This window comes from Pseudorasbora parva, chromosome 19, assembly GCF_024679245.1.
Source record: "Pseudorasbora parva isolate DD20220531a chromosome 19, ASM2467924v1, whole genome shotgun sequence".
NCBI classification, from domain to species: Eukaryota; Metazoa; Chordata; class Actinopteri; order Cypriniformes; family Gobionidae; genus Pseudorasbora; species Pseudorasbora parva.
In genome coordinates this window covers 33,480,261-33,538,887 of record NC_090190.1, presented here as the reverse complement: position 1 = coordinate 33,538,887, position 58,627 = coordinate 33,480,261, and the positions used below count along the sequence as shown (strand labels likewise).

At 38.3% G+C, this 58,627-nt stretch overlaps 3 protein-coding genes and 1 long non-coding RNA gene across 9 annotated transcripts; 2 read left to right on the top strand and 2 right to left on the bottom strand.

Annotated features, from left to right (window-relative positions):
• Positions 1–8,144: 8,144 nt before the first annotated feature.
• On the top strand, positions 8,145–26,560 carry efna1a (ephrin-A1a). The gene is made up of 5 exons (XM_067425903.1): positions 8,145–8,420; positions 22,508–22,803; positions 23,583–23,648; positions 23,884–23,967; positions 24,932–26,560. The coding sequence occupies exons 1-5, from the start codon at positions 8,326–8,328 to the stop codon at positions 25,054–25,056; spliced, it is 666 nt and encodes a 221-aa protein (XP_067282004.1). The 5' UTR covers positions 8,145–8,325; the 3' UTR covers positions 25,057–26,560.
• A 20,319-nt stretch (positions 26,561–46,879) lies between these two features.
• Positions 46,880–48,597, bottom strand: dpm3 (dolichyl-phosphate mannosyltransferase subunit 3, regulatory). Of its 2 annotated transcripts, none has more exons than XM_067425398.1 (2): positions 48,500–48,597; positions 46,880–48,007 (listed from the first exon to the last, which is right to left on the bottom strand). In XM_067425398.1, exon 2 carries the CDS (start codon positions 47,965–47,967, stop codon positions 47,689–47,691), a length of 279 nt encoding a protein of 92 aa, XP_067281499.1. In that variant the 5' UTR covers positions 47,968–48,007; positions 48,500–48,597; the 3' UTR covers positions 46,880–47,688. The 2 variants fall into 2 exon arrangements, with proteins under 2 accessions (XP_067281499.1, XP_067281501.1); XM_067425400.1 differs by having other exon boundaries at positions 46,880–47,978; positions 48,500–48,594.
• A 1,930-nt stretch (positions 48,598–50,527) lies between these two features.
• Positions 50,528–58,192, top strand: LOC137048295 (uncharacterized). Of its 4 annotated transcripts, XR_010899366.1 has the most exons (6): positions 50,584–50,639; positions 51,820–51,922; positions 52,214–52,360; positions 52,433–52,552; positions 56,760–56,836; positions 57,058–58,192. It is a non-coding gene; the product is annotated as an uncharacterized lncRNA (long non-coding RNA). The 4 variants fall into 4 exon arrangements; XR_010899364.1 differs by having other exon boundaries at positions 50,528–51,922; positions 57,058–58,190; XR_010899365.1 differs by lacking the exon at positions 51,820–51,922 and having other exon boundaries at positions 50,550–50,639; positions 57,058–58,189.
• LOC137048294 (PE-PGRS family protein PE_PGRS18-like) lies at positions 52,567–56,753 on the bottom strand. Of its 2 annotated transcripts, none has more exons than XM_067426402.1 (2): positions 56,079–56,753; positions 52,567–55,978 (listed from the first exon to the last, which is right to left on the bottom strand). In XM_067426402.1, the coding sequence occupies exons 1-2, from the start codon at positions 56,229–56,231 to the stop codon at positions 55,241–55,243; spliced, it is 891 nt and encodes a 296-aa protein (XP_067282503.1). In that variant the 5' UTR covers positions 56,232–56,753; the 3' UTR covers positions 52,567–55,240. The 2 variants fall into 2 exon arrangements, with proteins under 2 accessions (XP_067282503.1, XP_067282504.1); XM_067426403.1 differs by having other exon boundaries at positions 55,262–55,391; positions 55,582–56,753.
• Positions 58,193–58,627: the final 435 nt, after the last annotated feature.

Here is a 58,627-nt window from a genome sequence, read left to right as displayed (position 1 = left end):
ATTCCGGGACGTGGTTGCTTTTACACAGAAGGCGACCTAGCAATGTTCCGGGAACATTGCGGGTCCGACCTGCAGTGTGAAAGGGGCTAAAGTAACATCCACATGGATGGCAGGATCCAAGGTTTCCCATCATTGCCTAAAGCATCACACACTTCTTCATAGTGCATCCTGGTGACATGTGTTCCTCAGGTAAGTGACGCACAGGCACCTGGCCATCCATGTGATGAAAAAGATAACGTGATTCATCCGACCAGGCCATTTTGTTCAATTGCTCTGTGGTTAACTTCTTGAGCAGTTTGAGCTAGAGTAGCTCTTCTGTTTGAGCGGACCACACAGGCCAGCCTTAACTCTCCACGTGCATCAATGAGCCTTGGCCGCCCATGACCCTGTCGCTGGTTCACCCCTGTTCCTTCATTGGAGCACTTTTGATAGATACTGACCACTGCAGACCGGGAACACTCCACAAGAGCAGCAGTTTTGGAGATGCTCTGACCCTGTCGTCTAGCATCACAATTTGGCCCAAACTCGCTCAAATCCTTACGCTTGCCCATTTTTCCTGCTTCTAACACATCAGCTTTGAGGACAAAATGTTTGCATGCTGCTAAATATATCCCACCCACTAACAGGAGCCATGATGAAGAGATCATCAGTGCTATTCACTTCACATCATAATGCCTGATCGGTATATCAGTCAAAATATTTAAAGTTACATTAATGCAACTATCTATCTATCTATCTATCTATCTATCTATCTATCTATCTATCTATCTATCTATCTATCTATCTATCTATCTATCTATCTATCTATCTATCTATCTATCTATCTATCTATCTGTCTGTCTGTCTGTCTGTCTGTCTGTCTGTCTGTCTGTCTGTCTGTCTGTCTGTCTGTCTGTCTGTCTGTCTGTCAATTGTCTTTGAAAATAACCTAAAGAAATAAGTTGAAATTAAAATTACTAAAATTACAAAACCTTTAAATTAAATTTAAATCTATAAGGAAATAATAATACAAAAACTAATAAAGATGAAAAAAATGACCAAAACAAACTAAAATGAAAATATTAAAATAAAAGCTGATTCAATATTAATAAATACTATACAAATAATACTAAAATTACAATTACACATCTCTTTTTACATTTAAAATATGAATGCATTTAGATTACATTTTAAAGGAATTATATTTGGTTGGGTTGATATGTATTGCCCATATATTTGAGCATATTTGAAATATTATTATATATTAGAGCACAAATATTACTACAATGAAAGCAATAATGGTAAAAGAGCACAAGTCATTTGTTTAGAGGGAGAAGTGGATGTGAACATTTTAGCTTGTGAATAAGAGAGATGCAACCTGGGTGAAATAAATGCATTTCAAATCAAAATGAAGAAACAGTCTTTTGAGAAATAATAAAACTGGTCCGACAAACAACAACTCTCCTGGCCAGAGCTAAACATGCGTAAGATATCTAAAAGTACCTGGCATGGATTATCAGTGTTGCAAGAAAATGAGAGAATAGCCAAAAGAAAAGATTGTGCAATGTTGTGCACTGGCACATATCAGGCCTACTTCTTTCTTTAAAGGGGTCATATTATGGCATTTTTGTACAAGTTAATATGATTCTTTAGTGCCTATTTGAAAAGTTTGTAATTTACTTTAATTAAGCATTCTCATTAGTATTGTAAGAGAATACTCATTTTACCTGGTCAAAAACAGTTGTTTTCAGTGGGCCATATCAGTGCATGTGACTTTAAATGCTAATGAGCGTTGTGCACCTTGCCCCTCTGTTCTGTGGCGGTTTGACACACACATGTGGAGTGTTGCTTTGACAACATTTGAGGGTATATTGGAGAATGAATGTCAACGGGAGTCTCTCTCTGTCTCATCTGTGCAACCATATCATTTTGAACCCGGAGTCGGACCCAGAACAAGATGGCGACCCCAACGAAGTTCGACAATTAAGGCTCGAACAGGATGTTTCTGAATGGTTGGTAAACATAATTTCACTTTGATCTATTTTGTATGTACTGGCATGGATGGATACATTACAATTAAAATGTAGTTAGATTTTTTTACTCATTCTCATGTCGTTTCAAACCTGTATGGCAAAAACATTCTTCAAAATATATTTTTGTGTGTGTTCAACATAAGAAAGAATGTCATTCGACAAGTAAAAGACAGAATTTTCATTTTTACATGGGTGAACTGTCCCTTTAAGGGGTGTGAAGAGTCTGTATTGGTAGAGGATTAAGGCCACAGATCATCTACAGAAGTTCGTCTGTGGTCAAGGTTTAAATGACCATCTACACCTGACCACCTTAAGACTCTTATATCACATACATCAGAAGAAAAACAATGTCAGGAGAAGCACGGTGTTCAGCTTAATGTGGGCGAAGCTTGTCTCTTTGTATTTATTTGTGTTCTTTGCAAAGCTGTTCTAAAAAAGGTCAAGCTTCACTGGTCTCTTCCGCTTTTTGTGGGGGAGACAAAAAGTGCTTACTATTTGCCAGGAGAAAAAAAAGTAGATTTTGTGTCAGATTTTTTAAAGGAACTTTTATACAAGTATTTCTAAACAAGTAACTTTGTCAGCTTGGGAAAAGATACAGTACATTGTGACAAAGTATAAAACTTTGCCCAGGGCTAAAGGTCACAGTTGACATTGATTCTCCTCTGAATACATTTTATAGTCCAGGAATCTGTTTCTAGGAAACAAAACCTTGGTATCAAGAATAAGGTTTTATAACTTTAAAAGTTTTCCCTGGTAGTGTATATTTCCTTCCTATCTCAGAATATGTCTTTTCTTTTAAAGAGTGCATTTGTATTCAGTATGTGTGTATACATCCTCTTTATGTAACAATATAAATATGCAATATATACAGTCACTGTGATGTGATCCGTGCCAAAAGGTGTGTGCCAACCTCCAATGATGTGCATTTACAAGAATGTTTATTAATGTGCAATGACCCTGTTAACTAAATTAATAAAATAAAGTAAAAATAAAACAAGAAACAATGTCATTCATGGTACGGCTGCCACTGCAGTGTTTCAGTGCACTTTTCTCTCTATCTGTCTGTGAGAAATGTGACCAATGTGCAAAAAAAAAAAAAAAAAAAAAAAAAAAAAACAAGAAGAGGAAAGGAAAAGGAAAATCAGTTCCCTGTAACATTTTCAGAAAAAGACCAGGACAAGACCCAAGAAATAAACACGTTACTGCAAGCTTACTGTGGCTCCACTTTAAAATCTAGTGAACTGCCTATATAGCCAGCATCCTAACCTCATAAATGACTGATCTGCTTAACGAGACAAATAGCAGGGCAAACGTCTCACAAAAAAGCACTCTGGCAAAGTTACCCGTAGGTTTCTGAAGAACACTTGTGAAGTGGACGGACCCGGCCCTTGCCATCTTGGCAGTGCGTCGATCCCGGATGAACCGAAAACTGGCAAAGAGGCGGGACGTGGGCGGAGCCGAGGTCATTGCAAACGGCAATCAATCCACCTGTCACTCAAATTGCCACGCCCTTAATTATGCAGAATTTTAAGGTTTAATTTCATTTAAACAGATACAATTTTAAAGTAATGAGCTAATTTAGTTACTTGCAAAAAGTAATCTGATTAAGTATTATTAAATGTTGCGGCCCCACTTTATATTAGGTGGCCTTAAGTAGTATTTACATCAAAAAATAAGTACAATGTACTTACTGTGTTCAAATTGTATTGCCAAACACCTTTGCTGATTTTGAGATATGGGTAGAGTTAGGTAAGGGAAGTGCCAACTGTGTAATTATAAATGTAACTACAGAAATTAATTACAGACGTAATTACATGCAGGTATTTTTTAAAATGTAAGTACAATGTAAAAACATGTATGTACACAATAAGTGCATTGTATCAAATGATTAATATGTTAATACATAGTAGTTAAGATCACCTTATATAAAGTGGGTCCAATGTTGCCCATTTATAAATAATCCATTATACTTTGTTTTTATTAATACTTTTTAGTATTGAATGAATTACTTATTTTGGGATTTCTCTCGAGCTCAGTGTGCATTCTGGGATTAAAATGTAGACAAAAGTAAATATTTTAAAAGGCAGCTTAATGTACATTCTTGTCAGGAGAGCACCTGCAGCCTAAGAAGTTAGCTGTGCATCATATAGGAAAGCACAGGCCATGATAATTTCCAATAAGCAATCCTTGACTAATTTTGAGGTTAACATCAGGGACCTGATTCATTTGCTTGTTGTTGAGTAATGGCAAACAGTCATGAGGAAGTTGTCTGTTCTAATGAAGATACGCACATTGTTACCTGTGCTGTCTGGCTTTCCTGTTAGGGCATAGGGCCTACGTAGGGCCTAAAGCTGTTGCAGACGTCACATACCTCATTTTCAGGACCAAACTGGATTGAACTAGAAGGCTGAAGGTGGTATAATCCAACAACATCCTGGTGGATAAGAGTCATACAACTGTTTCAGTAAAGCTAGAGTGTGTTTGCGCAATAGACATTAGAAAGTGGGCATTTTTCATTATATCCTGCCAGTTTGATGGTAAAGTAAAACATGAAATTTTTAAATGTTATATTTCAAAAGCAACACGACTAGCTGTTTCTAGGTTTTGTGTGTGTATGTGTGTTTGTTGTAGAAAATTTGTTCTTACAATAAAGTGATAGTTCACACACACAAAAAAAATTTTTTTAAGTTTATCTTACCCCCAGGGCATCCAAGATGTAGGTGTTTGTTTCTTTAGTAGAACACAAATTAAGATTTTTAACTCCAACTATGAGAGTAAAAAACACATAGACATACAAATCCGTATTAAACACTGCGGCTCGTGGCGACAGATTGATGTCTTAAGACGAAATGATCGCTTTGTGTGAAACTAAAAAGCATTCATATAATTTTTTACCTCAAATGCAACACTATGTACATCAGCTGTCTCCGCGCCATCACTGCCTGTAAGTGAGGTCGCTAGAGCCGCAGGGTTTAATATGGATTCGTATGTCTATGTGTTTTTTACTCTCATAGAAAAACACCCCATTGACATTCATTATACGAGCAACGGTTGGAGTTAAAAATCTTCATTTGTTTTCTACTGAAGAAACAAAGCCACCTACATACATATTGGATGCCGTGGGGGTAAGAAGATAAACATCACATTTTTATTTTTGGGTGAACTATACATTAACCACTATCAAATTAAGTCCAATTAGAGGTAAAGTTCTAATAGTAGCGCCCAGCAAACCCACAGAGTAGCATTATAACATAACTATCAACACGCTCAAATGTATCTAATATAATAAAATAGCGCTGCGTTACCTCACATACGCATGAGCCAACCTGTCCTCCAAAAAAAATACGACTCTATAGGTAATTTTTCAAGCACCTTATTACGACCTATATTTACGTTTTAACGTCATGCGCCCTCTAGCTGGCGTGAAAATAATGACAGTGTCTGTTACGTCTGACATCAGGAAATGACGTATGACTGTTGGTACTCTAGCGGCGAAATATTACATATTGTGGCTTTAATAGTGCACACAAATAGCCTGACAAGCCAGACCCACATCAAGATGTTTGGTCTGGAAACTCACCATAGACAGGGCTCAATCTGAGGGGCGGGATAAACGATTGTCTTTCAAACTCCTTCTGCACGGCGTGCACGCAATTCATACAACCAACCAGAGCAACGAAGGTGAAGCGAAGCTAGTTGACAGATTAAACTTTCGCTGTATCCAGTCGGCAAAACTCCGAACACATCTCCCCTTTCCCCCTTCTTTTCTCAGAGAAAAGCTTAACTCCAAGTCTTCCAAAGTCACGGTCAAAGCTGATTCGAAAGACCGCCGTTTGCCAGTTTCTGTGTTTACTAGAAGCACGCAAGCGCAACACGGCGGTCATTATGTTAAGCCCCGCCCACCGACTCTATACACGATGTGATTGGCCTGCAGATTAAATTTGCTGCCGCTAGTGTGCGTCTAGATTTCTAGGCTAGCACACAAGTATATTGGTTAGGTTTTGCAAGATTAAGATGTAAATATTGTACATTTATACCATCTACATAATACACATAACAAACAAAACTTAAACCAATCTGGATTTGACTGTAAAAAGCTTAACAGTATCCAAATGAAAAGAGCACAGATCTTTCTTAAGTTACTAACAAGGATTTTATGTCTTTTGATATATTTCTATTTGTTGGTGGGTTGAGATGTTCGGGCTCATTATTAAAAGGAGCGATAGAGCAGACTCGAGCCCCATGATTTGTACCATGAGAGGTACTTGAATTATGTATTAGCATTCAGCAGAAGTAACTGCTGTTTTGACAAGAGTGCTAAAACGCCTGCCGGCTCTTCTTGAATCTGTCAACAGACAGTGTGTATTGTGCAATACACAGTCACACGTGTGTATATGTGATAGTGAGCGAGTGAGGCTATACTGAAGATGTGAGGTGCACACTATAGATATTTACAAGAATGAAAAATTATTTCCTAAATATGCAGGGACAGCAAACTAAATATTTTAACATTACATTATGCCTGCATTTAAATATGCACTTCCCTGCTATATAGTGTAGCCTACAACAAGCAGTGTGTCAAATGAGAAGGCTATTCAAATACACAGTGAGCAACACCAAGATGACCTGAATGTAGGGGAGAACCGGGGCGAAAGTAACGCGGGACGAAAGTAACGAAGCGATTTTCTCAGAGCCCTGACTACATTTGCATTCCAAGTTATGACAGCACGTTCAGCACGCAAACCTTTGATGGATCTGTCAAAAATCATGTGATTTCGTCATCATTTGGGTCCGAAAAGTAGTTTTCGAGTACGGAAAGTAAATTACTGAAGCAGTACTTTTTTTTCTAATTGCAAGTTGTGTTTCTCGTTTCATGTGTCACAGTAATGATCACTCTACAGATTATTTATTGCTGTTACACATCCTGAAGGTTTGTCTTTTCAGAGTTTTTCAGTATGAAACTAAATCGTGTTTAAATGTCAGGACTTCCTGACGGGTCGAAAGTAACACTTGTTCATATTGTTGAGGGAAAAAAATATAAAATATATTGACATTGCACAAAAAAAAAAAAAAAAAAATCTAAAACTACAAGTTTGTATTGTCAGGTTATATTTGAAACATTTGATTAAACTTAAAATTTAAAATGAAAATGTAATTTAATATTTTCTTTGCAAAGATAAAGTAGCTACAAAATGTTTGCAGTTACATATTACCAAGGTCATAGTCAGGTATGTTTTTAATAAAAACAAGAGTAACACAACAGAATTTTGCTTATATTGTTGTGTTACTTTTGACCCATGCACCTGTGTTACTTTCGTCCCAACTGTTCAAAGTGAAATTATACTGTAGTCGTTCTGCATTTGTACAAATACCACCTGCTATTGATAGACCACACTTGTGAGTTATTGACCATAGCAAATATATATATCTGTCTAAAACATCTTTTAAAATTAAGTTTTTCTGAAAAATTGTACTTTCACCCCTGTTCTCCCCTAGCCTATAGCTAATCAAATTAGGTGTGTTGAAAGTCATTCAGACACAGCATATAATTTTATATTAGAAGCATTTGATTTGGTTGACCCTCCTCTGTTTGGGATTAATCAACTTCAGCTAAATTAATATCAATTATAAGAAAACAAATGAAGACAGACCAAATTGGATTGACCAAAGACTAGTCAAACTTATATTTCGAGCCTGTATGAAAAGTGTCAATGGATTGTCCTTTATACAAACTTCTGTTGATTGAGGAAGATGAACGCATTTAGCCTATGTGTTAAAAGGCGACATTTCGAAGATTGCACTTAAACTCGTTTGCATAATGCAATCAGAACGCGATGGCCGAGAGGGAAACGATACAAATATTTTATTTTGATTCATATGGTGTTTCATAATAGGTTTCCAAGAATAGTCAATCCCAGTATATTCTGGAGAATATGCCAATCGATTTCCCCAACCTCGGTCTGACTCTGAGCTAAAAGCAACAATCATCTGTAGAGGGCGATCGACTGCTACTCCGTTTAGAGAGAGTAGCCTGTGTCTTGATTGGCTGTTGGAACTGTGGGCGTGGCTTGAGCAGAGGTCTTTCTACAAAACCAAAACGCGGCGCAAGAAAGTTTCATTCAGCACTGACTAGATAGATAACAGAGATCTCTTGATTTATGGTCAATCTTCGTAGCGCTGAGTGCAAACAACATATTAACTAGCTTAGGAGCAGTTTATAGCAACACGGTTCTACGGAAAAAGGGCTTTAGAAGAAACATTACCTATTGCTGGTTATTTTTATTAATTTGGATTGAATCACAGAGGGTCTATAATGGATCTGGTGTGGCTATACATCGCAGCGAGTATCTGCGCTTTGCTCGCTTCTGCTGAGAGGCACACTGTTTTCTGGAATAGTACCAACACTAAGTAAGTAAATTGACCCACTATTGCCATTTTTACCACGCTTAATTTTCCACCTGAATTGTATTATGTGATAATGCATAGCCTAATGTGATTTACTAATGTAAGGCTACTGTAGCCTACGCTGCTTAAGATAGTAACTTTTTGCGAAAAGCATCATTTGGCTTTTTTTAGGGTTTAAATAATTGTCAGAACTTTTTTTCTCTCCCTGTGTGTGATTTGTTTCTTTGCAGCTTAATACGGGTTTTTATGGTCAGTGCCTGTGGTAGGTCTGCAGAGTTTGTTTACATTGTGAATGCGTTATGACGTTGTGGTGTTACATCTTTACCTGTAACAGATTGCACAATCCAGGCATTCTTATTGAGTCATAATCTAGCCTATATAGGCTACCCATCACCGAATGTTTGTTTACCTGTAACATGTGTCTGTATGATTTAAATCTACCTCTTTCTAATAAGAATTAATGCTGGGTGTGTGCTGACTGTTCTCGTTCTCGTAAAAGAGTAATAGTAGCCTAAATTATGGTTATGTCTATATTCATTTAATGTAAACTCAAAAATAAGATACATTCATGGTCTTGCCACATAGGCACATTTCCTCCGTTGTTAATGAGTTGAACAAAAAAATTAAGAATCGAACACACAAAAAAACTCCCCTTTTTGACGTGTAGCTATGAGTCAATGAGGTGTTGAAATCGGTGTTGAATACTGAGTGACTTTTCAGATGACTGATATGCGCATAGCGGGTGACTGGAGCTGTGATTGCAAAACTCCAATTGCCGATACGAGGCAGACGCAAGCGAATCACTTTTGGATCTTTGTAAAGATTCGATTGAACCGACTCTCCGAGCGTTTGCTGTGGACTGAAAGGAGAACTCTGTTTCAGAGTAGGCTAGAGTATACAATGTAAGGTGGTACAATGTATTCTCCTGCCGGTATGAAATGTCATCTGTCTAAACAAACTCTAACTAAACAGTGCATGTAACTAAATACAGCAATATTTAACCAACTATTAAACCACAGAAGCATATTCATTTTCTGACTTCTGAGAATTTTTTGTTCACTGAAACTAACCGATTCGTTTAAATGAATCAGATTTCTTTTGAGTTCATTGAGTTGCAGTAATGATTTTGTCATTTTTAAACAATTGGCGTTAATGTTCCAAGAGCCCAAAGGTAGTAAAACTGCATTAGTGTGATAACAGATAACAGACAGAAAACTGAAGAATACAGTAGGCCCATCTGCTCCTCGAACACACACAGACTTCAGTAGATTGGATTGTAATGATTACGTCAATGTCCAAACAAAAGTGATAATTTTAGCGCCTGTGTAATCCACACACTTACTATTTTTATTTCATATCTCACCCCCCTTCTCTCTCTCTCTCTCTCTCTCTCTCTCTCTCTCTCTCTCTCTCTCTCTCTCTCTCTCTCTCTGTGATCTAATCCTGTTTTGACAGAAACACTAGAGGGGCTGGGGGGAGACGCTTTCTTTTTTCTGCCTTTCTGCACTTTTTTCTTTCTGCATTTCTTTCTTTCAAAGGAAATATAGTCAGGTAAATATCATCATTTGATTGCATTTGTATGCATCATTGTCTCTGCACATGTTTGACAGTGTGTATAAATATTGGGGAAGGTTGACTCTAGGGTCGACAGACCATTGCAGCTGAGTGCAGTTTTTTTTTCTTTCAAGCGAAAGGTGATTCTGAGTAAGGTCGTGTCAAACGCGTTTGAATTTGTTGGTGCTTGTTCTTGATGTGCTTGCAGCTGCTTGCTGAAACACATGTGTTGTAGTGTTGCTCACAGTCCATAGTTGATCAACTGGAAGGTGTGTTTCAGTGGGAGCTTAAGGAGTGTCCTGGTGAGCACTTGTTGTTTATGATTCACTGACTCACTCATATGTGTATTAACCAAACTTCCTCTATTAAATTCTAAGTGCACTCCTGCAGAGTGTTTTTCTCTTTGACCATTTGGTAGTACAACTATATAACTTCAGTGATCATTTTAAAGTAATTCATTAACGGAATAGTTCAGCCAAAATTAAAAATCCTATTATTTTTTCATATTGTTGCAACAGAAAGCATTGCACCATCTTCAGATATCATAAAAGAGCTCCAAATGACTATAGTCCAAGTTTTTTAAAGTTACATTATAGCTTTGTTTGAGGAAAGAATGAGTCATTACTCACTGAAAATGTGCTGAAAATTCATGAGATGAAGACAGTCCAATTCATTCTTTTAAGGGAAATATTTTTAGTGTTCAGTCATTTTATCCAGTTAATAAAACTAGTCTGAATTGTTTGTTCACGAATCACATGCTTACCAACTCAATGATCTGACCCCATTTCATTTTTTTAGTGATTAAAATTTCATTTTGTATTCACTTAAGCTATTGTATGACTTCAGAAGATTTGGAATATTGTTGTAGTATTGCAAAGAGCGACTAGTACACTAGTTAACTTGTTCCTTTTATGTTCCATCTAAGGATAAGAGAAGTAAAAAAAATGACGGAAATGTCTTGTTGTTGTGAGAACTAATCTTTAAATATTACTCATGAATGCTAAAACCTTTCTTTAATTGTTGCTCTTGTTATTTTATCACCACTCATAGGCTTATAGAGATTTCTACTCTTTTTGTATCTTTCTTCAGTCTCTTTTTTCTCTTTCTTTGGCTTCTCTTTCTCTCTACCTGTCCTTCCCAAACCTCCTCCCTTTCCTCTGGCTGCGTGCCCCGTACCGCATGGTTAACTGGCACAAAGTTCAACCTCTTCTCTGCTCCTTTTCTTTAACTCTTTCCATCTATCGTTTCTCTCTTCCCATCGGTACCCCAAAACTCTTCGACCTCCTCACATTTTTGTTTCTTCTCCGCTTGTCTGCGATCAAGCTATTGTGTTACTGTTTCACCCTGTAAAAAGGCCCTTTACATGGTTTAATTCAGCCAGAAACGGGGCTTTCTTGGTTATCTACCCAAAATGTCCCATTCACTGGCGTTTTTTCCAGGGAAAAGGGGCTTTTTGCTTGTGGGGTTTTGCCAGCTAAGTGCTTTTTTGTTATACGTTCCAGCCAAATTAGCACGCTCCCACCGCAGATCTGAAGCAGGACAAAACCAGGGGCTAGTGTGACCAATCGTGGGGCAGGGTTCGCAGCCGAAATGAAGTGCCATTCATGCGGCGTGTCTGTCACTGTGCGCGTCTGTAGATGTGTGTGGAGAGGAGAAGTGGAGATGGAAACCGGTGATAAAGTGCCATTTTGCTTTTGTCTGCATGTCACTTAGCATTAAACTCATCAGATCTGTGTGTGTGCGTGTTACACTGACAGTGAGCGAGTGAGTGATGAAGTGCCATTCGCTCTCTGTAGTCTGTCACTCTCTCTGGTGGCCTTCAAATAGGGAGGCCGCCACTCGAGCCCACCTCTCTCCCGATCTCCTGTCCGGCTTCGACCTCGTTCCCTACACCTTTTATCTCAGCCATACACGCCAGCGCTTTTCATCCTTTTATTCAGTTCCTGTCCTTATTTCCTTTCCCTCTGTGAAAGAAGGAAGAAAAAGAGGTGTTGAATTTTTTCCTTTATCGGGTTTGGCAGCCATAAACACCAGAGCCTGTCTCACTCCCCTTTTCTCCTCCCTTTCACCTTCTTCATGCCTATTCGTCCATTCTCTGACTCTGAATTCTGGCGATATCCACAGAATTCAAATGGCCGCCATTCACAAAGCACTACAGATTCCCGCCCATTGAGAGTTCGTTTTTTTGCTAGTTCACATACTGTGCACTTTCCATTTAAAGGGTTAGTTCACCAAAAAATGAAATGGTCATTGGTTAGTCAGCCGTAGGCGCCGATCCCATGAGAGCATCCACGGAAATGGTCAACCACCCACAGAAAAACGTGAGATATGTTAATTTTAACATTCCATAAATAAAATAAAAATCCATTGATATTGAAGAACCTCTCTGATTGGACTCCCATCAGGTCCCGGAGGGTCGTAATACACACAATTCTACTATTATATTTAGCATTACAACATAACAACCTGACACAAAAACTTGTTCTTTATTGGGGTTTTTTGCAAAATGATTCATTACATTTTAATTAACTAACTCCATAATTATCAGTAGTGCAATATAGCCAGCCGTCTATGGTGGCAAGGGGGACGACATAAATTGGTGCTTGTGTCATTCTAAACACATAAGACTTGCATTCCTCTTTGAAAAACTCATGAACAGAAAGTACTATATTTGATGAGCTCTATGTATTAGGGGTTAAACGACTTAAAGTTGAGTCTACTAGTCGCTGAAGACATCATTCGATTAACAAAAAAGCCTGAACCTTAAGTTTAGACTCGAACGTGTGTTGCCTTGTGCACAGCTATTGTATATAAAACCAGGCTGCCCACAAAGCTATTGTGCTCTTGCATAACATCTTATTTGTATCATTCTTACGCCATTGGGTCGTTATCTTTCTTTATCAGATACTGATAAAGTAGTACAATAAAGATTGCATGTATATGAATGCTTTAGTGAGAGAGCGATTGCGTGAGAGAAGCACGCATTAGTTTAGAACGGCGAGTAACTTATGTGTGCAATAAGCTGTTTAAAATGTGAATTCCCTGATAAGTTTTGAGCATCTAGATGGTATAATCAAACATATCTTGTGGAGAGCTCTCTGAGTATGCATTTATTTGTCATTTTAACTGTTGGAAATAGTGTTAAAGTGGGCTTCAAATATTTTTTTATCATGTTGCGCCTACTATTTACCATGATCAGCAAGTAGTCAGGCCATCCTTAAAAATATTTTGGTTTGCAGTAACAGTAAAAATTTAAAAAAAAAGGGTCGGTAGGTAGGTCTATATTTTTTTTTTCAAATTTTAATATTAAAAAAAAAGTACATTTTTGGTGATGGTGATTACGTAGGTATGAATTTAAACAAATTGGCATATCGTGACATCACTGACTGGGTCTTCAAGCCGTGCCTTCGGGCGTGTAGGCTAACTGCAGGCTATATAGACCACAAACAAATTGAAATATTTGTCAAAAACATGTTTATTGCATAAATTTCAGGTGCATTCTTTAAGAAAAGGGTCCAACCACCAGCTAGCTGTCATTGACTCAAAGCTGTCAACCCTCCCTTTTTTTCTGGGTTTCTCACGTATTTTAGCTCTTTTCCCGCTGTCTTCCCGTTTTAGTATTTTCCCCGTAATATGTTTCTTATTTTTACGCTCGATTGTGTTAACTCAGAACACGCAACTATCTGTGTCTCTGAAGTGGCTTGCACTTCTTGCCAGACCAACGCATCTGGTGATATAGACTAGTGCATTTGAATATTAAAAAGTAAAAAGTTGTTTTTATGAATTCAATCAATTAAGTTGCTATAACCAGCTATTCAATCAAGAGCAGTGAGTGAGTCCTTATCTTTTGTTTGACAGACAGCAGTAAAGGCTACTGCCCCTTTAAGACCTAATACAGAGATATGCTCGTCTTTCTCAACTGTATAAAGTTCTCTTAAGCCATATAACTTACAGACTGTCTGATGGATACTCATCAAGATCGACATGTTGACATACTTTTTGTGTGAGTTTATCTGTTCAAACGCAAGACTTGAAAGAACTCAATATTTGCGCGCTGTGAGACGTGCGCGCGCTGCGCACAGAGACAGATCTTCTCTCACTGCAGAGGGTTCTCATTCGCGTCTTCTGGCGAATATACTGAGTGATGATGGCGAAAATGACTGGTCATACCGCAGCACTCGCATGCATTGAACACAGTTTACAAAGATAGACCGTTTTGCCCACGTTTTCTTTTATTATCGCTGTTGTAGTGCACGTGTATCCATCGACAGAACCATGCATAAAGCATTATTTTTCGAGTTACAACCAGTGCCGCCGCTCCCACCACGCGCAGTTGAGCAGAACACACGCTACCCATAGCAACGCGTTATGACAACGACATTTCAGACTGACAGAGACAAGATAATCGACTTTTCCGCCATTTGTTACTGTTTTGTACACGTTGTTATATTAATTATAATTCAAAATCTGTTTTATTCGCCACAATATAGTAATGATAAATGTTGAGAGGGGCACTTTTGATTCATTTTCAAAAAGGGAAGGGGCTCAAAGCCCTCCCCTCTGCAGTGCACTTGCCTGGTGTGTGTAGCGTGTCCATGGTCTTGACTCCTGTCACACAATGCGGCGAAATCTCCGACAGGGCTTTAACAGTCTAACGTTTCAGTGAATGAGAGTATGAGCCGAGCCGAAACGAACGCACGTGCAGGCCATAGTGTGACATCCGTTAACCATAGTGTAAACATAGATGACGTCACGGGTTTTTCTATAAACGAAAGAACGTAGCCTTCGTTTGTATGGCCCAGGCAATTTATACATTTATAATAACGTTACTTACTAAAATATAATTCATATTATTTTATTACTGTTGTATTAGTTGTTTGAAAAGTAAAAAAAAGAAATTGGTCGGTCTTAAAGCCAATTTACAACCGGCAAGTCGGTCAGACTAAAAGGGAAAAAAAATAAAAAATTGAGTCGGCCCTAAATTGACAGGGTCGGTCGGGTTACGGCAAACAAGAATATTTTTAAGGATGGCCTCAACATCAAGGAACACTCTACTTTTTTTGAAAATAGGCTCATTTTCCAACTCCCCTAGAGATAAACAGTTGAGTTTTACCATTTTCTAATCCATTCAGCTGATCTCCGGATCTGGCGGTAGAACTTTTAGCATAGCTTAGCATAGATCATTGAATCTTATTAGACCGTTAGCATCTTTTTTTTTTTTTTTTTAAATGACCAAAGACTTATGATATTTTTTCTATTTAAAACTTGACTCTTCTGTAGTTACATTGTGTATTAAGATGAAAATGGCTGAACCGTACTCTCATTCCTGCGTTATAATCAAGGAACTTTGCTGCCATACCATGGGTGCAGCGGCGCGATATTACGCAGCGCCTGAAAATAGTCCCCAGCATGCAACTTGTGCAAGCAGGTTGTCAAGTTGGTTATGTTGATGGAAGTTATTATAGTTCCTAGTCATATCGGTCTAGAAAATCGCAACTTTTAATTTTCTGTCAGTCTTAGTACACACTGACTATAGTCAAGTTTTAAATAGGAAAATATTGAAAGTCTTTGGTCATTTTTGAGTGGCATGTTAACGGTCTAATCAGATTCAATGATCTATGGTCATTTAAGCTATGCTAAAATTTCTACCACCAGATCCGGAGAGCAGCTAAATGGATTCGAGGACGAATTTTAAATCTAGGGGAGTTGGAAAATGAGCCTATTTTCAAAAAAAAAGCGGCGTGTTCTTTTAAAGCGCCATGGCAGAGCATTAAAGTCGAAGTCTGTACAACCCCTACTATGTACTATGTTTATATATGACACTCAATATTAGGGCTATGGAATATAACGAAAATTATCGAAATATCGCAAATGTACATATCGCAATATGCATATCGCAATGTCTCGCAATATCTGAATGATTTTAATAGGCTACTTCAACATTGTGAAAAGTTTTAGGTCACATATTGGGCAGAGAATAGACTGGGCACATTACTGTTACTTATGTGACTTGCTTGACGTTAAAAAGAGTTATTAAACGCAATAATTTGCGAAAAACAATCATTTGCAGTCTCGCGCGGTTTGACACACACACCGAAACGTGAACAATTTGTGACACTTTTTTTCTGCAACACTGCTGGTCACTTTCAGAAGTTGTAGCGATGTTTTCTTTTCCCAGAAAGAATGTGAAACACAAATGGTTTCATTCTCAGTTTTTAAATAATTGTTTTAAATATAATTTAAATAGATTTTACACACTAATTGCAATATCATATTGCATATCGAATATCGCATTATTTAACAAGATATCGCATATCGCATTTTTCTTCAATATCGCACAGCCCTACTCAATATATATAAAGCACTCAAAATAGACCTCTCAGTTTACATGGAATATACATTAAAACATTAAAGTTTTGGGTGAACTGACTTTCCATGGAGGGATGAAAATCTCTCAGATTTCATAAAAAATGTCATAATTCTTTTGAAGAGGAGAAACAAACATTTTACACTTTTACCAATTTTTAAGATATATAAACTCATTCCGCAGAATTGACGTCTTCATTCCCTAATCCCCTCTCCAGACTGTAATCAGCTTTTAATCTTTTGTGTTGTGTATTGAATGGCTGATTTTTTCGCTGATTGTTGACCCATAATAATCTTTACCAGGTTCCTTCTGGCTCCTACATACAGTCCCTACCAGGCAGAAGTGTTTTCTTTATAATATAATGTATAACGAATTGTGTGATTTGTCAAATGGTGAGGGATTTACTATATTGTAATTTACAAACCTGAGTGAGTACGTGAACTCTGGCCAAAGGTTGAGGAGACGGCCTTTTCCCTCGTTAGACTTGAGTTTCCTGGCCGAGTGTTTTCCCGGGAAAATGGCACATCCTGCACGTACAATAAACAATACCTTTCTCACACGCTCACTCACGCAAGCAACCGGCTTCTTACACAAGTCTCAGATACACACTTCCTCGTACGCACGCACGCTCTTTGAATTATTATTCACACGAGTTAAAGGGCTTGAGAAAGTGATAGTTTTGTCTACAGCTCAGTATCAAGAAAACACGTGCCTTTACGCCCATTTCTCTCATCTGCCCCTCATTACTTTCCCACGCTCTTCATTTTAAGTATTCGTTCATTACACCTGCAGTAATAACACTGTTATCTTTCTGTTTTATCATACAGGGCTGTCACGGTATTTCACTCTCAAGGGATTCCCAGAATTGTTTTTCTCAGTCATTACTTTTCCTTCCTGTCAGCGTATTCTTGAGCATCTTTGATTTACTTGAAATGTTTCATCACTTTCATATTTAAGACACCTGTCCAGCCGAATGTGTTTTCTAAGGTGTATTTAACTGCTTATTACAATCACACGCTAAGCATTTGTCATGGATGTGTTATGTTTGCGTGCGTGTGTTTGTTGTGTTAGGATCTTTTCAACCTCAGCGCCTTGAGTTTTTGTTTCCGCACTCTTGCTGTTTGTGCTGTTTAATGAATGGACTGGTTTTAAGGGTAAGGTCCATTCCCACGACACGTTGCACGCATTTTATTACAACGCTGTGCGAGAGGCCACGCCCCCTGCGGGATGGCTAATGCTTAAACAATGCAAGGAACTACTGAAGCCATTTTCATAGCGATATGAGTCGCCTTGTGTGCTTCTCATTTCCCTTCACACTGAGCGCTCCAGTGTTTCTAATTATTTCAGTCATTTATATCTATGAGAGGATATCGGAGCCGGCCAGAGCCAGTCGGTTGAGCTGACCAGTCAGGACTGTAATTAATTAACAGATCAGAAATATAAGGAATTAGACGACTTATTCCTAGGACAGCTTTTAAGACACCATACCAACTGAGAGTTTAGGAATGTAGCTTATGTTCTTATACACACACCTTAGAGTCTCAGCTATATTTGGTTGTTTAAAAATGGCAAAACATTGCATTTTCGAGTAGATCTTTATCACATGCCATTTCTTCACAATAGAGGAAAGAGTTTTATTTTAGCTCATTTTAGAGAGCAAATCTGACAACTTGATCAGTGGTGCTGAGAGACGAAAGATTGAGCGATTCGAAGGGAAAGAAAATGATTGATGTGGATAAGATGAATGTAAACAAGATGGATTGCAAAACCCTGGTGTGGAATATTGTCTCGAATGGGGGAACTGGTCGATTTTGGTCGCCATGGCAATCACAAAGGGCCAGAGTTAGTGTCCACAAACGTAGGTCACTAACCAACATACCGCAGATTCCAGCGAGTCGGCCTGTGATTGGTCGAGAGCGCATTGGGGGCGGGGTCGCAGGGAGAATGAATGGGTGATCAAACAGGCTTATTGAGTGCTGAGAGACGAACCGAGAGAGTGGACAGAGATGGATGGATTGAAGAAAAGATGAAAGAATGGGACTGGTCTGAGTCGGGGAGAGGACAAGCACAAGTGCCGGCTCCATTTTGGTGTATCAAAGGATTCTTTTCTTTCTTCGCATTCTTTATCTCTCTTACACCTGCACAGTACAAAGCTTCTGTTTTGGGAGGCAAAAATAAGACAGTTTTCCTTTCCAAACCGAACTGCCACACCAATTCCTTTCCTTTTTTCCTTCTATCGCTCTTTTTCTACCTCCCACCAGCCTTTGTTGCATTTCCAACCAAACCGGTCCACTGTAACGCTCCAACTGTGCTTCAGAACAATAAAGAGCTTGCTATGGGCCCCTCATCTCTCTCTCTCTCTCTCTCTCTCTCTCTCTCTCTCTCTCTCTCTCTCTCTCTCTCTCTCTCTCTCTCTCTCTCTCTCTCTCTCTCTCTCTCTCTCTCTGCTTGCATTAAACTGAATGAGGCCCCTGGCCCCTCAGCAACCTAGGCCGGGTAATCCCGGAGCACAGAGCACCCGATGATCCTGCCGCACTGCATTCTGAACCAGTCACCCAGAACAACAGTGCTTGCATTAGCACTGAATTAAAACGGCAGAGGTTTCAGGGGCTAACAACAGTCATTTTAGCCAGCGAACGCAGGTGTGAGGGCTAGAGCGAGGGATGGATGTTTGAACAGATCCGGGGTCAGAATTTCGTTAATTACCATTTAGACTGTAGTATCAGGTGGTGAAAGCCACAAAAGATCACAGATCGAATGACGGGGATGTTGGCGGGCCTATTGTTGGAGTGTGTGTGTGTGTGTGTGTGTGTGTGTGTGTGTGTGTGTGTGTGTGTGTGGCAAAATGTGTGTTTAAATACCCCAGACCTTCCATTTTAAACAGGTGAATGTGGAAAGAATGTTAACTTGAGTATTAACCAACATCCGTGCTTCTGTGTGTGTGTTATAAGTGTGTGTTAAGGTCTGCGCTGCTGACTTCGAGCATTTCCTCAACCCCTCACCCCCCACTGATCATCCCCCCTTTCTCTAAGCTCCAGCATTCCAGCGAGTGATAGAGTGTTGAAATGAGAGAGGGAGAGGGAGGAGAGACCAATTGATAGACAGACTTAGAGGGGGTAAAAAAGAACAACAACGACAAAACTTTGAACTAAAGATTAAGAGACCCGAGATTAACCCTACAGTTGCCCATTTGTCATCAGTTCAGTTCAGTTGGCTGATCATTCCACTGATGTTTACAGGAAGATGAGTTCAGAATAGAAGAACTTCAGCTATTCACGCTTTACGGTAAGCACGGACGTGACTCACAAGCGACTGCATTCGTCTGCCAAGTTTTAGTCTTCATAAATTAATTAATTAATTCTTCATTCATCTATCTGCCAGTAGATTTTTTTTATCCGTTTGTCTCTGCTTTGGCAATATAGATAATACTAATAAAGCATAGTCATTTACACGGTTGAGACAAAGAGAACATGTTTAATATCATAGCTGTCTGACCATTAGCATGCCTCTTTTGAAGCCTGTGACCAAAAAGAGGACAGCACAAATGATTTAAGTTCATCTATGGATGCTCAAAATGAAGTTGGGTCCAGTATGTGTGATGAATGATGCTAGAATGAGCAAATGGCATTACTGTATGAATAAAGGCATTGATAAAGTAACTGTAGCGGTTGAAAGGACATTGGCGCAGTGAGCACCCGCTGACCCCTGTATTGAGACAGTCCATCCCCCACTGCTTTCTCCCACCCTCCCCACTGACTGCCAGCCCCCAGGGGCCGAGGGGGGAGCAGCATAATTGCCCCCCTCTGGGACCACTTTAATTCCAGTCTTTGTGTCTTAATTGCCCCCCCTCCAGACCCCTTTTTGATGAACACATTGAGGCCATACCACAAACAGATTATAATCAGAGCTTTAACGGGGTGTGTGTGTGTATGCTGGTGCACCAGATGACTGCTCCCAAGCATCTGGTGACAGCAGTTAAAGAATGTGAGACATGTAAATTATTATTGGCGGTGAGGTATATTTGCTTCATTCATCACACAAAGATGCCTCAGTATGTGACTGCCGTACACGGCCACCAGAGAATTGAAGTGTGTGGCCGGGAGTGCTAAGTTTGGCTGTGTGTGTGTGTGTGTGTGTGTGTGTGTGTGTGTGTGTGTGTGTGTGTGTGTGTGTGGATGTGTGTGTGGATGTGTGTGTGTGTGGTTGTGTGTGTGTGTGTGTGTGTGTGTGTGTGTGGATCTGCAGTGAGTGAAAGCAGCAGGCCAATTAAAAGGGCTGTATGTGTGTGTAAGACTAGAAGGGGTCTGGAGCCAGATCGTCTGTCCTAAGACCAAGGGTTCCCCCCCATCAACAAACAAGAAAAAGAGAGAGCCAGAGAGAGACTCTGCGGACTTTGATCATCAAGCAGACGTGTGGATGTTGTCACACACCGACAGAAACACCCACTCTGGGAAATAACGCGACTGCCATTTACACCAGACAGGGAGGAATTCTCCAGAAATTAGGAGGATCGCAGTTAGCATCTATGACGCACATTTAGGCCCTTGAGAGGTCTGTGATCGAGTATTTCAATATTTCAACTGATTCTCTTCAATGCTACTTCAAACATGCAAAGTTTCCGGATGGAAACTGTAAGTCTACATGTTTTAAATTTAGAAACCAAACAATTTGAAGTATCAATCACATCCTTAGCATAAACAGTGAAAGTTGCTAATATGTGTGGTACTTAGTTATTATGTTCTAAATGATTGTTATTGATTTTGTGAATAATTCATCCATGCAGGTTTCATTTAAAAAAATAGTGATAACTTGATCTTCCAGACGTTTCTTTGGTGATGTATGCTGGAATTATCTATTAATTTAGTACATGTAAACCCTGCCCCTTTGTTACTATCAACTGCCTCCATCCATTGTATGTCACAATACGGAAGAAAAGATATGTTAAAACTAGGGGCTAGCAAGCATTAGCAAGCATCATTCACAAAGCTTGACCTTTAATAGCAAATCTCAGACTGCCAAAAATTGGACTCTACAAGAGAAAGATATGTTTGAGAGTATGAGAAGTGAACCTGATCACCATTCAAAAAGTTGCCCCCGGGGAGCCCAAAAAGTTTTTATAGCTGATTTTAGACCTGGCTGATGTTGAGCACATAATGAAAATGTCTGAACCTGAGCTGAGCACAGAAACAAACATATGGAAGCCAAAGTGGCATCCGATGATGGATGGATGAATAAATAAACGAGGGCATTCTTTCTACCTCTGGCATTCTTCAGTGGGCTTCACATAAACAGAGATAGCACGCTGCCAGAAGAGCTACAGGAGCAGAACTAAGAATGAAGCAAATGCTGGAGAGAGGGAGGGCGTGGAGAAGAGCAGACAGGCAGACTGTCTCTGTCGCCTCTCTCCGTGTGTCAAATGAAAGGGAGAAGTGTGGCGTAGACAGGGTGTGTATAACTCCGTCAGCCGGAGTGCGTGTGTTTATCTGTAATGAGTAAGGGAGTGTTGACGAAAAGCAGATTTATTTCTCTATTTGTGTTTGTGAGTGAGTTTCTGCAGATAGTCAATAGTCATCACCTGATGATCCGACCTGACAGATTGCAAATCTCTTTTTTACATAAATAAGACTCTGCTCTCATGAGGCGAGCGAGATCAATACATTGCACACATTCACGCAAGCATGTCCATGTTCCTGCCGTTTTCACCAGCTCTGACCTATTCTCTGTGCACGGACAGTATGCAATTCGATCAATGAACCGATGTTTCGAATAATCTATATTCATGCATCTGTCCCGTCTCTTCTTCTTCAAAGAAATCAACATACTCATCAGTCTTTCCATTGTTCACATTTTTTGTCTTGTCTTCCCTGCCGCCATCCCTTTGTGATTTGCCGTCTGGTCGTCTTTGAGATGGTATTGTAGATCAATGCAAGGGCAATTGAAAATGTGATTGCATCAGGCTTGGCATTCAAGTCACTCGCTCTGTGAAAGTTCTCTAAATGAAGAATGAAGAGTGACATCCCTGGAGTTATTCTCGTTTTCTTGCTTTTCTCGGATTTCTTGTCTCCCAAAATTGAGTTTTATAGCATATTTTATAATTGTGTTATTCATATTTGCTTCATTTCATTGCCCTTTGCAAGTTTGTTTACAAGAAAACCCCTTATTCTTTCAGGTTCCGATGGAACAACTATGCAGTCGAGGTACGCCTGAACGACTACCTAGACATCGTGTGCCCTCACTACCCACTGGGCGAAGTGCCGTCACAGGACGCCGAACGCTACGTGCTCTACATGGTGGAACGCGAAGACTACGACACCTGCCGTCCACAATCCTATGACCAGATGCGCTGGGAATGCGGCCACCCCTTCGCTCTGCACGCACCCGAAAAGTTCTCGGAGAAGTTCCAGCGTTTCACGCCGTTCACACTGGGAAAAGAGTTCCGACAGGGCGAGAGCTACTACTACATCTGTGAGTACAAGCCTCAAAAAGTCTTGAATGAGAACATTCATGGTGGATCGTTTTGAAGAATGGTTAGGGGTGGAAATGTTTTTGAACATCTGAAAACCGGTTATAGATTTATTGCCCCACAAACCATGCGCTGAATGCTACGTCTGTGAGTCATATTTGAGCCCTTCTTTAGCACCACAGTAATGAATACATTTCAATTTGTGTTGCGGACTGCTAAACTGGCAGCAGAACCGCTACGTGTCTTTCTGGCATCCTCACGGGTGATCCTTGGGGAGTTTGGGCTGTCGGAAACACAAGGAACACAATTCAGCAAGCATGTGGACTAGAATATGGAGGTCTAGAATTAACAGTGGTGAAATTCGACAACCTAATTTAGAACCTTCTAGGAAAACGTTCTTCCAAAAAGGCTTATTCTGCAAACACTCTGTAGTGAAAGGTGGAGTTTTTGATGGCTAAAATGCTTTAGATCTGCTTTGACAGTTCAAAGTCTGCTTTTTGACACACCATCACAGTTTAAGTCGATGGATTTGCAGCTCTGACACAGTGTAAACTCTAGTGTGTAGGCGCCTTAAGACGTAAAGTACAGTTCCACCCTTAGTAAAAGAGATCAGACACAGGTCACAGGTCCAGGTGGCTGCTATGGAGAAGTGGATTAGCCCCTATACATTTAACACTATTAACCTCCTTTCTAATTAACCTGTCTGTTGCCCATTTACTCATTTACCTCCCTACCTTTTATCTTCCTCTATCCTGAAGGCCTTCTCTTTTTTGCCTTACAGCCAAACCACTGCACCACCATGGAGAAGAATGTCTGAGACTCCGGGTAGACGTAGCTGCCAATGATGGTGAGTATCGCCGCCCTGGTGGTGCGTTGGTGAACTGGCAGATCTTTTGCCACCTTCACATGCTATCGGGAATTTCCTATTTCCCGCTTCTATAGTGAAAAATATGACTTGCGAGGGTTCATGACCAGGAACCCAGTTTTTAGGATAATTCCGATAGCATGTGTGGGTTGCATTAAAACTGCACATATTTTGCATTTCAGTTGATCTGTGAATTCACTCGTTTTCTTCTATTCAGGCTCTCAAGAAGCCAGGGTTGGAACTGGATCTAAGCAGGGCACAGGGGGAGTAGCTCACACACCATCTAATCGGTTACCAGCAGGTAAGGTCGCAGCGATTTAGGTTTTAAAGGGATAATTCACCCAAAAATGTAAATACTGTCATTAAATACACGCCCTTGTGTTGTTCCAAACCCGTAAGGCATAGGTTCATCTCCAGAACACAATTGAAGATCTTTTTGATTAAAGATTTCAGTCCCTCTGTTGACAGCTAAGCAACTGACACATTGATGTTTTCAAAATTTTGTAAAAAGCTTAGTCCAAAATTTCTGAAGAGATGCAATCGCATTATATGATTAACATTATTCAATTTAGGCATTCATTCACATATAAACACTGATCACATAAGTTGTGGTAAATGGAAGCTTTTGCAAGAAAAGGTACATTTTTGTGTTACAAAGCACGTTTGAGCTTCAGCCAGAACCAAGGAGGTTCATTCTCGTGTTACGAAGCATGTTTGAGCTTTAACAAGAACCAAAGTGGTTCATTCTCATGTGTTAAGCAGCACGTTTGAGCTTCTGCAAGAACCAAAGAGGTTCATATCTCGTGTTATGAAGCATGTTTGAGCTTCCATAAGAACCAATGAGGTTCATTCTCGCGCATCAAGCAGGTTCGTATGAGCTGATCAATGTTTGTAAATGTAAATAAAAGCATCAATTTTAATCTGTTCTTCATTTAAAGCAAGTCATTAGATAATGTGGCCTAAACTGCTCAATTCATATTGATTCGTTTTACAATCTCTTTATGAGCGTTTTAAAGTGTCATAGTGTCAGTTGTGTAGCTGTCAATGGAGAGACAGAAAGATATTAATTTGTGTTCCAAAGATGAACGAAGTTTTAAAGATTTGGAACGACATGAGGGTGAGTAATTAATGACAGAATTTTCAGTTTTGGGTTAACTTTCCTTTTAAAACTCGTGTTGTGTATAGCCTTAGATAAGGTTTCTGGCTTTATACTATCTCTAACTACTAAAAACTGAAATATCTAATATATTTTGTCCATGTTACAGATGATCCTGTTGTGAATCTTCCTGAAGTACAGAAAAGCATGCGGACAAACGCCGCCATTTCAGGAGCATCCTGGACGGTTCTCACAACCTTACTCCCCCTTTTATTATTGCTGGTCTTACAGTGAGATGAACACTGGACTAAATTACTCTTACAAAACACTATAATGACAGCGGCCTGTGCTGATGGACGCACACAGAGGTAGCTCTTTACACCCCAGTGCTGGCCACTGGGAGAAGCGTACGGGAAGTGGAGCTCCTTCACCCTGCTGGTGGCAGTGGAGAAGCGGAACTGGAATGAACAGACTTTGAACTTTCAGACACTTCTAAAGAACAAAAAAATGAGACGTCAGTATTTTTCTGGAAATATTGTTCATGCAAAGGGAGATGTTTTCCCTTTTCCATTTTTTGTTTCTTCATATAAACGTCTGACCACTCAAAACCTGGATAAGAACAAACTGAAACAGTAATGCAGAATTGGAGTTAGCATGTACTTGGAATATGGACAACCCCTTTTATTGGAGTGTCATATTAAGGGGACGCAAGCAAAGAATGAGCCAAAGACCACAGAGCTTCTCACAGAGGAGTAGAGCGAACAAAACCGCTCATTGTTTTCTCATGTTTTGTAGATCCAGAGAAATAATTGAGTTTCGTATTAACTTATGTAGCATCAGCTCAGTGGATTTTATTCTCACTGTCTCATGATTTTACAAGACTATGTGCTGTACCTGGATTTAAACCGGGAAATGCAGCACAGAACACACACATACCCCTTTACTGCCAAAATGGTGCCGGTGCCTGTGATGGGACATCTGATTGGGCTGATCCAGACTGGGCGCTGGCACCCTGACAGCAGGAAAAAGGTGGCATCCGATATTGTTTACCAAACCCACTGACACACTACCATTCAGAAATGCTGTGTTGTTTTTGTACATTCATTGTTTAAAGAGTTAGTAAATTATTAGTTTTGCTGCAGAACAAATTACTGTATATAGTAAGCAAAAATGTTTACTGTGTGATGGAGAGAGGGCAAATGAGACGTGAGAGAGGAGAGACTAATGTGTTGATGAAAAGGTGACAGAAAGGGAAATGATATTATTGGACAAGAGTGTGTGTTAACAGAGGAGTTGTGATGGTATGTCCTGCGACAGTGGGTCAGATCGACACTCAGCATTTAAACTGCCAAGCACAATCAATGAGAAGCACACTCTCACACAATCACTAATGTACACCTGGAAGTGAACTTCATGAGTAAGAACAGAAGTTTCATTTCATCTAAGCTGGGTAGAAAGAAAAAGGAGTTTCAGGAAAACATCTCAACGGATTTGTATTGGTAATTGGACTACACTAAATATTGCAATTGGCCAAATAAAAATGTTACTTTAAATTAATTTATGCTGGTACTAATATTAAAATTATGGAAACTTGTTTACTTCACGTAATTTAAAAAAAAATGTAATTGCGACTTTATCTCACAATTCTGACTTTTTATCGCAATTGCAAGTTTACATGATTTTTCTCATGATTTTTCATGAGTTATAAAGTCAGTCAGAATTGCGTGATATAAAGTTGAGAGTTTATATCTCGCAATTCTGAGAAAAGTCTATATTATTTCCCTCAGAATTGGACTTTATAACTTTATCATGCAATTCTGACTATATCTCACAACTGCAAGAAAAAAGTCAGAATTGGAAGTGTATATCTCACAATTCTGACTTTATTATCTCGCAATTGAGAATTGCGAGATGTAAACTCAAGTGTGAGATAAAAAAATATATATTTTATGGCGGAAACAAGCTTCCATACAAAACAGCCGTGTAGCCCATGTGTAATATAACACCAACTTTAATGATAGTTGACATTCAACTTCATTAAACTGCATTATATAATAGCCCTTATTACATAATATTTAATACAAATCTGCCAAAATAAAACACTTAGTGACTGATGAATCCCAAAATGGCCAAATATCGTCTGATTTACTGGCCCGTCTGATATATTGGTCTGTCACTACTACATTTGAAGCTTAGCTATTCTGTTGTAAATCTACATATACTATACACTAACAGGAACATTTATTGTGGGGAAACTGGACCAGGCTTACACACATTTATGACGCTAATCAGCTAAAGCACTATGAACAAAACACCACATACACTGACTCTGACATGATGTAGCTGTTTAAGCTCAATTCCAGACAGTTGTTTGTACGACTGGCGCAGCTGTATACAAGTAACGTTAGGTCACTTTGATTCATTTTTCCATTTTGTTTTTCTTTTTTTTATTATCATATTCTTATTTTGTACATGTATTGTGTAAAATGTATATTATGTATATAAAGAGGATTATATAAAAGAAAATACCTTTGATTAAAAAAAAACAGTTAATGTGAAGATTCTTATGTGAAAATAAATAATATTTTTGGAAAATCCCATTGTCGCCGACCTTGTGTTTTTTAGTATTAATATTGTGGTATTTACTATAGAGGATTAAATTGTTTAATCAAAAAAAATGTTGCTTCTCCCTCTTGCAGCAACTTGTCAGGCCATATTTGAATGATCTGAGCACATGGCACAGGTGCACAAGACGTGTCCGAATCGACTTTTGCTATTTAATGAAGAAAAAACATTCTGTGCACCAGGAGCATGGTCCAAAAGGGTTGTACCTATAGGCTGGAACCCAAATGGCACCCTAAACATTTACGGTCTTTCTCTGAATCCGCACTTTCGTGACTTAATGCCACTTTGACTGCCGTGGAAAGTCTTTTGCATAGCTCGCAAACTTGCGGGCTCAGCTGAAGTGCGCAAGGAGGGCGCATAACGGCCAGAAAGGGACTGTTTACAAGCGCCCTGCTGAAACCTAAAATGTTGAATGTCAAACGCGGCGGCCATTGTAAGTCCACAAGACTGAAAGTGCATAGAAGTGTGCACCCTTCTGAAACCCGCTTATAGGCGCGCTTTAAAGGTGCACTATGCAGCTTTTGTCCACTAGAGGGAGCCTATGCAAAACAAATGCGTAGTTTGATGACGCAAAGTGTGAGCGTAGCATCTTGGGAGATGTGGTCTTCTCATCACAGCCGGTGAAAAATAGGACTCGGGCAGAAATCACGTTCATGCATGCGGTTATTAACGTTACTGTAGTCTAAAGCAGAGCAGGACCGAGTGTTATGGACCTGAGCAAAGCTGCTGGAGCGATTGTTAAACAAATACCCGCCTTGCGAATACCGGGACTTTTATTATGACGGGACGAGACACATTCGCCGAGCGCCTGCACAGATCCGCTCTTCCGGTTATGATTTTGAGGTAATGGAGCTCTGTTTATCATATTAGATACATTTAAGTGTGTTTAAAACGATGTTACGACGTTACTCCGTGCGTTCACTTGTTCACACTGCTAAGAGTAAAGCGCTCCTGCCAAATAAAAGCCGAAACCGAGGGTAACGCAGATATGACGCAATTGACAGGCGACTCTCTCAAATGCAATGCTGCAACGTCCCTGTCCTTAGTTAAAATAGCAATTTTCTCACAATTTACAAATAGTTGGAAACATCTGGGATATTGTAGGTACTCAACTGAACAAAATATATAACACTGGCCTAGTGGTTTTTGGATATTTTACTGCAAAAATACTACATAGTTCACCTTTAAATGACATAAAAAATACTTTGCTATTTACTTTAGACCAGGTTTTTGTTGGTCAAGGGCGCAGCCTATTTCAGTTGCCTCAGAATGGCAACACACTAACAATGCTCCTGAACACACCTTGTTAACAGACCAGCATACCCATAGGCGAACAGATGGGCGTGAGTGCATTTACTAGTTAAACAATGTGGCACTGGATGTGAAAATGAGTACTACGTCAGGATGAAGCAAGCTAAAAAAATATGTGTGGACTTATAAATATATATGGAGAAATATCTGGTGTATAATACATTTACATTTAATCATTTAGCAGACGCTTTTATCCAAAGCGACTTACAAAAAAGGGGAGAGCAATAGAAGCAATGAAACAAACAAGGCCAACAACCTGTAAGAGCTGTAAGAAGTTTCAATTAATTAGCACAGTACACAAGTTTTTTTTTTTTATTATTATTATTTTTTTTTATAGCCATCTACAATAGCCACCTACAACAAAAACTCAAGTACACAAAATACAGAAGACTGGATGTTGATAGCCATGATAATAGGGCCTCTCTTCTCTGATAATGTGTTTACTGGCACAGGGGCAGGACAACCTGTCACTTGAGATCAACCAATAGCAAACCACAACCATCCAAGCATCCAATCCATTCCCTATGGACAAAATCAAGTACTGCTTTACATTTTTTCTTGTTTGAGAACTGGGATATACATCACAATAGAGAAGAAAATATTATAATAACTTCCATCTTCAACATTAAACAGTTGGTTTCTAACTTTTCCTAATATATTGTATATTTTGACCACTCAGCATCCATAACCAGGTCTATCTGAGCTCATTTAGAACAATGATAATTCCCAAGCTGAGCAAAATCACATATTGTCTTGTTCGTGTCAATAGGATGAAGTATTTTGTCTCTCTGGGTTTATGATTCACCGGTGACAGGAAAAAAATCACAATGGTCGGAGGTCAGAGGCATCAGTTTGACCGTGTGTGTGTGTATGTGTTTCAGGAGGATGAGACACAGGCTCTTCCCTTTGTATTCTGTCTAAACTTGGACTTTTGCCAGTCGGCTCAGTAAACATACACACACCTCTTCTGTTATTGTTTGCCATTTTAGAAGTTTACATTAGTTTCATTCCCATTTCTGAAAAAAAGACTATTCTGTATGTATGCATCAAGGTTAAACTATTTAAATATTTGTTTTTCATAACAAATTACAAATATTTTGCATTTATTTATGAGAATATTTGTTTATTAAATCAGCATTTGACTAATTTTGCAGCTCTTTTCCTCATTTATAAATGTTCTACTTTTTTTCTATGTAGTTTTAATGTACAGCGGGGCAAATAAGTTTTTAGTCAGCCACAATTGTAATTTTCATTATAGGTACACTAGGAAACAGAATAAGAGAAAAAATCCAGAAAATCACATTTTTAAAGATTTTATTTGGAAAATATGTTCTTGGTCAATAACAAAAGTTAATCTCAAAACTTTGTTATATATAATTTTTTTGGCAATGACAGAGGTCAATTGTTTTCTGTAAGTCGCCAAAATGTTTTTACACACTGTTGCTGGTAGTTTGGCCCGTTCTTCCATGTAGATATCTTCTAGAGCAGCGATGTTTTGAGGCTGTTGCTGGGCAACAAGTATTTTCAACTCCCTCCAAAGATTTTCTATGGGGTTGACATCTGGAGACACCAGGAGCTTGAAATTCTTCTTACGAAGCCACTCCTTCGTTGCCCGGGTGGTGTGTTTGGAATCATTGTCATGCTGAAAGACCCAGCCATGTTTCATCTTCAATGCCCTTGCTGATGGAAGGAGGTTTTTACTCAAAAGATGCATGGCCCCATTCATTCTTTCCATTACACGGATCAGTCTTCCTGGTCAGAAAAACAGCCCCAAAGCATAATGTTTTCTCAATCCTCTTCTGGATCATCCAAATGCTCTCTAACAAACTTCAGACGGGCCCAGACATGTACTGGCTTAACCTGATAACCGTCACGAGGACGAGGACGCACTGAAGGTCTCTTTGTTTAAATTAGCTCAAAATTACTATCAGATGTAAGTAATTACCTTGACAAACTATACATCATTAAAAAGATCTAAGACTAAAGTTTAATTTTTTTACCTCTGTTTTATTCTCAAAGTCTTATAATGACCGTAATGTGTTAATATGTTCCAGGAGTTATGAATATGATCTTGGGCGTCGCTACCTTTTGATTGTAAAATGCGCGTCATTTGCTCCCATTCATAAAAAAATCCTCCTTGGTCGTCATGAAGACACTCGACAAAACAACTTCCCTCAGGGCTTTTACTTCAAAAGTGTGCAGATGTGGAGAAATATTGATAGATTCTCACACGTTTGAGTCAAATTTCTATACAGAGAAGTATTATTTATTCAATCTTTATCCAAAATCCGCGGATGTATGATTATGAGACCAGTAGGCTGTGATATGCTGTGTTTTCAATTCATTCTGGCAGCCGGAGGGCGCTGGAAAGCTGTACTACTGAAAATTCACCCCATGGGGAACACATGAAGAACAGACACACCATGTGACATTCAGGAAGTATCTGACATATGGACATATCCACACAGCTCCCTGGGATCGTCAGATCGCTATTTTATGCAGATAAACACGTTTTAAGACAATAAACACACAATCGCGGCAATATATGGTTGGTCTGTGTTCTTTATGCCATGTTGGGTGGTTTCATAATAGATGATATTTATAATGCAATGCTATTCCACATAGCTTTTAGCATTGTATATTTTCTGTCAGATTTTTTGACCCGAAGCTATATGAGATCACATATTGTTATATAAAACACTCTACATATAAAATATAAAGTGATATGAAGCAAGTTTTGAATAAAACATGATTTTAATCGTATACATTGTTGTTTTGCTGGTGTGCTAAGCTAACATGCTAGCTTGCCCTAGATGCACCTGCCACTGAGTAAATACTTTATTTTTATGAACATTTTCTAAATGTAAAACTACTGAAATGCTTATTTGGACGAAATGCATTCAATAGAGTCTCAGTGAGGGTAAAGTGAGAGGTTTGATTTAGAAATGAGGTTTGAATAGAACAGTTTGAATAGAGAATCGTTAGTAATTATAATGCAGACAAAAGAATAATAATTGGAGCCATAACCAGTCCGCAGAAGTGTGAATGCCGGGGAGACAAACTGAATGGGGCAGTTTGCACCTCTAAACAATAGAGGCAATACAGCGACTGAAAGCTGAGAAGATGTGGCAATAAACATCAGTTGATATTTCAGCGATATCTCAAAATAAAATCACATGAAACGATCTTGTAAAACGTTTAATAAAATTCAGAGTTTTAGACTGATCATCTTCAGATCTGAAATATAACATGGTCAGACTTGTGGCTTTAGCTGTAGTGCATTTCTAGATTTCTCCAAGGCCCACTTCAATTTTATTTTCATAAAGATATATCATACAAATAAATTTCTAATAACTTTACAAAACTTTGAAGCTTATTATAGCTTTTTTTTATTATAAAAAATATTATCATTTTGACTTTACAGTAAACTGCCAGGTGTCTGCTTTCAAATGAGACCATAATTATGCTTTTAGTGCAAAGGATTCACAAACTGTATTTGTTTTAGTCTGAGTATACATTTCTTAGGATTTTTTCAAAATTTAGAAATCAGCTTAACAGGTTAAGCAGGGGGACACGTCTGGCACTGCAGGATTTGAGTCCCTGGTGGCGTAGTGTGTACTAATGGTAGCCTTTGTTACTTTGGTCCCAGCTCTCTGCAGGTCATTCACTAGGTCCCCCCATGTGATTGTGGGATTTTTGCTCACCGTTCTTGTGGTCATTTTGACCCCATGGAGTGAGTTCACAATTTGAGATCACAAGTCCCAGATCGAGGGAGCTTATCAGTGGTCTTGTTTGTCTTCCATTTTCTAATAATTGCTCCCACCAAGCTGCTTACCTATTGCATATTCAGTCTTCCCAGCCTGGTCCAGGTCTATAATTTAGTTTCTGATGTCCTTTGACAGCTCTTTGGTCTTGGCCATAGTGGAGTTGGGAGTCTGACTGTTCAAGGTTGTGGACAGGTGTCTTTTATACTGATAATGAGTTTAAACAGGTACCATTAATACAGGTAACGAGTGGAGGACAGAGGAGCCTCTTAAAGAAGAAGTTACAGGTCTGTAAGAGCCAGAAATCTGTCTTTTTTTGTAGGTGACCAAATACTTATTTTTAACCATAATTTGCAAATAAATTCTTTAAAAATTATACAATGTGATTTTCTGGATTTTTTTTCTTATTCTGTCTCCCATAGTTGAAATGTACATATGATAAAAATTACAGGCCTCTCTCATCCTTTTAAGTGGGAGAACTTGTACAATTGGTGGCTGATTAAATAACTTTTTTGCCCCACTGTATGTTGTTATTGCTAGAAAAGTAAAAACTCATAGAATCAACACAATCAATCCTTACCTTCTTTTTACCTATCATTTATCTCTCATTTTCTTACTCTCTCCTCGTTTCTTTCAGCCTCGGTTCTTCATTTACCTTCCCTAAAGCTGTCTCTTTTTTCTCTCTCCGTCTCTCTGTGTCTGTCTCTGTCTCCATACACACTATTGTTCCTCCCTTCCTCCTGCTCATCTCCAGAGGCCTTTCTTTTCTTTTTTTCTTCTGTTTTTATGGCTGTGACCGTAAGAGCAGCTGTCACACTGCAGACTGGTTTCACAGCTCACACCCTGACCGTGTGTTTTCAGAGCTTTGACCCCACGACTGTAAATCAGTTCCTCTCTTAACCGTTTGACCTCCTCTGAAGAGTTTAGGGAGTTTAAAGGGAATAAGTGGCACTTCACTAGAGGACTTTTGCTTTAAATAGTCATTATTGCTAAAGAGAAACCACAAAGAGTCAGTTGAAAGACCAACAAAAGAACAACAGGAGCTGGTATGAAAAATCATGTCCGGAGACAAAGAACTCAGTACGATAAGGAAAAGGGACATCTGTTTAGGTATAGATATCAAAAAGTTTAGGGAAATTTAAATTTAAAATAGTTATAAATATAATTTATGTATATATTAATTATATCAATAACATTTAAATAATTATAATGTTTTGTCTTTAATGTCTTCAATGCCCTCTAGACTTCCATTGTAAGTCTATTACTGTAAATGTAATTTTCACTTTGAACGGACGAGTCAAAACAGTTTTTTGTGCTAATGGGCGGCATGCAATTCCACAAATTTTTGTGAAATACATGAACTTCAACTGCAGCGTCAAAGAGTCTAAAAAAACAAGAGAGGCAAGATCTCTCCCTCCTTCCTGCATATTATTCATCTCACTTCTGGAAAAAATGTTGGCCCTCTCTTATCAGCTTTGAAAGTCTCCTGAAGATTGAGAATGTTACTTACTTTTTTCTTTTTTCTATTTGCAAGATAATGCATTAAGTTGGTCCTGCACATCTGTTTCTGTGCTTTATGATAAACATGTTAAGCTTTTGTCTTTGAGCTACAAATACACTTTGAGAGAAGGTTTGCATTTAAACACGCAACTTTTGATCAAGAAATATGCTTAGTATATTTTATCCCCGTGCAAGTTGGGGCAAATACTGTGGCTTTGTATCCCATTTCATTCATCTGATAAGATCTGTTATAAAAGACAAAGACCATCCATTAGATGATTAGATGATAACACTGTCTAGTCATATTTTTAAGAGGTCTTGTTATGATTTTTTTAATTTTCAACTTTCTTTAGTGTGTAATGTTGCTAAAAAGGTTTGTAAAAAAAAGTCTGAAAAGTTACAAAGCACAAAGTCACTCCAAAGTGTTCCATTTCAAGAGCTTCCCTGGCCTTCTCTGGATGTAAAGGGGCAGAGTTTGACCTAGTCCAGCTCCACCTCTGTGGACCTAATGGTTGCCGTTATGTTTAGCGATAGATTAGGTTATGGATTACACTGGGAAACTCAGCTTGATCTGCCGGCGATTTGATTTCACCCTGCAACTTAGTCTTGAAACCTGTACATTCATTTCTACTGCTTCTGTTACGCATTTGCTGGAACCAATCACAGACTGGCTTATCCACCTGGCGTGCTATTGGCGAGTTTAACATTACGACGGATAGAGAAGCGATGGGTCGTTGCCCGTTGATCACGCCTCTTGTGGTCTGATTGGTTAAAGGAATATCCAATTGCATACAGAGTCATTTGAATTATGCTCAGTTATCACACCTCTTATGCAGTGGAAAATAGGGAGTGCAGAATTATTAGGCAAATTAGTATTTTGACCACATCATCCTCGTTATGCATGTTGTCTTACTCCAAGCTGTATAGGCTGGAAAGCCTACTACCAATTAAGCATATTAGGTGATGTGCATCTCTGTAATGAGAAGGGGTGTGGTCTAATGACATCAACACCCTATATCAGGTGTGCATAATTATTAGGCAACTTCCTTTCCTTTGGCAAAATGGGTCAAAAGAAGGACTTGACAGGCTCAGAAAAGTCAAAAATAGTGAGATATATTGCAGAGGGATGCAGCAGTCTTAAAATAGCCAAGCTTCTGAAGCATGATCATCGAACAATCAAGCGTTTCATTCAAAATAGTCAACAGGGTCGCAAGAAGCGTGTGGAAAAAACAAGGCGCAAAATAACTGCCCGTGAACTGAGAAAAGTCAAGCGTGCAGCTGCCAAGATGCCACTTGCCACCAGTTTGGCCATATTTCAGAGCTGCAACATTACTGGAGTGCCCAAAAGCCCAAGGTGTGCAATACTCAGAGACATGGCCAAGGTAAGAACGGCAGAAAGTCGACCACCACTGAACAAGACACACAAGCTGCAACGTCAAGACTGGGCCAAGAAATATCTCAAGACTGATTTTTCTAAGGTTTTATGGACTGATGAAATGAGAGTGAGTCTTGATGGGCCAGATGGATGGGCCCGTGGCTGGATTGGTAAAGGGCAGAGAGCTCCAGTCCGACTCAGACGCCAGCAAGGTGGAGGTGGAGTACTGGTTTGGGCTGGTATCATCAAAGATGAGCTTGTGGGGCCTTTTTGGGTTGAGGATGGAGTCAAGCAGTTTCTGGAAGACACCTTCTTCAAGCAGTGGTACAGGAAGAAGTCTGCATCCTTCAAGAAAAACATGATTTTCATGCAGGACAATGCTCCATCACACACGTCCAAGTACTCCACAGCGTGGCTGGCAAGAAAGGGTATAAAAGAAGAAAATCTAATGATATGGCCTCCTTGTTCATCTGATCTGAACCCCATTGAGAACCTGTGGTCCATCATCAAATGTGCGATTTACAAGGAGGGAAAACAGTACACCTCTCTGAACAGTGTCTGGGAGGCTGTGGTTGCTGCTGCACGCAATGTTGATGGTGAACAGATCAAAACACTGACAGAATCCATGGATGGCAGGCTTTTGAGTGTCCTTGCAAAGAAAGGTGGCTATATTGGTCACTGATTTGTTTTTTTGTTTGGTTTTTGAATGTCAGAAATGTATATTTGTGAATGTTGAGATGTTATATTGGTTTCACTGGTAAAAATAAATAATTGAAATGGGTATAAATTTGTTTTTTGTTAAGTTGCCTAATAATTATGCACAGTAATAGTCACCTGCACACACAGATAAAACTAAAAACTAAAACTTCCAAAAATATTCAGCTTTGATATTAATGAGTTTTTTGTGTTCATTGAGAACATGGTTGTTGTTCAATAATAAAATTAATCCTCAAAAATACAACTTTCCTAATAATTCTGCACTCCCGTAAAGAGCAGACTCCCCAGACCAATGTTCAGTCTTAAATCTTAAATTCGCCTTGAAAGAAATATGCCGGATGCCAAACAACCTCATTTGAGAAGAACGGCGTCGTGTTTATAAACGTTGTATATAAAGTTTGCAGTATAGATTCTTTTAAAATACATCCAAGAGTCTTACACACCAGTCTATGTTAGGGACATCGAAGTTAGATTTATACGACCCTAAACATGACATGGAACAAAGGGAACATTGATTGGTTGCTTTACATGTCAGTCAGACAGCTTCTGAACGGTCTTTGGGCAAAGAAAGCTGCTATGGGGTCCAGACGTTCTGCCATCAGTCTGAAGGTCTGGCTATGCGAGACTACTCTTCCGGTTACATTGGAAAGATGGATGTAGGAGGATGGACACAATTGGCTGCATTCCAGTACACAGGATACAAAACAAAGATGGATGAATCCAGGCAAACCTCCGTTGTGCTTGCTCTTTCAGAATACAAATACATAAAGGTTTTTCATAGATAATGCAGAAGTTTCACGTCCACCAAGATTAGAAGTACTGACAAAAAAATATATTACTACTGTTTCATTACGGTTGATGTTATGAGCAGCCATATTGGATTCTGAAGTCCCCCCCAAGTAAAAGAACTGAAAAATAATAGTAATTTACAAAGTACTTTAGTATTAGTTTTCTATTTTTACTGAGGCGAATCAAGCAATGTTAAGAATATGGAGTGCTAAAACGTATCGCTAAAGCTGAATAACATGTAGATACAGACGTTTTCACTGATGAAATATGAAGATAATACACACAACCGTAATGATACTGTGTTTAACTGTTCTGCAAGCCATCTAAGGTATTTTCATTAGAATAATTCTACGACAAAGCCTTTATCAAAGTATAGAAGTCTCATCATGGCATCAAGTCTCTTCATGGCGTTTTAAAAATGTGAAACAATTCAATACGCCAGTCAGACGCATGAAAAAGTACTTTGTTGGACACACGGGACAATATATACCATTGAAATGTGTGCATTTTAGACACTTACATTTCTTGAAATAGCAGCATCCTCGTATAAGCCGAGTTTCCTTACTTCCGTTGCAGTGCTCTGGTAATATCAATGGTTTCAGAAGCTGCCAAGATCACAATCCTAAAATCTAATTTAACAGGAAGTATATGGTAAAATCAACACAGGCTGTTCATGTAGGTGTTATGTCTAATATCATATTTGCTCATTCCCATGTTCAATCATCGGTGGAGGAAGCAGGTTGGAGAACAGCAGCTACTTGTCTGGACGCAGCATGGGCATCATGGGGAGAGAAATATGACACAAGTCTTCCTCAGACAGCATATGTCTCATACTGTTACCCAACATGAACAAGGGGTTGGAGAGACTTGTAGAAAATAATGATGACATTAATATGCAGGCTGAAAGAATGAGGTCTTTATGCGTTTGTTATAAAAATGTATTTTAAGCTCAAAATAGCATGTGTGATGATTATGTACAGTTTGATATGCGGTAGGATTTTGTTTTTGAAAGGAGTCTCTTATGCACGCCAAGGCTGCATTTATTTGTACTTTTTGTCATACGTAATTTATTGCTGTGTGTAATTTATTTTTCAATTTTTTTATATTAATATTTATTCTATTTTCTAAGTGATTTTTGCAGGAATTTGCATTTAAAAAAGCATTTGAAAGCAAATTACTTCACCAATAATTTGTACAGCAAGTATTTATTTTCTTTTGGCCAACAGCTAAATGTCACCCAGCCTCGATTTCTCAATCTTTAGATGAAGCTGAGATAGCTGGAGAAATTGGGAAATCAGATTTTTGATTAGCCGTTAAGAGTAGACAGCTCGGTGAACCACGGGTGTACCGTTCCAGCGAGATATGATTCCCGAAACAAAGAAAATAAAGTTATGGTTGCCTTACAAGTAATATGTCTTTGTGAGCATCGAGTAAAACCTGAATTTCTAGGGGTTTTGTTTGAATCTATTGGGGATTGAAAGCAAGCAAATATATTGACATATTGGAGGAAAAAAAACACTTTATTCTTTTCCACTGTTGAATGGGTTATCATATTTCAAAGACACAGAGCCAAACCCAGAGAAATACTACACCAGTCCAACAATATCAGAAATAAGAATACATAAACCGCATAATTATTATCAAGCCATTTAAACAACAAAGACTGTCAAGCAGATTCTCAGAATGGGGTCGGCAGCCACTGCATCTCGATTTAAACCTGGCTCGATGGATTGGGCATCAATTCTTGCTCAGACAATGAAAATCTGATTGAATTTCATGCTATGCTTGCCATAAATTTCAGAAGAAATCAACCACAATGCTATTTTTGAGAGCACAGAACGAACTGCTGAGTTTGATACAGCCAATTTTCTTACATAGCTGCCGATTTTAGACATCTGCTCAACCATTCATTCGGCATTTTTGCTGGCAAAAGAAAATAAAGCAAAAGCTTCGATTAAGAGGTGAAAATAAGACTCACAGAGTCACTCAAGCCAAAACCATAAACGCTACCAAGATTTTGATCGGACAATTTAATAAGCTGTTGAAGCAAACATGTAACACAAACTCTTGTGGCGGACACCAACATCTAGGAAAAACTGCATTTATTGATTTTATAGGACGTATTATCTTCTTCATACTCTTGGATGGAGGTCTCTACTGGTTTCTGTCCTAATGAAGGGGTATTCAGATAGTGCCTTACGGGTCATAGAGAAAGAGAGCTGGAATTGTTCCATGGTTTCACATTTTTTTACAAACACACCTTGCTAGCACATGTTACTGAAACAGTGAGCTAATTAGCTTAAACAATAAGGTTTACATTCCCTGACGTACGTACCTTCAGAGGAGGTGATGTTTTCAGGCATTACTCCACACTTCCACTCATTTTCCCATCTTTTATACATTCGTATTTATTTTAACAAGGCCATAGAGAACGTTTGGCAGCTGGCACTCCAGATAGTATTTCTCTTTGTTCACATGTTGGCAGCACTTTACTCAGACATTTTCAGACGTTTAGTACTTGGAGTTTTACTGAATGTAATTTCCAAGTCAACATGGAATCAAAATTGATGCTATTTACTTTATTGATACACATTCCTGGTGTTAATGTGTATGATTTATCAGTGCATGTTATTCCAAAGGAAAAATAATGTTTGTCTTTTTAATTTTTCATCAAAATGTAATTTGCAAATTTCCTTTTTACTGACATCATTTCGGCTGCGGAGGCTATTGGATAACGTTAACTGTTTCATATCATTTTCCCTCCAAGTTTGACATCAAGAAAATGTGGAAATACTTACACACAGTATCTGAGACAATTATATATAATTATTCAGATTGTTAAATCAGATATTTATTTATTTTTATGTTATGTATTTGCTTAAATCATTTTACGCTCCACTGCTTCACCGACGAGGGTCAGTACAATGGTAAATTTGCAAAAAAGTTATTTCTGAAGGATTGGTCAAATACAGACGCTTTGTGCTTTAACTCAGGGTTTTCAAACTGGGGTCCGGGGTACCCCAGGGGTCCTCCAGAATATTCTAAGGGGTCCCCAGAAAATTTCAGATAATTAAAAGACAAAGCAATCGTATAAAGTTGTATCGCAGAAATGTATAAAGTCTTCTGAGCAATCTGTTTAGTTTCTCTCCTTGTTTGCCATATACATACTTTTCAGAATTGTATCTTTGCTTTTTCTAGTTAATTTTTCTCACTGTAGTCCCCTTTATCTTGCTCACTGTGGTTGTAAGGCAGTATTCTTAATGCAGTATGTGAGCTGCTTACGTGCATTGATTGTGAAAGTTGCTTATACAAGTCATTTTTAATGAAAATGTTCTTCTTCAGGTTTATACATCCAACATTAAGTATAGCCAATTTAAGTTTGGAAACAATGTTGTACTTATTATAATGTCACACTTATTATTTTCCTAACGGTTTAAATGTCTTTTCATACATAAAAATGTATAGATGGATTTTAAGAGGGGATCCCTCAAAAGGTTCATGTTTGGGGGCATCATAAAGTTTGGCAATTTTAAGCATGGCTGTCACTTAATATTTTGTGAATGTTTGAAAATTTCCTTTCTGAGCTTTCTAGAATGCTGCGAGTGCGAGGCTAATATGGCTAAAGTTACAATAATCTCTGACTATATTCACAGAGACTAGCTATGTCAAGTTTTATCCCGAAAACACTCACCGTCTACGTAATTCATAAATGCACATTTATTATGCATTGTATAGTCGGGTGACGGACGTTTTACATTCACATATACTCTACAACAAAATATCGATTAACATGCACATGCTAGTCGATGAGTTGAATCAACGTAACATCCACTAACCTTTCAGAAACGTCCAGGTACAGTCTAAAAGTTGCAACCGCTTCCTGCGTCTCTCCATCTTTCTCCGCTGCACTCCACAACTGGTTATTTCTGACATTTTTGCTGAGTGAGATTCGTTTTATTTTTGACGTTGTATCCGAAGCTCGTGTAAAAGAAAGAGACACGGAAAGCAGCAGCTAATTTGCATTTAAAGGGACAAACAAAATTGGCATGTTTTTGCTCACACCCAAATAGGGGCACATTTGATACGTTATGTAAGGGATAATGTACACCCAGCCGGTTGTTATCGCAGAATAAACTCCGACAGAGTGATCAGGAAAGAGTCTTGCATCACTCTGAAGGGGTTTATTCTGCGATAAAAACCGGCTGGGTGTACATTATCCCGCTTATTACACGGCTACTAGTCTCAAATATATAATTATTAGACACTAAATATTGTCTCGAGATTAAATATTTTATTAGCTTTTACGCAAAGCTTCCGCGAAGGAAAACAGTTCCAACATGCCCTTGCTAAATGTTGAAAATGAATGCTGAAAGGGTTAGTTCACCCAAAAATGAAACCAAGCCTATGAATTACTCACCCTCAAGTTATCGTAGGTGTATATGACATTCTTCTTTCAGACAAATACAATCGGAGTTATATTTAAAAAGTCCAGGCTAACGTTAATCCAAGCAGTTGTTGTAACGTTAGTTGTGTTTGAAGTCCACAAGATGGCGCCAGCGTTAAGCATAGAAGTAGTACCGGTCAAGATAACTCGTAGTACCCGTATGAGCGGGTGTTATCTGGAAATAACGTACCGCTGGAATGCGCGATTGGCCAATCAGAATCAAGTTTTTCACAGAGCCGTGTAATAAAATAAATGATCTAGGGGGTATTTTGAGCTTCAGACACATTCTGGGGACACCAGAGATTTATATTACATCTTGTGAAAAGGGGCATTATTATGTCCCCTTTAACAAAACATTTTGTATAACTCTTAAAGGGATACTTCACCGCTTTTTCATATTAAACTACATTATTCCCTTAACTAAAACAAGTTGATACATACCTAATCGCTCTGACGGGCGGCGACGATCTGATAGCATTTAGCTTAGCCCACTAAACCTAGTTCATTCATAAAAAGTCCCGGCTGAAACATCCTCCCTCACGTGAGGGAGACAGAATTGCGGAATATATGGCGGAATTGCACTTCTGAGAGTACTTCGACTCGGCGCAGTAAAAAGTCACGCCTGAAAATACACTTACAAAGTTCTCAATGCTTCGGTTTGCATGTAGGGACCCTCATTATGCTACCGTGTTAGTGTGAGGCTATTTTGAGCCTTGTTAGTGGTATTAACTAGCGATTTAATTTCACTACCCTGTGCCCCATAGACTAGCATTATAAGCTCATCTATTTTTAGAGACAAAACTCTTTACATTCGATTTTCATGAAAACGCATCCCAGAGAACAATCTACTCGGTAACCATGTGTTAATTACCCCCTAGGTTCATTTCTCACCGGAGTTGTCCTTTAACAGATTGGGCAGAAAGGAGAGCAGATTTAGAGACCTAATTTGCCTAATCAACTCTGCAACTACACAAAAGTAGTCCCGGACACATTTGAAGTAACCTATAGCTGGGGACTATTTTCTATTACCCATGGTACGGCAGCAAAGTTCCTTGATTATTACGCAGGAATAACTGTATAGTTCCTATTCATGTCAACCTAGAAAATCACAACTTTTTATTTGCTTTGGGTCTTAGTACACAGCATAACTACAGAAGAGTCAAGTTTTAAATAGAAAAAAAAAGTCTTTGGTAATTTTTGAGCTAGATGCTAACGGTCTAATCAGATTTAATGATCTGTGTATATTATATGCTAAAAGTGCTACCACCAGATCCTGAGATCGGCTGAAAGGATTAAAAAACTGTAAAAGTTAAGTGTTTAACTCTAGGGGAGTTGGAAAATGAGCCTATTTTCAAAAACAGTGGCGTGTTCCTTTAAGTGTCCAGATCCTTTTTTGGGTCACAGTTGGTTTGAGTTATAACCGTGTATTCAATGTAAATGAGGCACATATAGTTAATTCTCCCAATGATAAGTATCATGTTGCATAACAGACAAAATGTGAAGTATGGGGCATAAAGGTATCTTGATGTACAACAGCAGCATGACCTGTCTTACATTTCACAAAATCTGGCGTCTCTAACCCCTAAAGGCAGTTGAAACAGGTCAGCTGGGACAAATCTGCTTGTACAAAATATTACTTTTTCGATGTAATCAGTCTTTGAAAACCAACACTTGAAATAACTATTACTTTTTGTTCACTAGCATCTAAAAGCTGTTGGACTTAAATTAATATTTGTAATATACTCGCCCTCATGTCATTCTAAATCTGTAGTTTCATTCTTTAATGGAGCACAAAAGTGGATGTTTGTTTTTTGCCCAGGCTGACAAATCACAAAGATTTATTGATCTGGAGCAGAAAATGACCATAGAGCAGAACATTTTCTTTCTTGTTCCTCGATAATGGGCCATTGAATCTTTCAGGCACACATATTCGAAACTCTGAACACTGTGATTTAGCTCCGTTTTTCAGTTTAAATTGCATCTCGAAGCATAAACATGGTGTTAATCATTCTGTGGTTTCAGAGCAAAATGCTGATGCTGTTCTCTCATATGCTACTATGGGTTTGTGAAAAACAGGCCTTAACTAACAACAGCTTGTAAGAGGCTGCAGGGGGTGACATCAGAGCTTTGAACAGGAGCCAATCAGCTTTTGGGCGGAGCCTCCTCGTATGAGAAAGTGCAAACTTATTTAAAAAAAAAAAAAAAAGTTTTCTTGTTCTGCAGACAGGTATAGGCCTGCTCACAGGGGCTATAAGGGGCCTAAAAATTGAGGTTACAGCAGCCTACAATAAGCCTGAAGAGAACGAATGAGCTTTGCTTGCCAAAAGCACCAGATTAATTCAGCACTATATACAGCGCCCGTGTGCACTTAGTGGCTTTGGGATTAGTGTTTTAAGAGCCAACACTTGGACGTGGATCATATTTTAGAATTTATGTGCACAGAACTTCATTTTTGAAACCAGCATATAAAGTGACCATGAAATCAAAATGGACAATGCTTGGTTTATATGTATTTATTTAATCTTGGTCAAGAGTAGTGCAGGTATGATGTCACTTTGTAGGCCAACCGGCAGTTTGCGTCGCACTGGTTCCCTCAATAAAAACCCAATAGGATGCTCCCATAGGCTTTCGGATTATCGCTAAATACAAGCTCTGTGATCAACCCAGGTTTATGGTACTTACACGTTCTCGAAATCAAGATAATAAATCAGATATAAACACAACTTTTATGAATGTTGAAGCCTAAATACAGTCGACAGAAAATAAAAAGCTAATGGTAAGCTATAAAAAAAAAACTACACCACCATCACTTGATTTCAACGTCACCATCACAACGTTTTTATCTCAAACCATTTCCCCATAATGTTTTAGTTAGAATAGTTTATAAGAACACCATTATAAGCAGCACAATGAGGCTGTAAAAGTGAGTTAACCTGCTGTGCATGATCTCGACAGCCTCCATTTGGCCACTTGTTAACCATCCCCTTTTTCAAGACACGTAACGGCTTAATCACTAGTGGGGTAATGCTGATGTATTTTATGTCATAGAATAAAAAGTGAAAGCGTCTTCTTGAGCTTGTGTTTACCACAAATCTCATTTCAGATCTTATTTCAGACATTTAAACAAACCCCCATTCAAAAAACCAAAATGCTAACTCGCTTGTGCAAAGTGATGTCAATACCAGCACCTCTATCCATATTAATAATACATACCAGTATGTAAAAATTGTATCAATAGTCCTTTGACAGGATAATGTTAAGGACAGGAAAGAACAGGAAAGTCAAAAAAATTACATTTAAACCCAAAAATACATATACCATACCAGTATGTCTATAAATGGTCACAATTTTGTGACCATATTTTTAGCTTTTTAGAGAAACCACAATGACCTGTTATGTGTTTCAATTCTTACAACACATTGGACATCTATTCCACTCATGTGTTCCTCTGAAAGCAAAAGACAGCTGACCAAAGTTATTCTCAGTGGTACATTACAATCAATCCTATTACCAGCTCGTGCTCTGAAAAAATAAATAAGTTAAATGTAAAGATTTTGCACAAGTATTTAAGTCAATTTCACATATGGAATTAAGTAAATTCTGCTTAACTAAGTTAAGTAAATTTAACAAAGAAAATAAGTCCTTCTTACTTAGCCATAAAAGGTTGACTTAGTTCAACTTAGTTGAAGTTTCCTTTGCAATACTTTTTACTCAGAAACTACAACACTGAATTAAGCCCCACTTTTGAAGTGTATTACTTAAAAACATCTGCATGCGTAAATAACACAGTAGATTTTGTGTACACCACATAATAGTAAACTCATACCCACCTGAACACAAAGACCTTAATACTTGATACACAATAAACTGTGACTACAGTGGATAGTTTTTAAGTATAAATGTGTCATTTTGAGTAGAAAATGAACTCCAAATGTCACAAAATGGGAGGTTAATGATAAAACAGTGTAAATAGAGCTGGAAAATTGCACACACATAAGAAAAATAAATAAATAATTAAATCAACCTTATTAATTTTTCAAACCCCAGTGCACGATGGGAGCGCCCGTATCAGAAAAGTTGCTTAATTTTACTTAATTTTATAATGTTAATATTTACACTTTAATTTCTACAATATTTAATTTATTTATTTTATTGGGGGGGGAGAGATTAGATTTAGAATTAGATTTAATAGAAATTACTAATAGAAATTATAACTAATAGAAATTTACGAGTTCACACTTACATCAAATTAAATAGAGTAAAGATTATGCGTATTTGCCGTGCCGTCCAGGGGAGGGCTCCGGGCTCGATTTTTGCCCGAACCCAGAGTACCGCAGAGTTTTATTAAATCACAGTGAGGAGATGGGGTGGTGGAGGGATGCTAAGTAAATGTCAACTGAAGGAAGGTAAGACAGCTGTATATAGACGCTCCACCTGTTATTGATGAATTGATTAGTTAAGTATGCTCCACTCGTGTTTGATTAGGTTTAATTATCTGGACCTGGTCCGCATGGCTTAATTAGGTTACATTATCTGAACGTGCTCCTCCCGAAATTAGTTAATAAAACTTCACTTTGTTTTTTGTTTTTTTTTTGTCTATTTACTTCACAACAGATTTTTTTTTTTTTTTCAAGATCATTCAAATCTTAAAAATAAGTACTAATTCAGCATTTTTTTTTTTTTTTTGCTTGGCTACAAACATTCTTCCATTCATCCAACATTTGTTCATTAATTTTTCTTTGTGTTCAGCAGAACAAAGAAATTCATACAGGTTTGGAACAACTTGATTGTGAGTAAATGATGACAGAATGTTTGGGTGAACTATCCCTTTAAGGTGTAATCGTGATTTGATAAGCCATTGTGAAACCTGATTCATGGTATCAGTCTATTTCTGTGCTGTCTGTTGTTGACCGTTTGTGTGTACATACAAAGCAACATCAGCAGCAAATATCTGACAAATAACATCTGGAGGACAGACATCTGGTATATCATTTACATAGATACTGAACAGCAATCAACCTAAGATAGAGCCTTGTGGAACTCCAATATTATAATATGCAATTTTATGGACTGCAGTATTATAAATTTATCCAAGCACATTTTTTTAAAACCACCTACCCTCGTAATATTTAATCAATCTCTTCTCTGATGACACTATGGTTTTTTTTTCTTGTTTGAGGATTGTTTTCACTTAAATATAAGTTACAATAACTAAGAAACGATTTGGGCTGCATCTGAAATCTTTCTTCACTAGTAGGTGAAAACAGTATGTGACAAAAGAAGCGCAGTAAGAGAAGGCAAAAAGCAAAAGGATGACCTACTACTTCCGGCGAGATTCTGAAGTGTGCACATGAAGAACATTTTTACCATCCCATGAGGATCTGCGAATGGCAGTGAAGCGATGCAACTGATGCTGGTGGGTCACACGACAATGACAACATGATGACTGTAGTATGTCCGGATTACACATACTACACACATTTACACAACATAGAACATACTTAACATACTTGTTTAACGGTTTGCAAAATAGATTACTTATTCAAAAGTTAAAGTATCTACTCAAGAGAGTATGCGATTGCCTTTCACAACTTCTGTTTCATGCCGATTTTAATGCACAGTGCAGCAGAACATGAATTAAACACAGTATAAACAGATTCAAATCAGCTTGTATTTTGTATCAAAGTCACACATTTTGTATCAAACATAAATTTTCATCATGTGGAATGTTTATGAGTACAAATCTGTCATCTGTGCATTACTTCTTTAACATATGCGTCACTTATTTTATTATGACCCACATGATGTTCAAATTAAATGGTTTAACCCTTACAATGCTTTAAATTGCTTGGATACCTTTTACAAATTTGCTTAGAACCCCATTTTAACAGTGTGAGACTTAACCCAATATTTTACATTTTGAATCAAAATTCTATTCCATGTCTTTTGATTTACTGAAACGCTACCCATAGTGGGTTTGTTTCTAAGTCTGACTCAGAATTCTGACTCTGCTAAAAACATCTGGGTCAAAAAAAGATGTATTCATTCATCGGCCAATGCAAATACAGACACTCTGGACTAGAGGTTGCACAAAAATAGCACTGCTCTCCATTGACAATACATGAATGTGCCAGTAACATTTTAAATAAGCCTGTCCTGAAGCTGGAAAGAGATCACTCACAGGTTAGCATATGTTTATACTTCAAAACCATCATTTACATCATGTTGAAATAAAGACTTGAACCAAGCTGGGCAGCTTTCAGTGCATATTATAGTCCAGCCAGACATCCATAGAACTAGCCTAGCGTCAATGTAGAGGAAATGTTGGACATGAAGTAAACCGAAACAATGAGACTAAACTTGCATTTGTATACAAAGAGAAAAAAAACAGTAGCTAATTTTCACATCTTCAGTCCCTTCTTCTTCAAGTCCGCTTTGGCTTCCTTTATTTGGGCTTGCAGCTCTTTGGCTGCGTCCTCACAGTCATTAAATGTGGCCACACGGTAGCCGACAGTTGCCAGTGAATAACAGCCGAACGCCACCAGCAGATATACAGGGATCGGCCATGCCAGCTCTTTATACTGGGAAGGCAGCTGCAAATCAAGAAGGTCAAAGGTAACGAGTCCCCAAGCTATGGCAATCAGTGACACACCAAGAAGCCACTCCAGAAGCTTGGTCATGGTTCAGAGGACTGCGGAGAGTAAAAAATAAAAAATCCACCTATGAGGATAATACGCTTCTGTTAGTTTAGAGACAGTACTGTTTAACATATGTTGTATTTTAGACCCACACATCTCTATTAATTTCGTTTTGTTCATGCATAGAATATTGTTTTGTATCAAAACTGTAATTATTAATATACACATTTTACATTACATTATCAAGAATCTATTTTATGCAATGCATTCAAGTGACAGTCACAATTTATATGGCTAGTGCTTGAGACAGGCGAAGTCGGAAGATAAATAAATTATAAAAATTACAGAAAAATCATAAATGCACTGGCGTTTTACTTTTAAATTTACAGAGAACCTCTCTCAGATTGGACAGCTAGCATAAATGCTAATGATTACAGGTGGTTACAATGAAATCTGACAGCCAACGCAAAACAGAGGTAACTCTTTTAACTTAGTAACAATGACCCGCTCCTGAACATAAACATTTAATACGCACAATGAAATGCTTTGATCAAATATAAATAATCTCTCTCACCCGCTCTCCAAAGCCAGCTCACCACTTTCGAAATAACGCACGCTGATGACGTGTGTGCCGAGAAGCATTATGGAACATGTAGTGCACGGTTTCAGAATAGTCCACTACAGACAATGCAAGACCAAATGCGACTAATTTAAACCACGTTTCATTATCTTGTCTTTTAATCTCTTCGTTATTAAATGACAAGAAAAATAAAGAAACTTAAGATTATTTAGTTAAGAGTTGTATGACAGTTGAGAGTTGTTGGAGTTTAGGAAATGGCATTTATTTATTTTATTCATTCTCTCACTCAGTTAGTTAGCCTACAGTGTTGGGTAAATTACTCTAAAAAAAGTAATTAATTACTAGTTAATATAATATATACTAGTAATATATATATAGATATATATAGATATATATAATATATATATATATATATATATATATATATATATATATATATATAATATATATATATATATATATATATATTACTTAGTAACTAGTTACACCCAACACTAGTTAGTTAGTTAGTTAGTTAGTTAGTTAGTTAGTTCGTTAGTTTTAGATGCTGTAATAATAATAATAATAATAATAATAATAATAATAATAATAATAATAATAATAATAATAATGAAGCCATTTATTTAATTATTTAATTTAATCTTTTGTCCCTTTCAATAGGCTATATTAAAATTAAAGTAAAGAAGCCCAAGTGTAAGCTATATTTTATGCTAAACAGTAGCGCAAAAATGTATGGCTATACTCGTTATTTATGTTTTATGTTATTTATTTATTTATTTGTTTGTTTGTTTATTTGTTTGTTTGTTTTATTAGTTTGTTACTTTTCCGTATTTTAAAATGATCTGTTTTTATTTTAAATTCAAATTAAAATAAAAAACTGTATGTTTTATGCTAAATATTTTTGGATATTCGTAGGCTAATTTATTTATTTGTTTGCTTTTTATTTATTTTAGTTCATTAGTTACTTAGTTTACCTAGGCCTATTTTAAAAAGATATATTGTCCCTTTAAATTTAAATTAAAATAAAGAACCCCAAGTAGGCCTACACTCTAAAAAAAAAAGGTTCTTCAGTGGTTCTTCAGCGGTTCTTTAGGGTGGATAAGGTGCTATATAGCACCAATACCATATAAAGAACCTGTAAAGCCCCTGTGTGGTTCTTCAGCGGTTCTTCAGTGGTTCTTTGGGGTGGTTAAGGTGCTATATAGCACCACTGTCATAAATTAAAAAAAGCCCCTCTAGGTTCTATCTCTCTTTTAGTTTCTTAATTTAGTTGGGGAATTGATTACAAAACAACATTAAATAAAATAATAATATTCACATGAAGTTAACATGGTTCTCAACCTTTTTGGCCCAAAGGCCCCCAAATGAAATATTTCAGAGCCCTCAAACACAACACTTTTTGACCCCAGCAAAGTGATTCAAAACAGCTTTTTGCCATTGGTATTAAAAATTAAGCTAATGAATATGGGGCCTGCCCAACTTTTTAAAATTAAAACACAATAGGTATTCAATACACACAAATTATAACTGTAGGCGGCTACCAAATCAAATCCACACTTGAACCATTTTCAAATCATCACCCATACAATCGCTTATTATATTAATACCCAATACATTATAAATAAAAATAATAAAAAACCTCTTGGAAAAAAAATTCTCAGCTGGAAACTGATTTCACTTTATCACACCACTATAAAATGTTATTTACAGCGCCAAAACAAAGTTATCTTAACATTTATTTTATTTTAATTTTATGTTTTGTTCATTTGTGTAGTCTAGCTTTAATAAAATATTATGATGTCCATACATATATATATATATATATATATATATATATATATATATATATATATATATATATATATATATATATATATATATATATATATATATATATATATGATTGGCGCGTTTATATATATATATATATATATATATATATATATATATATATATATATATATATATATATATATATATATATATAAACGCACCAATCAGATGTACGCTGTTTGTGCGCGAGCGGTCCTACTCGAGAAACTGCGTCATTTGTGTCGTTGCTCGTTGGACCTTTGGCTTTGGAGCCGGCGTCGTTATGAAGAGAGACTGAGGAGAGAGAAAGAATCTTGCCCAGGTGAGTGTCATACCTCCAACTGTCACATAAATATGCTATTAAAGTTGAGTTACTTGTTAGGGGGAAATTTTGTTGGTATTTTAAAATGTTGTACCGTGTTTTGAGTAATGTTAGCCGACTGTGTGGAGCCTGACCAACTGTGTTGACTAACGTTAATTTAACTTAGTTAACGATTTTTTTTCCCAATAAACAAAGCGAATAACATCCTAGTGACGCTCAAAAAGAAAAAAGAAAATAATTTCTTACACTCGAGCCAGAGTTGCAGCAGTAACGTTTTAGTAACGTTAAGTTATTTCAACCAAATACACTGAAACGTCTTTGGTGTAACGTCAACCGACAAAGCTCGAGAGACAGAGGGGGGTTTAACGTTAACGTTAAGGAGATGCGGTTAGGGATATTTGTTGCTTAACTAACACTGAAGTGTAACGTTAAGTAATAATTAAGGCTAACGTGGTCGTTCGTTTCGTGACTAACTATTTAATCTTTTTTTTTTTTTTTTATCGCTGATAGAGATGACAGCCACGGTCCTAGAGGTGGGCTTTATATAGCTGCACCGTTCCCATGGATGCTGTGTCTAGTAACGTTAGTGAATATGAAATAAAAATAACATATGCACAACTTCTTAACTATTAAGTTAAAATTAAATGCTAGCCTACTTATGTTAACCGTTTAAAGCTCAAATAATGTATTTAATCTTCCATGCAAGAGGTGTAACATTACATAGTGTAAGGTTACGTCAAAGACTTCTATGCAAATGTAACTGGAATGGAAGCAAACAACAAATTCTTTAACGTTAGGCTAAAAGTTAGCTCTATTTATTTAGGCTATTTATCATTAGCTTAATTATTAACATTGGCCTATTTCATGTCATGCATATTTGCATGTAACTGTTAATGAATTGGTTTGAAGATCATTTTCAGTTAAGGCTGTGCATCATCAATGTCACCATACGATACACATCACGATATGGATCAATTTGTAATTACATTTCTTTTGAGCAGAGTTTAGTAACAGTAATATCTGTTTATTGAATAACCAGTGCCAGTGTTTCTGTTATAACAGTTGTGATAATTGAAAAACTATTTAGTTTATGTCATTTAAAAAAAATTAAGAGTTAAATTAAATTAATTGTCACAAGAACAGCTTGGTTCAATATCGATTATTTTTGGCTACATAACAGGTATGCCACATGCATGGCAAATTTTCTCAAGGAATAGGATACACATCTCTTAACTGATGCTGTAAACTATGGGAGTCAGTTGAAGCCTACTATAATATTGAAGGTAAAATTGAACAGATTTGTACAAACACTTAAATTACACAAGGATTTTTTTTATAATAATAAAGTTAAAATATTTGCTAAACAAATTACATATTTCTACTCAAATTTGTTTTTTAAAGTATAAACATTTAAATGGTGGCTGTCAAACAAACTTTCTCAATTCACATTTGGTGTAGCAGCAGAACTTTGGTGTCTGTTCATCTAAGACAAATTTTATGAATCTTTATAGATTCCTGTGTAAGTGTGTTTTGTATTTGTACCCACATTTGTACCAATTTCAATACCCCTATAGGTTGATGCAGGAGAAGATGAACAAAGTATTAGGGGACATCTAGAGAAGCTTCAACCAAACATAGAGCTCCTCAAAGAAAGGATGGTGTGGAAAATTTTTGTGTCCAACCATAGCACAGAGGAGACTCGTTTCAGACTGGTGAAAATGGTAAGTACAGTAGTGTGTTGATTGCCTCCTTATGTATGACTATTTTTTAATATGTCTTTTTTTTTACTTTAGCCAACAAATTCTTACACAGCTCTCTGCAATGGAACAGAGGCCTTCAAGTTTCACGGAGTCCCCTTAAGGACAAGTTCAGCCGAAAGATTGGCGACTGTGAAGATGGCAGGCTAAAAAAAGGTAATTAGGGTGGTGCTATAATTCAACAAAACAAGAAATTGGGTCTACCTACAGTTCTGTTGGTCTGGAGTGCATTTCCCGTATAACAAAGTAACGCAGGTGGTGGAGTAATAACTGCTTTTAATTAATTATTTTGAGATAGAATTCATGCTAGATCTTTTGCTATAAATTATGGACATGGCACCTGAGGCCTAATTCTTATTTTTCTCAGTTATTTTGCTTCATTTCCTGATTCAATCAAAGGCTCTTTCTTACGTCCTAGAGCGCGTCCGCACATGCGCACTCTTCAAAAAAGGTCATTTGATATGGCCTTATACATATACATAATACATAAAGGACATTTGTATGTATTCGAAAAAAGTCCCGGCTGAAACATTGTCCCTCACATCACCCCCTCCCCCTCTCATTTCTGGCAATGGGGGGAGGGGGAGATGTGAGGTAGGATGTTTGACCCGGGACTTTTTACTGCGCTGAGTACTAAGTGCTATTCCGCCATACATTATAGTTCTCCTTTTTAATCGGCTTAGAAAAGCACCACATTTTATTTTGTGTCACTATACTTGATCGTTCAACTATTTGTGTAACTGTATTTAAATAGGGAAACCGTGGAGGTGTTTGGAGGCTTCTAACTTGATCTCTGTTTGGTACCATAGTGAATGAACTGGGCTTAGTGGGCTAAGCTAAATGCTATCAGATCGTCAGCGCGCGTCAGAGAGATTAAGTGCACGCACTCCGACGAGAGAGGTATGCGTCAACTCGTCTTAGTTAAGGGAATAACATAGTTTAATGTGAAAAAAGCGGTAAAGTATCCTTTTAAGTCCACGTCATGCAAACAAGAAACTATGCTTCTAACCAAAGGTCTAGAGCTGTCGTTCCAACCACACAAGTTTACGATGCAGTTTGCGAACGTTCATTGGAACAATGGTGTCGGGAAACACCAAATCGTTGAACTATGTCAGTAACAACGGAACTTGCGACCATAGTTGGCTAATGATGGGGAAATGCACCCCGGATTGACTTGAAAATTAACATGCAGTTTCTTTTCTGGGCCTGTTATGAAGTTTTATGTAGCATCATTTCTCAAAGCTAAAGTCTGAACATTCTGTTTTTGCTTCAAAAGAGAAAAATTATACAATCTTATTTTAACATCTTTGTTGGGATTGTGATTAAAATGCAGTGGTTGCCTATCATTTTAAATGGGTACAGACAGTTAAGGCAGATGAACTGGCAATGCCAGATGAACTGGCAATCGCAATGTGCAAACACACAGTTTCTTCCTAAATGCTGTTTCACAGTAGCCTTGAAGTCTAGACGCACCCTTGCAGCAGCAAATCTAATTTGCAGCGAGTGTGGTCTATTAACTCATAAAATTGTGAACTGGAAAAAATAAACTCTGGTCAGGCCAATCACATTGTGTTTAAAGTTGGTGGGCGGGCTTAACATATTGACGGCACTCCAGCAGATGTGCGGTCTTGTGTAGGTTCCGCATGCAACTTGTAAACAAAGAAGCTGGCGAACGGCGGTCTTTCAAATCGGCTTTGGCCACGGCTCTGGAAGATTTGGAGTTAAGCTTTTCTTTGAGAAAAGAACAAAGAACGGCACTGAAATCATCCTTTAGAAAGGGAAGATGTGTTCAGAGTTTTACCGACCGGATACGGCGAATGTTTAATCAACTAGTTCCACTTCACGTTGCTCTGGTTGGTTGTAGCACTTATTGCGTGCAGAGGGAATTTGAAAGACAACCGTTTATCACGCCCCTTGGATTGAGCCCTGTCAACGGTGAGTCTGAGTCAACATCTTGATGTGGGTTTGGCTTGTCAGGCCAGTTCAAAAGGGAAGTGCAAGTAGATGCAAAGGGAGCGGTACACAGTCAATACTCAGGCAAGGACCCCCTCCGCTGGTGTGGCGTTACACTCCGTTTATAAAAATGCCAGTGAGCGTGTGGACTAGGCCTAAATTCACTATCCCTCATTCTTCACTGGGTTCAGTGGTTGCACTTGCAAGCTATCACCATCATTATCACTCATTAGCGCACCAAACTTCAGCTCTCTTCACTTTACCACTTGGTCTGGTCTCTTCAAAAAGGACACACAACAGACCCTACCTGGTTTTGCACTGGAGTGCTTACCTATTATACTCACCTGATAAACCTACCTGTTGTTCCTGATCTGTCATCCGTCTTCTTTTTCCTGCGTTGTCTATTTGGATCTTCTTATCACTAGTCATTTACATCGCACACCACCTGCACAGAGAACCACGTATCACCACCAGCTAAGTCTTCAGTAAACCAGCATCATTGTTGCATTGCCACTTTGTTATCCTATCTTTACAATAAAGACTTGTTGTTTCACTTATCCCCCTTGTCTGGCCTCTTGCTTGTGCATGACAGAAGACCAAACCACAAAAAGAAAACATGAGCTGGAAATTCACTGGAGAGCGTTGTTCCCCAGTATGCTTTACAGCCAGCCCCAGAGTCTCATCCTAAGATGGGTGCCTTGTCAGAACTCCCTTCTTAAAATTACTTCTCGTCTGAACTTGTGTCCTAAAATGGCCAATGATTTCAATTCACTTCCTTTTCTAGGATCCAGTAGCAACTACCTTCCTTGTCCAGAGGCTCTAGTCCATGAGCCCACTCTAGTTAGTGAGTTTACTCTTATCCCAGAGGACATTTCTGTGCCTATAATGCAGCTAGCATATGTGTCTTGGCCACACACACATCGGTTCCAACCCCTGCACTGCCTTGACATCCCGAACTACCTGCACCTTCATGGCTTCCAGAACCGCATTCACCGTCATGGCTTCCTGAACCGCCTGCCCCGCCATGATCTTCCAGAACCCCCTGCACTGCCATGGCTTCCAGAACCGCCTGAACCACCATGATCTTCCAGAACCCCTTGCACTGCCATGGCTTCCTGAACCACCTGCACCGCCATGGCTTCCAGAACCACCTGCACCGCCATGGCTTCCAGAACCGCCTGCACTGCCATGGCTTCCAGAACCGCCTGCACTGCCATGGCTTCCTGAACCACCTGCACCGCCATGATCTTCCTGAACCACCTGCACTGCCATGGCTTCCTGAACCACCTGCACCGCCATGACTTCCAGAACCGCCTGCACTGCCATGGCTTTCAGAACCGCCTGCACTGCCATGGCTTCCAGAACTGCCTGCACTGCCATGGCTTCCTGAACCACCTGCATCGCACCACCATGATCTTCCAGAACCCTCTGCACTGCCATGGCTTCCTGAACCACCTGCACCGCCATGGCTTCCAGAACTGCCTGCACTGCCATGGCTTCCTGAACCACCTGCATCGCACCGCCATGATCTTCCAGAACCCCCTGCACTGCCATGGCTTCCTGAACCACCTGCATCGCACCGCCATGATCTTCCAGAACCCCCTGCACTGCCATGGCTTCCTGAACCACCTGCACCGCCATGGCTTCCAGAACCGCCTGCACTGCCATGGCTTCCAGAACCGCCATGATCTTCCAGAACCCCCTGCACTGCCATGGCTTCCTGAACCACCTGCACCGCCATGGCTTCCAGAACCGCCTGCACTGCCATGGCTTCCAGAACCGCCTGCACCGCCATGGCTTCCAGAACTGCCAACTGCGCCCTGGTCTCCAAATCAACCGGCTCCCTGTACCATCCTGGAGACAACCTGCTCTGATGAACCATAATGAGTCCAGGATGCAGACGCCCTCAAACAACCCCAGCATTCCTCTTGTTCCACATCTACACCCACTCCTCATTATCACCATCGTTATCACTCATTAGCATACCCTACTTGCGCTCTCTCCACGCCACCATATTCTCTGGTTTCGACAAAGAGAAGCATCACAGACCAGGCCTGGTTTTGCACTAGAGTCCAAAATTATATTATATACTTTTATACTCACCTGAGAAACCTACCTTTTGTTCCTGACCTGTCATCTGTCTTCTTTTTCTTGTGTTGTCTGCTTGGTTCTCCTACTAACCAGTCATCTACATCGCACACCACCTGCACAGAGAACACTGTATCACCTGACATTCATCCATGCTTGTTTTGCATTCCCGACTAAGGAATGCGTTCGACTAAGCGTACATATAAAAAACTAAATATACCTTGGGCATTAAACAGTAATGAAGGTTAAAACAAACAAAAAAAGTATTGGCTAAAAGCATCCCCCATGTTATGTTAATCTAATGATGTTATTTTGTTTAAAGGCCTACAGTTGGAACCAACTGTTTTGCTTATGCCTGCACTGTTGAAGGATGACCCGAGGTTGCTGTTTGAAGTTGAGGTGAGCCTTGAACAGTTTACTAGTGTGTAAAGCACAATCTAATCAAAGCACTACCCTATTACTTACACTCGCATTTTATTATGCAAATTATTTTAATTCAAACATTATTTTTTTTGTTTGTTGGTCTCTTCAAACTATCTTATTAAATTGAAGAAACAATTACATTCAATATAGAAATAAATATGAGAAGATGGTTAATGCTATTATTTCCTCTCCTCCAGGGCCATGCTCAGACCAGCCCTTCTGACATCCCAACACCTAAGATGGTGCTTAAAGGCTGCAGGGAGGGTCATCCCCTGCAGTATGACCACATTTTACTCACTTTGGATGGCCAGGTAATCACTGAGGAGAGTGAGGACATCTCAATGGCACTGGGGCCTACTCTTGTGTGTGTGTTGTGTTTGGAGTCCAGTATTCTACAGGACTCAAAAATACATTGACCTTTTTGGACTGTCGTTTTAAAATAAAAGGATGGAGCCGGACTTCCTGTCACCATAAAAGATGTGTACAATTCAATCTGTGACCAGATTTAAGTGATATATTCTCTCTTTTTTCCAGTTTCAGTTCCAGTTTATGTATTGTTTTTAAAATCCTGAAGGACTTGCAAATGGCTTGAAAGCTTAAAGGGTTAGTTCACCCAAAATTGATTCAAGCTGATAGAAGAGCAACTTTGACTGAAATAGCCACTCGTTACAAATGAGGTATGCCGCAAAGCATTTGTGAAGCCACAACACGCACAACCTTGAGGCGGATGGGCTACAACAGCAGAAGACCCCACCGGGTACCACCCATTTCCACTACAAATAGGAAAAAGAGGGTACAATTTGCACAAGCTCACCAAAATTGGACAGGTGAAGACTGGGAAACGAACAACATTAGGGTAAGTAATTAATGACAGAATTTTCATTTTTCGGTGAACTAACCCTTTAACTCTGATTGCAAATGGTTGTATAAGCAGTTTTCTTGTATATAATAAGCTATTATAAATTAGTTAATATGAATGCATGAGTGTATGTATCATACATCTGTATGTAGAATGAATTCAAATGGTGAAAAGTAATCATAAGAGGTCTATAATACCTGTAGAAGGGTTTACAACTACTGTCTTTGAGTAGACTTTAGGGTTCTATGTTTTCTCTCGCTTTCTTCCAGTGTTCCAGTTATGTATTTATTTTTTTCAGTTTGCATGTGATTGTATTAAAGTTTTTGAGCAATTCCACTCACTCATTAATCTGTTACAAACTCAAAATTTTCCAAATAAATTTTTTTTGTAAAAAACACAACAGGTCTCTTTTTCAAAAATGTACATATTTCAAGTGTGTTGCATTTTTTATATGTGTGTACAAGGTATATTGTAATGTTTATATATAGTCCCTGACTTGTCAGCACTGATTTTATTTGCTACTAAGATTAATCAATTAAATGGTTTTGAAAGTGTAATTTATTTTGTTTCTCAGAAAGCATTTAATACAGTATTTTAAATCTTTAAAACCACAATTTGGTTAGAATTATCATTTACCTTTTAAGTAAAAGTTGTAATTAAGAAGCTTATTGACATCAGAAGCGTGTCTGACATGATAATGGACCCTACTATCTAAAAAAAAAAACAATATATATAAAAAAAATATATATATATTGCACCTCTAATTTGACAAATGTGCTAGAAAGCTACTTGATGAATAGGTGCTATATAGCACCAAAAAAGGTTCTTCTGATTACGAACCAAAGAACCACTCCTGGTGCTATATGGCACCCCTTATGGTTCTATATAGCACCAAAAAAGGTTCTTCT

Bases quoted from the DNA above. Each gene is read 5' to 3' on its own strand.
- efna1a (XM_067425903.1), top strand. From the start codon at position 8,326: ATGGATCTGGTGTGGCTATACATCGCAGCGAGTATCTGCGCTTTGCTC. The intron at 8,421-22,507 runs GTAAGTAAATTG...TTATTCTTTCAG, and splicing joins TGGAATAGTACCAACACTAA to GTTCCGATGGAACAACTATG. The intron at 23,649-23,883 runs GTGAGTATCGCC...TCTTCTATTCAG, and splicing joins AGACGTAGCTGCCAATGATG to GCTCTCAAGAAGCCAGGGTT.
- dpm3 (XM_067425398.1), bottom strand. From the start codon at position 47,967: ATGACCAAGCTTCTGGAGTGGCTTCTTGGTGTGTCACTGATTGCCATA.
- LOC137048294 (XM_067426402.1), bottom strand. From the start codon at position 56,231: ATGGTTCATCAGAGCAGGTTGTCTCCAGGATGGTACAGGGAGCCGGTT. The intron at 55,979-56,078 runs GTGGTTCAGGAA...ATGGCGGTGCAG, and splicing joins TGGAAGCCATGGCGGTGCAG to GTGGTTCAGGAAGCCATGGC.